General features: G+C 47.6%; 1 protein-coding gene across 2 annotated transcripts; it reads left to right on the forward strand.

Moving 5' to 3' along the window:
- Positions 1–11,419: 11,419 nt before the first annotated feature.
- Positions 11,420–58,461, forward strand: GGCX (gamma-glutamyl carboxylase). Of its 2 annotated transcripts, none has more exons than XM_044279219.1 (15): positions 11,420–11,541; positions 15,486–15,707; positions 28,151–28,309; positions 29,038–29,203; positions 39,309–39,387; positions 41,206–41,312; positions 44,429–44,592; positions 45,299–45,558; positions 45,822–45,953; positions 46,811–46,962; positions 47,043–47,212; positions 47,569–47,699; positions 49,086–49,233; positions 52,579–52,774; positions 58,182–58,461. In XM_044279219.1, the coding sequence occupies exons 1-15, from the start codon at positions 11,520–11,522 to the stop codon at positions 58,342–58,344; spliced, it is 2,271 nt and encodes a 756-aa protein (XP_044135154.1). In that variant the 5' UTR covers positions 11,420–11,519; the 3' UTR covers positions 58,345–58,461. The 2 variants fall into 2 exon arrangements, with proteins under 2 accessions (XP_044135154.1, XP_044135155.1); XM_044279220.1 differs by having other exon boundaries at positions 11,532–11,564.
- The last annotated feature ends 13,628 nt before the right edge of the window (positions 58,462–72,089 follow it).

Genomic DNA, 72,089 nt, shown 5'->3' on the forward strand with positions numbered 1-72,089 from the left:
CCATGCAAAAAAATGAGCTCTCACACAGCTCCGTACACATACAGGTCAGAATATGGCGATGAAAAGAAAAGTCTAATTTCAGGTCAATGTCAACGGACCGTATACCTAAGTATTTATTTAATGGGTCCGCAAAAAATAAAGTACTCCATATGCATTCTGTTTCCGTATTTCCGTTACGTTCAAAGTCCGCATAACGGACAAGGATAGTACTGTTCTATTAGAGGCCAGATGTTCCGTTCCGCAAAAAATGGAATGCATACAGATGTCATCCGTATTTTTTGCGGATCCGTTTTTTGCGGACCGCTAAACACTGAAAAAGCCATACGGTCGTGTGCAATAAGCCTTACTCCAGTAGTGGACAAACTGGACAGCATTTCTAGACAATGGAGGGAATGTATTAATTTCATACTCCAGTCTTAAAAAAAAATAATAATACTTTTACTGGAGCAAAATGCACCAAATTTATTACAGGGCCTCTGTCAGCAGATTTGTACCTATGGCACTGGCCGACCTGTTACATGTGCACTTGGCAGCTGAATGCATCTGTGGCGGTCCCATCTTCATATGTGACCGCATTACTGAGAAATATGATGCTTTGATATATGCAAATGAGCCTCTAGGAGCAACGGGGGCGTTGCCATTACACTTAGAGGCTCTGCTCTCCCTCTGCAACTGCTGCACCTTATCCACTTTGGTTGACAGGACCAGGCAGTGAAAACGTGACGCACAGATGCCCTTTTAGATACTGATACGTCTTACTGATATCGGGAGGTCCATGCACCAGAAAAGGAAATCGATGCCAGCTGGGAGGTGGCATAGATTTCAGCTGTAATTTCTGCCAGTTTCCTGTTATAAATAATGGTAAATCTGTGGGGAGTATTAGGCCCCACCGTTCCTGGCCACACCTCACCCTTTAAAAAAATATAAGTGACACAGTGTAAGGGCTCATGCACACAAACCTATTTTCTTTCCGCTTCCGTTACGTTTTCTTTCGCGGACCGTATGCGGAACCATTCACTTTAATAGGGCTTTAGAAAATACTGAAGTTACTTCGTGTGCATTCTGTTTCCGTTTGTCCGCATGGTTGTTCTGCAAAAAAGTTGTGCATGTCCTATTATTGTCCGCAGATCACGGTCCGAGGCCCTATTCAAGTCAATGGGTCCGCAAAACATACGGAAGGCACACGGAACACATCCGTGTTTTGGGGATTCATACTGTAGAAATGCCTCATCCCAACTGTGAAGTATGGTGGTGGGGGCATCATGGTTTGGGGCTGCTTTGCTGCTTCAGGGCCTGGACAGATTGCTTTCATCGAAGGAAAAATGAATTCCCAAGTTTATGAAGACATTTTGCAGGAGAACTTAAGGCCATCTGTCCACCAGCTGAAGATCAACAGAAGATGGGTGTTGCTACAGGACAACGACGCAAAGCATAGAAGTAAATCAACAACAGAATGGCTTAAACAGAAGAAAATACGCCTTCTGGAGTGGCCCAGTCAGAGTCCTGACCTCAACCCGATTGAGATGCTGCGGCATGACCTCAAGAAAGCGATTCACACCAGACATCCCAAGAATATTGCTGAACTGAAACAGTTCTGTAAAGAGGAATGGTCAAGAATTACTCCTGACCGTTGTGCACGTCTGGTCTGCAACTACAGGAAACGTTTGGTTGAAGTTATTGCTGCAAAAGGAGGTTCAACCAGTTATTAAATCCAAGGGTTCACATACTTTTTCCACCTGCACTGTGAATGTTTACATGGTGTGTTCAATAAAAACATGGAAACATTTAATTCTTTGTGTGTTATTAGGTTAAGCGGACTGTGATTGTCTATTGTTGTGACTTAGATGAAGATCAGATCACATTTTATGACCAATTTGTGCAAAAATCCATATCATTCCAAAGGGTTCCCAGACTTTTTCTTGCAACCAGGGGCGTCGTTAGATCAAAACATTCGGGGCTTGAGCCCCGGATGTTTTGACCAGTGCCCCGAATGTATTGCTGGCAGTGCACTGGCAGGGCCGGCCAGCGCTCTGACTCTCCTGCGCTACACCGGCCCTGCCGCTCATGTCCTAATCCGCCTGCCCTGTGCCTGCAGAGTGCAGACTTAACTTGAAAAATCATCCCCAGGATCTGCAGCCGGCCGCTCATCTCGGCGATTCCTACTGCAGCTCCGCCTCCGGTAACAGCAGGCAGCGCGGGGCGGCGCTTGCTCACTGACGTCAGGCGTCTGCTCCTCCCACTAGGCGGCGCAGGTGCGTGATGTCAGCGAGTGAGCACCGCCCGCACTGCCTGGAGGCTGGAGCTGACTAGCTGAATAAAACTAGAGAGAGACTCTCTGACTGGGTAAGACTAGGTCACTATCACTATGAGCAAATTAAGTTAAAGTTACTAGGATTACAGTTTAAAATAATGTACAGTTGTACACTCCTGTGAGTGGAGGGGAGGGGGATCTGTGGTGGATGGCACAGTTATGGGGAGGGCTGGGGGATCTGTGGTGGATGGCACAGTTATGGGGAGGGGGGGATCTGTGGATGGCACCTTTATGGGGAGGGGGGATCTGTGGATGGCACCGTTATGGGGAGGGGGATCTGTGGATGGCACTGTCATGGGGAGGGGGATCTGTGGATGGCACTGTTATGGGGAGGGGGATCTGTGAATGGCACTGTTATGGGGAGGGGGATCTGTGGATGGCACCGTTATGGGGAGGGGGATCTGTGGATGGCACCGTTATGGGGAGGGGGATCTGTGGATGGCACCGTTATGGGGAGGGGGATCTGTGGATGGCACCGTTATGGGGAGGGGGATCTGTGGATGGCACCGTCATGGGGAGGGGGATCTGTGGATGGCACTGTCATGGGGAGGGGGATCTGTGGATGGCACTGTTATGGGGAGGGGGATCTGTGGATGGCACTGTTATGGGGAGGGGGATCTGTGGATGGCACTGTTATGGGGAGGGGGTCTGTGGATGGCACTGTTATGGGGAGGGGGATCTGTGGGGTTGCCCAGACGGCTAGGCCTTTCACTGTAGTTATTAACCCCATTCAGCAGTCCCCCATTCACTGAAGGGGGGACTACTGAAAGGGGTTATTATGACCACTGTGAAGGCCCCTCACCCTTTTGGTGGCGATGAGGGAGTGGCTTCATGGATGGGGGCGTGGTTTCACGTGGGCTTGTGCCCCGGATGTCTTCAGACCCTAGCAACGCCCCTGCTTGCAACTGTAGAAGACATTTCCAGTTGACGGGCCGCGTTCATTTCAAATACAATACAGATGTATACACAGCAGTGAAGTGCTGTACTCACAGCCCACACAGGATCCCCGCTGTTCAGTGTTACAGGCGTGTTTTGTGTGCACTGTTGCGCAGCTTCTATACTGCGCTGTTGACTAATGAGAAGCGCTCATTACTACAGGACACGGAGCGGTGAGTATGTTATCACTAGCAATGCGCTGGTTTTACTCACCGCTCCCTGCACCTCCTGTCCTGTAGTAATGAACGTTTCTCATTAGTCAACAGCGCAGTATAGAAGCTGCGCAACAGTGCACCTTCTATGGGAACACTAATGGGCCGCAGATAACGCATGCAGCGGGCCACGATTTTGATACCCCAGGACTAGATCCTTGTTAAAGGGGTCGTCTGCTTTTGCTATATTGATGACCTAGCTTCAGAATAGGTCATTAATATCAGTTTGGCGGGGCTCGACAGCCACCAGCACCCCGCTGATCAGCTGTATGAGGACATGGTAGTCTTGGTACAGTTGCTGCCTCCTCTTCATTGTTTACCTGCTCACCACTGACATTGCAGCGGTAATTACAGCTCCAATGTCCCATTCACTTTAATTGAATGGCTCCCTCCGATTCACTTAAACAGGAAGGATCCATCACACTGAAGTTAATGGGATGGCGTAGTTGTAATTACAGATATTGACGAGGATAGGTCATCAATATAGCATCATAGCAAAAGCAGACAACCCCTTTAAATCTCTCATAGCTGTGTTTTTCCTGCCTAAATTTCTCCCAGTGTTGTTGGGTCCGTTTATTTTTCGCCGCCAACGGCAATGCGTTCTGCCCAGGTAGGGTGGGCTCATTGGGTCCTGTCAGTTATATGGCACAAATTATGGGTCCCTTGGGAATGAGTGTCTGGGACCCACCAAATGCCTCCAGCTTTTTGAATTGAAAATACTAATTTTATATTGACTTGACCATCGGATACGTCACACATATATTTGAGTAGACAATGCTGGCATCTTAAAGCTTGAGCTGATGGCTGAGATGTTCTGATTTAAAGTGTTATTCATTAGTAAAATGTGCTAAGTCGCATATATTGCATGTATATATTATTAATAATTATTATTGCACTGTGTTGTGCCCCCCTACAGGGCAATGAGAACAATGTTCTTTAGGCTTTACATTCACTGCCGCTTTAACCATGAGGCATGCTAGACTTGGCACAAGTGACTTAGTGGAGTAGAGGGGTAGAGCCGGGCAGCTTCCCACCTAATGTTTCTGCATTTTCCCCAGATGATGAGGCCCACTGAACAGTGATGGTACTGGAGCGGAGCAGCAACAAGCCCATACACTGGTGGCAGAGAACCAGCCCAGACAGTGAGTAGAAGGAACCTGCTACCACAGCTGTTATCTTCAAACCTTGTACCTCTGCAAGTCATTTCAGAAACTGTTGAGTGTACACCTCTGCCTGTCATATGATAAACGGTTATGATTGTATGCCTTTGCTTCTTAGATGAGAAACTGTTATGATTGTATGCCTCTGCCTGTCACATCCTAAACTGTAATGACTGTATGCCTCTGCTTCTTAGATAAAAAAAAGTTATGACTGTATTCCTCTGCTTGTCACATGAGAAACTGTTATGATTGTATGCCTCTGCCTGTCACATGAGAAACTGTTATGATTGTATGCCTCTGCCTGTCACATGAGAAACTGTTATGATTGTATTCCTCTGCCTGTCATATGAGAAACTGTTATGATTAGATTCCTTTGCTTCTTAGATGAGAAACTGTTATTGTATGCCTCTGCCTGTCACATGAGAAACTGTTATGATTGTATGCCTCTGCCTGTCACATGAGAAACTGTTATGATTGTATGCCTCTGCTTGTCACATGAGAAACTGTTATGATTGTATGCCTCTGCCTGTCACATGAAAAACTGTTATGATTGTATGCCTTTGCCTGTCAAATGAGAAACTGTTATGATTGTATGCCTCTGCTTGTCACATGAGAAACTGTTATGATTGTATTCCTTTGCTTCTTAGATGAGAAACTGTTATGATTGTATGCCTCTGCCTGTCACATGAGAAAATGTTATGATTGTATGCCTCTGCCTGTCACATGAGAAACTGTTATGATTGTATGCCTCTGCCTGTCACATGAGAAACTGTTATGATTATATACCTCTGCCTGTCATATGATAAACTGTTATGATTTCATGCCTCTTCCTGTCACATGTGAAGCTATTATGATTGTATGCCTCTGCCCGGTTACATGAAAAACTGTTATGATTGTATGCCTCTGCCCGGTCACTTAAAAAAACTGTTATGATTGTATGCCTCTGCTTGTTAGATGTGAAACTGTTGTACTTATGTGCCAGTAAAGTGGGAAGATATATATATACCATATGATGCCCAAATATCATGTAGTATTTAAATAATGTTCCCATTAAAGGCTCACAGTAAGGTGCATTTACATGGGGTATTTTAACTGCATGGGTGACTCGTCATCAGTTGAACTCCCAACTTGTGCCTAGAAATGAAAGGGTTCATATTCGATCCGCAAAAATTGCAGACTGAAAATACGATTGTCTGCATGAGGCCTCACAGTGGGAGAGCAGCCATCACTGCCTGTATCTTGCCACATCCTAATGTCATGCATGTACGTGGAACTTGTTATGTAGTCAATAGGAAAACTTCAGAACTGGGATGGATTGGGAAAAACATAATTTTAAACTGCATAGTGTAAATAATTGGATTTCTCTCTAGAATCATCAAAACCACAGTGAGTGGTAAGTGTGAATCCCTAGGATGACCGTAGACAAGGATAGAAATGGAATTATGTACGGAATTATGTCATACCACTACCAACCACTAGATGGCTCTTCTTACAACACTACTCCATCTTCAAAGGGATCTTGCTTGACTTTTTTCAACACAGTCAAAACCTGTAACAAGCTGCACCAAATATAAAAAGAGTAAAGAAATTGTATTTCTTTCAAGCTCGCAGTGGATGACTCAAATTCAGCAGCAGGTTTCTCTGAAATCCACCACCGCAAAAAACATCTGATATCTGCACTGGAGGGCCGAAGGTTGGCCATCCCTGTTTACGCCATATGGGAACATACCCCAACACTGTCACAGTTAAAATTCATATCAGTTGTGATGTACGCAGTGCACACTTCCATCCTTAGCCGTGCAATGTGTGTTGCAGCGAAAGTCGCCATGTAGCCCCATCCTTAACCCCTGCAGCCACAATGACGTATCTGTATTTCATTGTGGCTGCAGGGTATGTATGCCTGCTGCAGACATGGTGGATGCCGGCTGTATAATACAGCAGGCATCCGGCCGCAAAGACCGGAATCGGCAATGACGCCAATCCTGGTAATTAAACCCCTCAGATGCTGCAGTCAATAGCAATTGCGACATCTGTGGGGTAAGGCAGAAGGAGGGGCCTCCCTCTGCCTTGCGATCGGAGACCTTGCAGCAAAATCAAGGGTCGAAAATCGGATACCATGATGGCCCTGGGCCTGCTTAAAGGGAACCTGTCAAGTTGAACATGGTGTCTGAGCAGACAGCAGCATGTTATAGAGCAGGAGGAGCTGAACAGATTAATATATAGTTTTATGGGAAAAGATTCAATATAACTTGTAATTTATACATTTATATTCCTGCTCATTCTGGGCTTTGCGGTCCAGGAGGCGGTCCTATCAGTGATTGACAGCCTTCCCTCTATGACTGTGTATACAGACAGAGCTGTCAGTCACTGATAGGACCGCCTCCTGGACTGCAAAGCCCAGAATGAGCAGAAATATAAATGAGTAAAATACACGTTATACTGAATGTTTTCCTATAAAACTATATATCAATCTGCTCAGCTCCTCTTGTTTTATAATATGCTGCCTGTAGATTACTTAGCATTTTCATGGTAACAGGTTCCCTTTAAGATGATCAGGGCTGCCATGGTTAACTGCCTCTAAATCTGTGTGCGAGGCACGGCTCAGCAGGCAGTGTCAGAATCCCATGCACCATAATAGTTCTCTATGAGACCTCGTCCACATTTCTGTGTCATTTTCAAGTCCATGAAAAAAGCGTCATTGTTTCATCCGTGAAGATGTCCGTGAGGGATCCGTGTTTTGTCCGTGTGTCCAATTTTACCATCCGTGTGTCATCCATAATCCTAAGGCTTACATGCCTATTAATAATAATAATAATAATAATAATAATCTATTGTTTTAGTCTTACAATCTTTATGGCAGAATTGGAAGTCTGAATAAGTGATCCCATAGAGTAGTGTTGGATGTTCTGTGACTCGCACTGCGATCCTGTTAACTTCTATGGGATCACTGCTACTCCGCGATCCTGGCTGTGACCGCTGGCGCTCTGTAGCCATAGTCTAAAGGACATCAATATGTGGTCATTCACTTGTATACAAATTCTATCTGATTATATCAAGGGTTAATTTAGCAGGGCATTTCCTATTAATGACATTTCTATGTCTGTTTCTATTGGCTCACAAATTTATAATTTTTGCTTTGAAAAATGGCTACTGTAGCCTGAAATGCGAAGTATTTTTACGGGTTCTATGTTTAACTACTGACCATAGGCCCGAAAACATTCAAGATTGAACTTTTTAGCCTAATTTCAAAGCGTCATGTCTGGTGGAAACCGTGCACTGCTCATCACCCGCCCAATACTGTCCCTACAGTTTCAGCGGCTGGGACACTGAGACTGGTCAGGGTTGAGGGAAAGCCGAATGGAGCAAAGTAGAGAGATATTCTTAATGAAAACTCCATCCAGAATGCTCTGGGCCTCAGACTGGGCTGAAGGTCCATCTTCCAACAAAACAATGACCCAAGCACACAGACAAGACAACACAGGAGAGGCTTAGGGACAACTCTGTGAATGTCCTTGAGTTGCCCAGCCAGATCCCTGACCCAATCGAACATTGATAGAGAGACCTTAGAATGGCTGTCCACCGACAGTCCCCATCCAACCTGACGGAGCTTGAGAGGATCCGCAGAGAAGAATGGCAGAAAATCCTGAAATCCAGGTGTGCAAACCTTGAAGCATCATACCCGAGAAGACTGGAGGCTGAAATCACTGCCAAATAATGCAGGTACCTGACAGAATACAAAACACAAAAGAAAATCAGTGCACTTAAAGGGGCTGTGCAAGAATGGGGGGGTTGGGTGGCAAACCTACGCACTTTACTGAACCTATAAAGGAAAGTTTACTTACTTGCTTCCCGGCACTGGCTCCCGCTCCTTTTCCTCACCCTGCAATGCTCCGCTGAGTGCTGCAGTAATGATAGACCTTCTGGAAGTTTCTCCCATCTGCACACAATGGGCCAGATATATCATTATGCAAAGTCACTTTTGTGGAATGGAAAAGTCGCAAAAAAGTCCCAAAGGCTAAAACTGCGCACAAATTTGCGACTTTTTTCTGCTCTGCACTATGCTCGCCAGTTTTCTGAAAGTGGGCGTGTTTTTGTATGTAAATGAATCTCTAGACAGATTTACTATTGGGACTTTTTTAAAAAGTCGCAAAAAAGTCGCAACTTCACTCCAGTGAGGACCATGCTTATCTTATGAGACTTTTTAATAGAACATGCGACTTTTTCATAAAAACGTGCGACTTTTGTAAAGCTGCTTACTGACGGATAAACTGCTACCATCAAACCACATTTATTACAGTTTTAAAGGGGCGATCATAAATCTGACTTGGCTAAAACTGACTTTAGCCATATGTGAAAGGGGAGTGAGCTGTCAGAGTCATGATAAATCTGGCCCAATATGCTTGGGGCTCAGCCAGAGTGATGTCTCTTACCAAGGCCCTTTTCCCGATTACTTAGTTTGGTGGGGCAGCCAGCTCTAGGAAGAGTTTTGGTCGTTCCATATTACCTCCATTTAACAACGATGGAGGCCATTGTGTTCTAGGGAACTTTTAGTGCAGCAGACATTTTTTGTCCCCTTCTCCAGATCTGTGCCTCCACACAATGCTGTCTCTGAGCTCTACAGGCAGTTCTTTCCTCCTCATGGCTTGGTTTTTGCTCTGATATGCATTGTCAGCTGTAAGAGCTCATATAGACAGGGTGGAGTCTTTCCAAATCATGTCCAGTCAACTGAATTTCCATGGGTGGACTCCTATGAAGTTATAGAAACTTCTCAAAGATGATGAAAAGAAATGGGAGCCCCTCAGAGCTTCACCGTAAATTTCAAGTGTCATAGCAAAGGGTCTGAATACTTGCAAAATGTACTTTTTTTTTTTTTTAGAACCCAAAATACCTTTATGGAATATCTGGTAGAAGGTAATTATTTTTTATTTGAAAATAATAATAATTGATGATCTGATGTAACTGGCGACAGTACAGTGTTACTGATCCCCACTAATCCGATATTGATGGCTGATCCTAGTGAATCCTGGAGCATCCCTTTAAAAACGCCAATTTCCAATTGGCCAACATATGACACCTGGCTGCAGCGTGTTATACTAAAAAAAAAAAAATTGACACGTGGGAGATTTATTACGCCAGTTTCTTGGAATAGAAAAGTTGCATATTTTGTCACGTTTTCTTTTTCAAAAAGTGGGTCAGACCTCTGGGGCACATGTTGCTCCAGAAATATAGCTGGAGTAGTACATCTGTTCTGGGGCAGGGGTGACCTGACATGCACAATTACTAAGAGGGGTGCGCCTCTTAAAGTGGTTCTACAGGAATTTCATCTAATTAACCTGCTGAGGGAAGCTCTTTTACATAGTCCCTTCCCTCCCTAGTTTCGGTGATGCCACCGTCTCCGCTGCACTGGCGCACGATGCATTCTCTTTCTTCCACGTCCTGACCAGAGGTGCCCACTTCTTTTTAATTAGACAAAATGCTCGGAGAACCCCTTCACACAGGTGCAGGGCTAATTAATTCTGCACGCCTTAAAGGGGTTGTCCATTTCTGGAGGAAACCGGAAAAGACTCGATATCCGCCTGCAGTAAAACGTTGGCGAGTACTAACCTGACAGATCCGCTGGCCAGGCTCGATTTATCTGGCTGCAGTGGTGACATATTTGTCACCGCTGCAAACAATCACTGACTTCAGTGGTGCATCTGACGAGCATAGTGATTGGCTGCTGCAGTCGTAGAACCTGACAGATCTGCAGGCCGGGATCAATTTATCTGAATGCAGCGGTGACATCATGTGACATGTCACCACTACAGCCAATCACTGACTTCAGTGGTGCACCCGACGAGCATAGTGATTGGCTGCAGCGGTCATGTGCTTCGACTGCTGCAGTCGTAGAACCTGACAGATCTGCAGGCCAAGATCAATTTATCTGAATGCAGCGGTGACATCATGTCACTGCTACAGCCAATCAATGACTTCAGTGGTGCTGACGAGCATAGTGATTGGCTGCGGCGGTGTTGTCGACCACTGCAGCTGGATAAACTGAGCCCGACCCCAAGCAGCGGTGTGGGATCTACCATGTAAGTACTTACCAATTGTTTATTGCAGGCAGATCCCGGTGGCTTCCAGTTTCCTCCTAAAACTGGACAACCCCTTTAATAGATAGATCTCCCTCATAGTGTGAAGCCACCTCAAAGGCTCATGCACACAAATGTATTTTCTTTCCGTGTCTATTTATTTATTTGCAGACCATATGCAGAACCATTCATTTTAATAGGTTCCCAAAAAACGGAAATTACTCCGTGTGGATTCCACAAAACAATAGAACCTGTCCTATTATTGTCCACATTACGGATGAGGATAGTACTGTTCTATTAGGGGCCGGCTGTTCCGTCCTGCAAAATACGGAATGCACAAGGACGTCATCCGCAAAATACATACGGACGTGAGCCCTAATATTGCAGATTATTTTCAGCAACCTGATGTAACATTGTAGCCAATCCTTTTCACACGATGGGGCCATAGATGGGGGTCTCTCTGCATGGTACTCCTTATGGTATTAGTATTTAGCAGACTCTCTGTAGGGTGGACTTCTCACAGAGGGTGGTCTCCATGAAAGCTGGACTCAGACGAACCAGCCGGAGCCGCACGTATCAGGCGCCTCACCCTCCGCTCCCCCAGGTAAACACTGTTACACAACCACATACTTGGTAAGTACCAGCCAGCGCTCTGAGCTGGCCACGCCCTAGTCAGAAAGTCAACCAATCAGAGAAAAGTTACACTCTAATCTCTAGCGAGGCTTGGAACGCTGCCGGAAAGATTCGGACCGTCTGCGCAGGCGCGTCAAGTGGGACACGGTGGTGCCTTAGTGGCACTTTTTGGGAGAGGAGTTGCAACCTGGCAGCAATGGAGCGGGGAAGAGGAGCAGGTAAAGCGATCTGTCTGCAGATGGTGAGGCCGGGCATGGCACACTGCACCTTGATGTGGGACTGGGTGCAAGAGGGAGACAGGGTGTCATCACTGGAGATGTATTATTCATGGGTGTCAGTCAGTAGTCATCATCATTATTTATATTAAAGCACCATTATTTCAAGGCGCTGTACATCCAGGGGTTACACAAATATAAAAATACAATAGGCAGGAAACAGACTGGTACAGAGGGGTAGAGGACCCTGCCCCCAAGAGCTTACAATCTATATACTGTCAGGAGCCAAGCAGAGCACATCAGCAGACGCTGCCTCTGCGGCTCCACGGCTGGGGCAAATCCATTAAAAGCCATAAAAGTGGTGGGAAAATGTATTAAAAATTTCAAAATCTCTGGGTTGTGATTACAGTGTGATGGATTGTGGGTAAAATGGGGCAATTATGAGAAGGCGCATTACACGTGAAGTGTGTATTAATCTATCCATAATCGGCTCCTTTCACCCGTCTGATGACATCCGTGACAAGATGGTTCATGCATAAAAATGCCACTGAAGAATTCCATGTTTGGTCCGCGTGTCCGTATTTTGCCCTCTGTCTGCCATGTTTGATCCGCGTGTCCGTTTTTTGCCCTCTGTGTGCCATGTTTGGCTTGTCTGTCCCCCATGATGTTCACAGTCCCATAGGCTATAATGTTAATGAGGGATCCGTAATCGCCAGCAAAATAGGGCTTGCGTCCGTGGTGTCAGCACTGTGAATGTACACTTTAAAGGTAATGGATATGTGAGCGGTCCAGGGAGACCGCGGACCGCATACGTCCACAATTCACTGGCATCTTAATGAGGTCGTAATTATGTCTGATTCTGAGAGAGCAGAGTGCCAACCAATATGTCTGCCTTATTATGTGCATCCTGAACAGTAAGGCCCCATTCACATGGACGTATGTATTTTGCCATCCACAAAACCCAGATCCGCAAAAAATACAGATGATGTCTGTGTGACTTCCGTTTTGTTTGCGGACCTGTTGTAACAATGCCTATCCTTGTATCCTTGTGTGCTTAATGGACAAGAATAGGACATGTGTGTATTTTGTGTGTCAGCAGCAGCTATTGCTAATTGACACCCTGAGATTTAGCATGGCTGTCATAGCTGATCTGGGACGGCTCTTACTGGGAGTAGTAAAAGTGCTGGGTGGGTGACTACTCCCCATGTTCCAATATTGTAAGGAGCAGGAACTTGCACTCCTAGTACTTGAGTGAGGTGCTGTGGTATACGGCAGAGCCCTTGTATATTTGTAGAGAAAACCACGCACACTCTTAAGAGTTTAGATATGCCAGGTGGATTTATTGTGAATCGTACACTCCAAAATGTGAAATAGGTGCCAGCAACATTTGCACCAATGGGCAAGAAAGTATTACTGCTGGTAAGATTACAAGATACTGCCCCAGTCGGGCATTTATTGCTCTGATATTAGAAACGCGCCGTGAGTAGTATGGAGAGCTGCGATGTTTCAAGACGTTTTGGTCATATGGGACCTTTATCAATAGATCGCAGGCTGAGGTACGGAGAACGGGACGGCTACACGGTTAAATGCATTTTGCACACGTGTGAGAAAATTCGGCATGTTTGGTACCCAGACCCGAACCCGGACTTCTTCACAGAAGTTCGGGGTTGAGATCGGTGCTGTGTAAATTTTATTATTTTCTCTTATAACATGGTTATAAGGGAAAATAATGGCATTCTAAATGCAGAATGCTAAGTAAATTAGGGCTGGAGGGGTTAAAAAAATAAAATAAATTAAACTCACCTCATCCACTTGTTCACGCTGCCCGGCTTGTCTTCTTTCTTCTTCTTTGATGACCTGGGAGGAAAGGACCTTTGGTGATGTCACTGCGCTCATCACATGGTCCATCACCATGGTGATGGGCCATGTGATAGCTCCACGCTTGTCACATGGTCCATCACCATGGTGATGGACCATGTGATAAGCGCAGTCATCAAGGAACAAGAAAGAAGACAAGCCAGGCAGCGCGAACAAGTGGATGAGGTGAGTTTAATTTTTTATTTAATTTTTTAACCCCTCCAGCCCTATTGTACTATGCATTCTGTATTAAGAATTCTATTATTTTCCCTTATAACCATGTTATAGGGAAAATAATAATGATCAGGTCCCGATCGTCACCTAGAAACCATGCGTGAAAATCACACCACATCCGCACTAGCTTGCGATTTTCGCGCAGCCCCATTTACTTCTATGGGGCCTGCGTTGCGTGAAAAACACACAATATAGAGCATTCTGCGATTTTCACGCAACGCACAAGTGATGTGTGAAAATCACCGCTCATGTGAACAGCCCCATAGAAATGAATGGGTCTGGATTCAGTGCGGGTGCAATGCATTTACCTCACGCATCGCACCCGCATGGAAAACTCGCCCCGTGTAAAAGGGGCCTAAAGGCAAACAGGCCTCCTATGGTCTTGATGAGGCTGAACTGCTAACAGGGTGTGAATTAACACCCAGGAGAAAAGGTGACTTTTATTGTTTATGAACTTTCCTTGTGTGTGTGAACAGACACCAAGCCACCTGCGTTTTGTGATACGCCAATGTGTGAATAAACACCGCTGTTTGATTCAAGAGCTGTGTACTTTGCCTCTATACTGCATCCGCTAGTCCTGTCTACCGGAGTGAATCCCCACAGTATATAGACATCATATAGGGGAACACCCCCCATCCCAACAAGAGCTGAGTGTGGTTCTTGTCCTGCCTGACCCAGCTGTCTATGTATTACATGCTTTCCATTCATTTCCATTGCTGTCTCCCCCCTCCCCTTCCCAGTTCATCATTGGGGTTTCTAAAGCTAGACCCGGGGATCATCAGCCAACTTCACTTTTGAGAGTTGGCAAGATGAGAGGCCCTTTAAGGCAAATTTTCTAAGAACAGTGGCTGCATTCTAAATCCTAAAATTCTGCTCCCCTCATCCGCACGTCGTGGTGAGGGCACGGGGACACTGGGGGCATTCTTTAGTTCTCGTCAGGTTTTTACACTTGTGTGTTTTCAAGCATTAGGATTCATGTATCCATCCCGGCAGTGCAGAAGGGGGCTCCTGTAAAGAGGGGGTCTCAACGATATCGGGAACGTAAACTAAAACCGAGCATATTAAGCAGTAGATTACGGTTTTATTTCTATGTGGAGTGAAATTCCTTTAATCCAGAAATTATCTATGTCTGATTTCGAGCGCAAAACTGCGGTGTAAGTATACGAGCGCCCACTACTAAACAGTGCGGTTTAATTAGAGCACGCCGCAACTCATACACCCACCTGTGGAACCAGCACCCATCCAGAATGGGGCCCTTTTTAAGAGCGCAGCTTTCCCCATTTACTTCTATGGAAGGTTCAAAAACAGCTGAGCACGCTTAGGCTGTGTTCACATCTCTGTTTTGGAGATCTTGCACAAATGCCGGCTGTCGGCAGGACAAAAAAAACGTTGCATGCAACAGTTTTTGTCCATCCGGATTACCGACGGACATCATTGCAGTTAGTGGTGATCTGGCCGTGAAGTAGAGGATCTGCTCTGTACCGAAACAGCCTGCCGGAGATGTGAATGGAACTCCCATAGAAGTGAATGGAGGGAGCTGCGCCACCAACTCTCCATGCAGTGGCTTTGAAACAGGCTCCAGTTTTTGAGGTAGGTGTGAATTACAGAAGTGCAAGTGGCATCTGTTGGTCATCTATGATATATACTGTGGATACCCGTTAAATGTAAACACGTGAATATCCCTTTAATTAGTCATTTTGTCAAGGAAAGTTAGGTGAGCAGTAATGTCGTCTATTTTGGTTGTCAACCAGTTTTCCCGTGGGCAGATGTAACTAGGAGTCTGATGTAATTATCTTAATTTTCTTAAATTTTTCATGCAGTAAACGCCTATATATATTTTTTTTCTTGTCTTCCAGCAACCATGAAATCGGAGGCTTCCCAGCTGAGACAGCGCAAAAGTCGCAATGTTACGTCTGCGCCAGAGCGGCCCAAACCGCGAGCACGTCAAGAGAAAGGCGGTTTCATGCGACGGGTGTTTGGTTTTGATTGGTCAGATCTCTCCAGTTGGCATCGGTTTGTGAGTCTGATGAACCGACCCACTGACCCCGCTGGCCTTGGGGTCTTCCGCTTCCTCTTTGGTGAGTTCTTCAACATGAATGTTGTGGACGGTAATCTCGCTCTGTCCTGTGCCGGCCTTTCCTCATTCCAGTGCGGGGCTGGCCATTTTCCACAGCACATCCTTAGGAAATCCTCCTCTTGTTATTGCTTCACTAGTTTCTTTTTTTTTTTCTTTTATAAAATGTATATTAGAAAATGAGAAGAGAAGACCTGGCAAACATCATGTGATTGAGCTGAGACTGACAAAGTATAAACCGCTGGTGGTGCTCGGTCAATGATCACACAACCAAGGTGGTGCCCCCTTGACTTTGGGTTCTGCAGCAGGGTATATGATGAGGCAGGGTCTTATTAATACTGGTTGTCATCTCCTCAAGCTGTCTGTCTGGCATGGTAAGGGTCATACAGGTGCTGGGTATCCTCCTGTGGTATGTTCTTTGACCCATAGCTCAACCAAGGTGGTTCTTGGATGCTGTGCATGGAAGAGCATTGCCCCATCCAATCCCAGACCTTCTCAATGGGTGGAGATCAGGCAATCAAGCTGGCCATGGCAGCTGCTGGATACCCTGAAGAGCACATTGACAGTGTGTGGCGGGCATAATCTTGTTGGAACAAGTAAAAAAAAAAATCCACAATGTCCTGGACATACCAAAGGCTGATCAATGTTCACTCCACAAGTGCCAGACGGGATAAGCCATGACAGGTAATAGTGTCCCACATCATGGCACATGGTGTGGTCCTGTGTGTCTCCGCACTAGGCATGATGGCAGTAGGTGGTCTCCAGGTCTCCTGCCAACTCTGATGCAGCCATCTTTAGTACCACAGGACCTGCTGAACGTTATCGTTTGCCAATGGGCTCTCTCCTGGCACCAGTGCAGGCGATCTTGGCGATGATGAGAGGTCAGTGGCAAACGAGCTGGGGGTTGTGTGTGAAGGGAGTACTTGCCATATGGTAAAATAGACTTTTATCTGCCCTTTTTTTTTTTTTTCATTTTCCGGTAGTGACATTGCGGATACATTAAGGCTGCTTCGTGGTGGTCCTCTACCATGACTGAAAATTACTTTATGGTAGCCTAGACTTTTGACGGATCCTTCATTTACACCTGGGCTCACTTTACGACATGTTTGATTTTGCAGTTTGAGCGTTTGCCTGTTTGGCCGCCCAGAACAGATGAGCTGTCTACACAATGGACCAGAGGTCATCCCCCTCCTCATCCTCTATCCTGTGTGTGTTTGGTGGTGGTGGGGGGGGGGGGGATTGCTATTGTGCAATGATAACCTGACCTTTCATCCGTTTACACAGCGTGCCCTTATGGAGGCACTCTGCCAATCTCAGACGACACTGATGAGAAATATTTACCTAATGACCAGCGTCCACCAGACCTGTTTACTCTCCGTGCCCTCACCGCTCTACCGGATCACATGAGCACTTTTATCTGATCTGGACAAGAAACTGATGCTTTAACATTCATTTCATTCATGCTTTCTTTATTTTATAGATTTATATTTTCACTGTAGGCATTTATGGCATATCCATTTACCTGGGCTGAACGCTTGTTCTTGATAATCGCACACGTGCCACCGATCACCCGACACACGAGCGAGACGCTCAATAGTGGAATGATCCCTTCCATTTCTGGCAGCACATCACAGTAGTGATCATTCATCCCATACAGTGGAAATAATTACTACATGTAAATGCAGTGATCGGGAACAAACGCTCGTCCTCAATCATCGCCCTGTGTAAATGGTCCCTTGGGGGCTCCGGTTCTGCCACCTCTAAGGCATTTATGGCAGATCCGGTGGTTATGTCATACATTTCCAAGATGTTTTTTTTTTTTTATCAAATAATTTTTATTGATTTACTTGGTTTTATACATAAACAAGAAATAAAAAGACAGTAGCACATTGTCATTTTGTAAAGATAAATATATACCCAGTTGGGTACAGCAGTTGTCAAAGACAGAACTTATACAAGAAGCTAACCCCTCCCTCCCCTGAACCGCACCATACCACACCCATACCATCTCCCCTACTTTTCCGACCTGGAATAATATACAGCCTGCCACAGTTATGGCTCCATTCAGACGTCCGCAAATGGGTCCGCATCCGTTCCGCAATATCGGGAACGGGTGCGGACCCATTCATTCTCAATGGGGCAGAACGGGACACGGAGAGCACACTATGTGCTCTCCGCATCCGCATTTCCGGAATGTGGCCCCAAACTTCCGGGCTTTTGCCCTGAACATCCGGGACGCGGCTCCGCAAAAAAATAGAACATGTCCTATTTGCGGACAAGAATAGGCAGTTCTATGGGGGGTGCCGGCCAGGTGTATTGCGGATCCGCAATACACCACGGACGTGTGAATGGACCTTAAGTCCCACATTTCAACCAAGCTAGAATATCACCAATTACCTACTAGTACACCCACCTATTTGAAAGGAAAGAAGGCGTCTGGATGGCAGTCCCGGTACCATCAACCACGGTCCCCATATTGAGTCAGACTTTTCACTAGTACCTCTTATATAGTACACTCCTCTCTAGCCCTATTAGGCTACTTTCACACTAGCGTTCAGAGCGGATCCGTTCTGAACGGATCCACTCATATAATGCAGACGGTGGCTCCGTTCAGAACGGATCTGTCTGCATTATATTGTCCAAAAATGTCTAAGTGTGAAATTAGCCTGAACGGATCCGTCCAGACTTTTACATTGAAAGTCAATGGGGGACGAATCCGTTTGACGATTGAGCCATATTGTGTCATCTTCAAACGGATCCGTCCCCATTGACTTACATTGTAAGTCTGGACGGATCCGCTCGCCTCCGCACGGCCAGGCGGACACCCGAACGCTGCAAGCAGCGTTTAGGTGTCCGCCTGCTGAGCGGAGCGGAGGCTGAACGCTGCCAGACTGATGCATTCTGAGCGGATCCGCGTCCACTCAGAATGCATTAGTGCTGGACGGATGCGTTCGGGGCCGCTTGTGAGCCCCTTCAAACGGAGCTCACAAGCGGAGCCCCGAACGCAAGTGTGAAAGTAGCCTTATCACATTCATATGTGCTATGAACTCCTCTTTGGTTGGTAGGGTTTTACTAATCCAATATTTGGCTATTCATTTCCTAGCCTGGTATAGTAGTCTACTTATGCCAATGCTAGGTCCCTCCGAGGAATCATCTTGTAGTAGGCCCAGTATACATATTAACGGCTCAGCCGAAAGTCTTATTTTATATACCTCAAAAATAACACCCAGTACTGCACTCCAGAAAATGCCCAGGGCAGTACATTCCCAAAACATATGCATTATATGCGCCTCAGGAATACCACATTTAGGGAATCTACCCAACCTATAAAGGAACATGGGCGTCTTATAGACTCTATGTATCAAATATAGTTGTGATAGTCTGTGCGTCTCACACAATGATAACGAGGGGCTCATAAATGGCACCTCCGACCACTGTGAATCAGTTAAGGGACCCAGATGAAACGTTCCTGGTGAAATGACAGCAGAAGTTTATAAAAAAACAGAGATCGCCCCTTTAGTTTCTCCCCCTCTTCTAATTGGTTCTGCCAACATCGAATTATGTATGGTAAGGTCAGTGACCTGAGGGTGCATTCACACGTCCGTGGCACGGACCCCACATATAATTTTTTTTTTTGCAGAGCAGCGGCCCGGAAGTTCTGGGCCGCGCTCCGGAAATGCAGATGTGGGTAGCATATAGTGTGCTCTCCGCATCCCGTTCTGCACCATTGAGAATTAATGGGTCTGCACCCGTTCCCGATATTGCGGAACGGATGCAGACGTCTGAATGGAGCCTTAGGCCTGGTGCACATGAACGTGTGCTTCCCGTTGCCGTATGCGGGCGCCGTTCCGTGGCCATTCCGCATCACGGATGCGGACCCATTCACTTCACTAGGGCCGCAAATCCGGAGATGCGGAATGGTGCGGAACAGAAGCACGGAACGGAACCCTACGGGAGCACTGCCGAGTGCTTCCGTGGGGTTTCGTCCTGTACTTCCATTCTGCAAAAAGATAGAACATGTCCTATCTTTTTGCGGAACGGCCGGATCGCGGACCCATTAAAGTGAATGCGTCCGCTGTGGCTGCCCCACGGACGCTGTTCATGCATTGCGGCCCGCAGCACGACCACGGTGCGCACACGTTCGTGTGCAGGGGGCCTTTATTTCTGATAAGTTTGGATTATTCCAGAGTGCAGTAAGGACATGACCTTCCGAAAGTTTTGTGATGTCTTTCAATTTCTGCCAAACTTTGCAGATGAGATCTATACTTGGGATATTGTCTGGGGGACGTATTACCGAGCCAATTTCTAGTATATATCCAGGTGGCCTCCCTCCCATCAAATAAGACACCAACTCGCCCACCGGACCCAGGCTGTCCAGTTGACCCCAAGTTTTACACTGTTGGGCTTGTGTCGCTAGAAAGTACAACCATGGGTTAGGAATCGCTAACCCCCCATTGTCCTTATCTCTTTGAGAATCAGTTTAGAAACTCTACAGAGATTTTTTTGTTCCATATCAGGGATCTAAATTGACCCTGAATTTTATAAAAAATGGCGCATAGGAATCCCCCTAGTACTATTAGGCTACATTCAAACGTCCGCAACATGTTTTGCGGATCCACTGAGCCGCGTATCCGCAAAACACGGAAAGCGGCAATGTGTGTTCTGCATTTTGCGGACCGCACATTGCCGGCACTAATAAAATATGCCTGTTCTTGTCCGCAATTGCGGACAAGAATAGGACATGTTCTATTTTTTTCTCGGAACGGAAGTGCGGATCCGCAATTCCGTGTCCGGGCAGCACATCGTGCTGCCCCATAGGAATGAATGGGTCCGCAATTCCGTTCCGCAAAATGCGGAACGAAATTGCGGACGTGTGAATGGAGCCTTATACGGTATGTAGAGGAACTGTGGCATCAGCACCATCTTAACTAAGTTAGCTCGTCCTATGACTGAGAGTGGCAATTTACACCAACTGGCTACTTACTTAGTGCTTCTGTCAAGTAATGGAAGCAAGTTCATATTAATATAATCTTGCGGTCTAGACGATACCTGCACCCCTAAATAGTTAAAGGTTGTATCTATTTGTAAGGGGGCTATCTTCCTTTGAAGGATTCGGTCGCATGGTCTAAAGGTAGCATCACTGATTGGTCCCAATTTATGTTTAAGCCAGAATAAGTACTGTAAACCTTAATTAGTTTCATTACCTGTGGCAGTGATTGGTTTACATTACCTAAGAATAGCAACATGTCGTCAGTGTAAAGCGCTATTTTTTTCCTTTAATACTTCCATATGTTAGACCCATCACTTTGGGATCCATACGTATCATCTGGGCCAAGGGTTCTATAGCCAGCGCAAAGAGCATGGGTGACAAGGGACAACCCTGTCTTGTGCCCCTCTCCAGGGCGAATGCATCAGATTGCAACCCGTTTATTCGTATAGGGGCCCTTGGTGGGCCATACAACAATTGTATCTAAGAAAAAAATTTAGGGCCAAAACCCATTACCTCCATCACCCCTCACAAGAACTTCCTCTCAACGCTGTCAAATGCCTTTGCAGCGTCGAGTGAAAGAATGTCGCGACACTCCCCCCCCCCCCCCCCCATCTCAATTCTAGACATCTGCAGATTGAGATATAGTCTCCTGATATTAATGGCTGTAGACTTACCCGGCATAAAGCCACTTTGATCACCATGAACCAAGTTAAGGATCACTCTCACTAATTTATTAGCCAAGACTTTGGCCAAAAGTTTGACATCTGTACATAGCAAGGATATGGGCCGATAGGCAACACTATTATTATTGCCTCTTCCATGGAGTCACGTAATTTGCCTATTGTTTCTGCCTGTTGAAATACTGCCAAAAGTTGTGGCAATACAAAATCCTTTTATTTCTTTAGTAATTCCCCTGGTATGCCATCTGACCCTGGAGTCTTCTCATTTGGAAGTCCCTTCGCCCCCTCCTCAAGCTTTTCTAAGCTTAGCGGTTCTTCAAGGCTTGCTCTCTCTTCCTCTGGCAGTCTGAGAGGGGCGAGAAAAGTTCTGAATCTCACTTTCACTGCAATCTAGTGGAATATAATAGTTTATAGCAGTGGTGCCCAACCATTTTTCGTCTGAGGGCTGCACTAGTATAAATTTAACCAGGTAGCTTTGCCAGAAAGAAATGCAAACGCTGTGAGGGGGCACATGTGAGCATTACTACTGTGAAGAAGGCACATATCTGGGCATAACTACTGTGAGGGGGCACATATCTGGGCATAACTACTGTGAGGAGGGCACATATCTGGGCATAACTACTGTGAGGAGGGCACATATCAGGGCATAACATAGAAACATAGAATGTGTCGGCAGATAAGAACTATTTGGCCCATCTAGTCTGCCCAATATACTGAATACTATGGATAGCCCCTGGCCCTATCTTATATGAAGGATGGCCTTATGCCTATCCCATGCATGCTTAAACTCCTTCACTGTATTTGCAGCTACCACTTCTGCAGGAAGGCTATTCCATGCATCCACTACTCTCTCAGTAAAGTAATACTTCCTGGTATTACTGCTAAACCTTTGCCCCTCTAATTTAAAACGATGTCCTCTTGTAGCATTTTTTCTTCTTTTTAAATATTCTTTCCTCTTTTACCTTGTTGATTCCCTTTATGTTTTTAAAAGTTTCTATCATATCCCCTCTGTCTCGTCTTTCTTCCAAGCTTTACATGTTAAGGTCCTTTTAATCTTAACTACTGTGAAGGGGGACATATCTGGGCATATCTACTGTGAGGGGGCACATATCTGGGCAAATCTACTGTGAAGGGGGACAAATGAGCATAACTACTGTGAGGGGCACATATCTGGGCATATCTACTGTGAGGGGGCATGTGTGAGCATTACGTCTGTGAGGAGGGCACATATCTTGGCATAATAACAGTGAGGGTGCATGTGATGTATACATGTGTGTAATGTATGTAGTGTAGTATGTGATGATCACACACTGCAGTACATACATTACACACATGTATACATCACATACTGCGCTGTCACCTTCTTCTGCAGGTCTACCTTGATGTCTGGTCTTTAGGCTTCAGTCAGATCCTCCACCGCCATGCTTGCGCCCTGTGCCTGACACTACCAGGAGCTGGCCCCTCCTCCTTTCATCTCCCGCCGGCTTCTCCTACAGCAGGGCGCTCTATCGCTCCAGTGCCTGCCCAATCTTACCAATCGGGGGCGTAGCTAGAAATGACTGGGCCCCATCCATAGCAAAAAAATGTATGCCCCCCCCCCTCCCGGACCTCCCACCCCTTCCAGAGATCCCACCCAAACACCCCTCCAGGACCTCCCACCCCAACATCCCCACACCACTCCCTAGATCCCCCTTCAGTGCCATCCACAGATCCCCCCCCCTTTTCGTGTCGTCCACAGATCCCCCCCTTCAGTGTCGTCCACAGATCCCCCCCCCCCTTCAGTGTCGTCCACAGATCCCCCCCCTTCAGTGTCGTCCACAGATCCCCCCCCCCTTCAGTGTCGTCCACAGATCCCCCCCTTCAGTGTCGTCCACAGATCCCCCCTTCAGTGTCGTCCACAGATCCCCCCCCCCCTTCAGTGTCGTCCACAGATCCCCCCCCCCTTCAGTGTCGTCCACAGATCCCCCCCCCCCCTTCAGTGTCGTCCACAGATCCCCCCCTTCAGTGTCGTCCACAGACCCCCCCCCCCTTCAGTGTCGTCCACAGACCCCCCCCCCTTCAGTGTCGTCCACAGATCCCCCCCCTTCAGTGTCGTCCACAGATCCCCCCCCTTCAGTGTCGTCCACAGATCCCCCCCCTTCAGTGTCGTCCACAGATCCCCCCTTCAGTGTCGTGCCCCTTCAGTGTCGTCCACAGACCCCCCCCTTCAGTGTCGTCCACAGACCCCCCCCCCCTTCAGTGTCGTCCACAGACCCCCCCCCCCCTTCAGTGTCGTCCACAGATCCCCCCCCCCTTCAGTGTCGTCCACAGATCCCCCCCCCTTCAGTGTCGTCCACAGATCCCCCCCCCCCTTCAGTGTCGTCCACAGATCCCCCCCCCCTTCAGTGTCGTCCACAGATCCCCCCCCCTTCAGTGTCGTCCACAGATCCCCCCCCCTTCAGTGTCGTCCACAGATCCCCCCCCTTCAGTGTCGTCCACAGATCCCCCCCCTTCAGTGTCGTCCACAGATCCCCCCCTTCAGTGTCGTCCACAGATCCCCCCTTCAGTGTCGTCCACAGATCCCCCCTTCAGTGTCGTCCACAGATCCCCCCCTTCAGTGTCGTCCACAGATCCCCCCCCTTCAGTGTCGTCCACAGATCCCCCCCCTTCAGTGTCGTCCACAGATCCCCCCCCCCTTCAGTGCCGTCCACAGATCCCCCCCCTTTTAGTGTCGTCCACGGATATCCATCCCCCTTCAGTGTCGTCCACGGATATCCATCCCCCTTCAGTGTCGTCCACGGATATCCATCCCCCTTCAGTGTCGTCCACGGATATCCATCCCCCTTCAGTGTCGTCCACGGATATCCATCCCCCTTCAGTGTCGTCCACGGATATCCATCCCCCTTCAGTGTCGTCCACGGATATCCATCCCCCTTCAGTGTCGTCCACGGATATCCATCCCCCTTCAGTGTCGTCCACGGATATCCATCCCCCTTCAGTGTCGTCCACGGATATCCATCCCCCTTCAGTGTCGTCCACGGATATCCATCCCCCTTCAGTGTCGTCCACGGATATCCCCCCCAGTCTCGTCCACGGATATCCCCCCCCAGTCTCGTCCACGGATATCCCCCCCCCAGTCTCGTCCACGGATATCCCCCCCCCAGTCTCGTCCACAGATATCCCCCCCTCCCAGTCTCGTCCACAGATATCCCCCCCTCCCAGTCTCGTCCACAGATATCCCCCCCCTCCCAGTCTCGTCCACAGATATCCCCCCCTCCCAGTCTCGTCCACAGATATCCCCCCCTCCCAGTCTCGTCCACAGATATCCCCCGCTCCCAGTCTCGTCCACAGATATCCCCCGCTCCCAGTCTCGTCCACAGATATCCCCCCCTCCCAGTCTCGTCCACAGATATCCCCCCCTCCCAGTCTCGTCCACAGATATCCCCCCCTCCCAGTCTCGTCCACAGATATCCCCCCCTCCCAGTCTCGTCCACAGATATCCCCCCCTCCCAGTCTCGTCCACAGATATCCCCCCCTCCCAGTCTCGTCCACAGATATCCCCCCCTCCCAGTCTCGTCCACAGATATCCCCCCCTCCCAGTCTCGTCCACAGATATCCCCCCCCTCCCAGTCTCGTCCACAGATATCCCCCCCTCCCAGTCTCGTCCACAGATATCCCCCCCTCCCAGTCTCGTCCACAGATATCCCCCCCTCCCAGTCTCGTCCACAGATATCCCCCCCTCCCAGTCTCGTCCACAGATATCCCCCCCTCCCAGTCTCGTCCACAGATATCCCCCCTCCCAGTCTCGTCCACAGATATCCCCCCCTCCCAGTCTCGTCCACAGATATCCCCCCCTCCCAGTCTCGTCCACAGATATCCCCCCCTCCCAGTCTCGTCCACAGATATCCCCCCCTCCCAGTCTCGTCCACAGATATCCCCCCCTCCCAGTCTCGTCCACAGATATCCCCCCCTCCCAGTCTCGTCCACAGATATCCCCCCCTCCCAGTCTCGTCCACAGATATCCCCCCCTCCCAGTCTCGTCCACAGATATCCCCCCCTCCCAGTCTCGTCCACAGATATCCCCCCCTCCCAGTCTCGTCCACAGATATCCCCCCCTCCCAGTCTTGTCCACAGATATCCCCCCCTCCCAGTCTCGTCCACAGATATCCTCCCCTCCCAGTCTCGTCCACAGATATCCTCCCCCCACCCCGTGTCGTCCACAGATATCCTCCCCCCACCCCGTGTCGTCCACAGATATCCTCCCCCCACCCCGTGTCGTCCACAGATATCCTCCCCCCCACCCCGTGTCGTCCACAGATATCCTCCCCCCCACCCCGTGTCGTCCACAGATATCCTCCCCCCACCCCGTGTCGTCCACAGATATCCTCCCCCCACCCCGTGTCGTCCACAGATATCCTCCCCCCACCCCGTGTCGTCCACAGATATCCTCCCCCCACCCCGTGTCGTCCACAGATATCTCCCTTCCCCCCCCCCCGCACCCAGAGCCGCTTCCTAGCTAATTTATTCACTGCACTTGCCTCTGTGAAATTGAAGAGAAGCGCCGTAATCTCGCACTGGCAGAGGCCAGGAAGATGGAGCATGCGCACTTTGATGCATCTGCCAGTGCGCCTGTGCAAGATTACGGAGCTTCTCTTCAATTTCACAGAGGCAAGTGCAGTGACTAAATTAGCTAGGAAGCGGCGCTGGGCGGGGAGATTGCAGGCACAGGCAGCATCGCTTTGCTGCCTGTGCCGTTCGCAGCATGCCATGCGCTGATAAAGTCCTGTCACTGCGCGGACCGCATGACCGCGGGCCGTAGGTTGGGCATCACTGGTTTATAGTAATCACTGAATACCTTCAGTATGCCTGGACTTTCGGTTATCTAATCACCCATCGTATCTCGGATACACCATATATAGGAAGAGCTCTGTTGAGCCCTAATAATAGTAGCCAGCGTGTGCCCCACACTTTCTCCCTCCTCAAAGAACCTCTTGCGATCTGCTACCTCCAACTGATGTTCTCTATACGGCCAATTAGACCCATTTACTTCTGTGGGGTTTTCTATGTGTTTACACTCAGTGACGGTGACTCTGGACTGCAGCTCCTGCAACAGGTCCCTACTTTTAGATTTGTGCCTTTGAATACGTTTAATGACCCCCCCCCCCCCCCCCCCAACAAAAGCTTTAAAGGCATCCTAGACTAGTATCAGGGATGTCGACCCAATGTTAAAGGACATCAATTCCTGCATTTCTGCCATTACTCCCAAAGGGTCCTGCAAGATTGTCAGCCAGAAAGTGTTAAACCTCCATAGGCCTCGGTTTCTCATGGATTTAGGTTTTAGGCTTAATTCTACCCTTATAGGAGAGTGGTCAGAGATACTCATGGGTAAATACTCGATTGTTTGTCTCATTACCTGCTGGTTGCCTACTGCTCGGTCATTTCAGGACCGTGTGTTATGGGAACTAGACTAGCAGGAGAATTCTGACTTTAGGATTACGCATCCTCCGTATGTCTCTGAGCTCTGCTTCCATGAGTATTTTTGCCATGCTTGATAACGGCACCTCTTCCATGCCCATAGATTCCTTTGTCATATGTGTTTCTGATAAGCATAAAATGGCAGGTTGGAATTGCCGCATCGAATAAAGTACAGCATGTCTCCTGGATGCGTCCCCGAGACCCCTCACATTCCAGGCTAAGACATTAACCCCCATCATCAAAACCTAGAAATACATTTTCCTTAACGCTCCCCCTATCTCCCATATCCTTCTGTTTTGGCACATAGAAGAATAGATACTGGTCCGGTCATGATGCGGTTCCCCAGAACATACAAACAGAGAATACAATCAAAGAAGCACTTTCCCCTTTCCCCTGCAATTGTGGGTTCAGTTATTTCTTGTGCCGGCACTGCAGTATTGGCTCCCTCAGCAGCCGCCATATTTATTGTGGCCTCTCCATCTGCCACTTGGCCCCCTGTACTTTCTGGACTGTTATTGCAGTTGGTAAGAAGGGGATGCACCAAATATCCGGTGTCTCCCCTCTGTGATTTCTCAGGGACACTTGGGGCATCTGCAGGAGCCACTCTCACAAACTGCTCCACCTCCGCTGCCCCTATCCCCGCTCCAGCGCCATCTTGCCTCGCCCGCACTGCAGGTCCGCTCTCCCTCCCCTCCTTCTCCTTCTTACTCTGGCGCGTCATGCTGCTCGTTCCTGGCTGCTCCGGTCTCCCGTACTCAATATCGTCGTTCAGGGGACTTGTTCTGTACGATGTGTGGATGCAGGAGGATTTGCAGGATTCTCGTCCGGGAGCGCGAGTATCTGCGTCCTCTTACATGCCGCGCCAGGCCACGCCCCCCTCCAAGATGGTTTTCTGACCATTTATGATTGGTTTCTATATGTGCATAATGTAAAAAAATTAGCTTTATAATCTAGTCACCTGATGTTCCTTCATATCATGGGCTCCCCAGCCCCACCAACAGCTGATCGGACGGGTGCTGTGAATTGGACTCCCGCCTACCTAATATTGATGGCCTATCTCTGTGATGGCTAACCTCCGGCACTCCAGCTGTCGTAAAACTACAACTCCCAAAATGAACACTTGCTTGGCTGTTCTCAGAACTCCACAGAAATGAATGGAGCATGCTGGGAGTCGTAGTTTCACCACAGCTGTCAGAGGTTAGCCATTACTGGCTCGGGCCTATCCCGAGGATAGGCCATCAAAATCTGAATCCCAGATAAATTTATTTTCTTTGCATGTATTCAGCTTGCTCTAAATTCAGTAAACCCCCTTGTCTCTCCCAGGTCTGCTTATGTTTTTGGACATCCCCCAAGAACGAGGCCTCAGCTATCTGGACCACAAGTATCTGGATGGGCTGGATGTTTGCAGATTCCCTCTCTTCAACTCCCTGAAACCTCTGCCTCTGGACTGGATGTATCTAACCTATGTCATCATGTTACTGGGTGAGTGCCTAAACTGATGTAGACTTGTAAGGCTACTTTCACACTAGCGTTCGGGGCTCCGCTTGTGAGTTCTGTTTGAAGGCTCTCACAAGCGGCCCCGAACGCTTCCGTCCAGCCCCAATGCATTCTGAGTGGACGCGGATCCGCTCAAAATGCATCAGTCTGGCAGCGTTCAGCCTCCGCTCCGCTCAGCAGGCGAACACCTGAACGCTGCCTGCAGCTTTCGGGTGTCTGCCTGGCCGTGCGGAGGCAAACGGATCCGTCCAGACTTACAATGGAAGTCAATGGGGGCGGATCCGTTCGAAGGTGACACAATATGGTGCATTTTTCAAACGGATCCGTCCCCCATTGACTTTCAATGTAAAGTCTGGACGGATCCGTCTGAATACAAATTGTACTTAGACTTTTTTAGTGAAATATAATGCAAACGGTTCCGTCTGAACGGATCCCATCGTTTGCATTATAGGAGCGGATCCGTCTGTACAAATACCAGACGGATCCGCTCCGAACGCAAGTGTGAAAGAAGCCTAAATTAGCCCCTCTATTAGATTTTAGACTCTTGCAAAGATGTATGTCTGTATGTTTTTGGAGTGTTGAATGTCTGCATTAATAAAAAATACTCCATGCAGAAGGGGTTGGGTTTGACCCCCCCCCCCATGCTATAAGACATGGTTGTTAATATACTTGCTTCTTGTCCCCATCAAACTGTAGTGTCCTCTCTCCTCCAGGTGCCCTCGGTATAACTCTTGGGTGCTTTTACCGCCTCAGCTGTCTATGTTTCCTCCTGCCATATTGGTATGTGTTCTTCCTGGATAAGACCACCTGGAATAACCACTCTTATCTCTATGGACTGATCGGCCTCCAGTTCACCTTGATCAATGCCAATCGCTACTGGTAAGACTTGCTGCAGTCTTGTCTGTTCTGCTTCTTGTACCTGCTAATTGCATGCAGGGGTGCGCCTAGCCTATTTGCTGCCTAAGGCAAAAATTTAAACTGCACCCCTTCCCCCATGCCAAATTCTCAGCCTAACCGCTTCCCTCCAGCCCTACTGTTAAAGGGCTTCTATCATCATGGTTATTAAACTGGCTGACTTTAGACATGGCCTAATGCAGGGGTGTTGCTAGGTCAAAACATTCGGGGCCTGGGCCCCTGATGTTTTGTCCAAGGGCCCGAATGTACTGCCTGCCTGTTAGATATAACTGTATTGCCATCCTTAGGACGGCAATACAATTGAATCAAATGCACTGCAAGAGCTGGAGGACCTGTGATGACCTCACAGGTCATGTGATCAATTCTAAATGCAGTAGCTGAAAAGGACCTGGGATGATGTCACCATCATGTGACCAGTGCAGGAGAGGACGGCTCAGCAGTGAAGAGAAGCCCTGGGAAGAGGCTACGGTGAGGTCTGTACATGAGGAGAGGTAAGTGAAGATTACTCAGTGTGAGAGGCAGAGCAATGTTGGGAGTTGTAGTTATTTAACTGGGACTGTATGTTAGGGCTGAAGGGAGGGAAGTTATTTACATGGGACAGCAAGGTGGAGTGTTGTTAATTACATGGGACTGAAATTTGGAAGTGGCTGGGGTAGGGTGATATTATTTACATGGGATTGAATGTTAAGGGGTAATGTTATTTACATGGGACTGTATGTTGAAGGCGCCTGGGGAGGGGGTGATCCTATTTACATGGGATTGTATATTGGAAGGGACAGGAGAGATGGTGTGATGTTATTTACATGGGACTGTATATTGGAGGGGGCCGGAGAGATGGTGTGATGGTATTTATATGGGACTCTATGGCAAAGGGAGGGAAATAGTGTTATTTACATGGGACTGTATAGCGGAGGTGCCGAGGAATTATAATTTCTGAGGACACTAAACTGATGAATATAAGTACAAGGGGCACTGCAGGAGGCATTATAAATACTTGGGGCACTTCAGGGGTATTATAAATCCAGGGGACATTAGGCGTTCTTATTACTACTGGGGGCTCTATAGGAGGGATCCACATTATTTCTACTAAGAGCACTGTGGGGGTCTTATTACTACTGAGCGGTCTGTAGAGAGCTTTATTACCACTGGGGGAACAATAGGGGACCTTATTTCTACTAGGGGCTCTGTGGGGGTATTATTAATACTGGAGGGCTTTTCTACTAATGGAGGCACTCTTGGGGAGTGTTATCACTATTGGGTCCAGTAGGGGGCAGTTTTACTAATGAGAGCATTCTAGAAGGGAATTACTATTGGTGGGACTATGAGGAGTACTGTTACTATGGGGGGCACTCATTTTTCTTCAGGATAGTATTTGGGGGTACAGAAAAGTGAGGAAGCTAAGATGTCCGTGCGTCACACTCTGCAGAGACGAGGCGGCTGAAAGAAGTTGTCCGGACCGAATGGAGAAGATGATGACAGAGAAGATCTACATCAGAGGAGACGTTACCTGGGAGGCCCTGGATGTGAGAGGTAGGTGCTGCTGTATAGCAAGTCCAATAAAATGTCTTTAGTGCTAGTGTTTGCAGCTGGGAGAGGATGCTGTTGTTCAACTTAGAGAATTGGGCCATATGCATTGGTGCTTGGGCCCCGGATCTTTTGAGACCCTAGCAACACCCCTGGCTTAATGTCAGCTGAAGCTAAGTCTTTGTCCCTTCTTTCTATGTGCCTCAGTTTTTATGGAAAATGAACTTTTTTTAATGCAAATCAGCCTCTAGGAGCAATGGGGGTGTTGTCCCTACTCCTAGAGACTGTTCTCCTTCCTTTGGCTGCAGCTTCATCATGTTGATTGACAGGGCCAGCAGTGTTCACATCATCCTTCCTGGCCCTCTCAATCAACCTAAGGACGTGGCCAGAGGAGGGAGGACAGAGCCTCTAGGAGTAGGGACAACACACCCATTGCTACTAGAGACTCATTTACATAAAATAAAAGTTCATTTTTCAGAGGCCCATCAGAGGCACATAGAAAGAAGGGACAAGGACTGTTCAGCTTCATCTGACATTAGGACATGTCTAAAGTCAGCCAGTTTAATAACCCTGTTCCTGATGACAGAAGCTTTTTAAAGACATACTTGGAAAACATTACATACAGAGCTACAAAACATACAGGGTAATACAGCGCCACATATGTACCTCCTACACCAGTGATGTCTCCTCTGATGTAGACGTTCTCTTTCCTCATCTTCTCCATTCGGACCAGACCACCATGATGATTTCTTTTAAGCCATCTCTTGGCAGAGTTTGCCACACAGACATCTTAGTTTCCAACTTTTCCATCATCCTTCTACCTTCTAAATACCCCATCCTGTCATCCCCAATACTGTGCCTGCTGTGCTTCCCAATACTATACTGTAGAAACGGTCTCCCTGAAAATACTAGTACCACACAGATAGTGCGCCCTTCAGTGCACTAAAAAATAACTGCATCCAGCAAATAGTGTCCCTGTCAGTAATAGCGCCGTAAACAGTGTGCCCTCAAAAAAATGTGCTAAGCAGGTACTGTGCAAGGGTGCATCCACAGTAATAGTGCTCCCCAAGTCCCACCAATAGTAATAATTCTCTGCCAGAGTGCACTTACACAGCGCCCCCAATAATAATGTCCCTCATTGTGCAACAGAAGTAATAATGCCCCTATAGTGCCCATACTCCCCCAGTAGTAATAAAGCGCTCCATAATGCCCCCAAGTAGTACTAATTTATTAAATGCTCCCTTATAATGTGTGCCAGTACAAAAACAACCCCTTAACATTTGTGCCAGTAGAAAAATGCCCCTTTACAATGTGTGCCAGTAGAAATAATACCCCTGTATAGTGTGTCAGTATTGCAAGTATTCCCTTAGGCTCCATTCACACATCCGTAATAATGGGTCCGCATCCGTTCCGCAAATTGCGGAACGGGTGCGGACCCATTCGTTCTCTATGGGGACGGAATGGATGCGGAGAGCACACTATGTGCTCTCCGCATTTCCGGAGCGTGCCGCCGGCTCCAGAAAAAAAATAGAACATGTTCTATTCTTGTCCTCAATTACGGACTAGATTAAGCATTTTCTATTATAGTGCCCGTGTTGTGTGCGGTCGGCAAAATGCGGAACACACATTGCTGGTGGCCGTGTTTTGCGGCTCTGTGGATCCACAAAACACATACGGATGTGTGAATGGACCTTTTATAATGTGTGGCAGTATAAAAAACGCCCCCATATAATGTGTGCCAGTACAAAAATGCCCCCATGTCAGGGCGGACATGCCGCCTGTGCAGCCGGTTCCAAGTGTTTGATACCTGGTCTCTAAGATGTAGTGGCTTAACATAAGGTCTCTCATCTTTTAATGTTTCCTCTGGATTCTCTCATCAAAGTGATTTGGTTAGTGTGCGTACCAACGGCTAGCTATCCATGTCCTCCAAACTTTTGGGAAATTTGTCATAGAAGGCTGTTGTGAGTGAAACATTTTCTCATACATACAGGTGGAGTTTACTAGAGTGATCACCTCAGACAGCGGAGGGGTATGAGAACTCCTCCAGTGTCGAGTGATGACCACTTTAGCCGCCATAAGTATGTGGGCAACCACTAGTCTATATGGCGGCGCTATGTTATTAATGTCAATAAAAAGAAGAGCCATTTCTGGGGTCAACATTGAGTTGAGTGAGGTTAATTCGGCTATAGGTTTTTAACGCTATCCCATAATGGGGAAATTCTAGGACAAGCCCATAAAATGTGGAGGAGAGACCCTCTACTTCCGCAGTTGCTCCAACAATTGGGAGACGAGGTGGGAAACATTGTGTGAAGCCTGGTGGGCGTATAATACCATCTTGGGCTAGTCTTGAATATCGCTTCCTGGTGTGTTACACAGCGGAAAGCATTAGTGACAGTTCGGAAGGCAGAATGCCATTGGTTCAATGTAAAGGTTTGTTGTAGGTCTATCTCCTACTTAAGTTGGGATTGTGTTTTATTCTGCTCCCTCTCCTGAACAAGGAAATTATAGAAGAGAGATATACCTTGTTTTTTGGGGAACCCGTCATGAAGGTATCGCAATATTGCTTTAGGGATTCCTCATTATTCTTTCCGTTTTACTCCATAGGGATCTAATTTGCAGGAATTTTATAAAATTCCCTATGTGGGATTTGATAGGTATCATGTAGGACAATACATTGTCCCTATCCATCATATCCTGTACCGTTTTAACGCCTCTGGCCTTCCGGTTCTGAAGATCTAGTCCAGGGAAGTGGTCTGTTAAACAAGCTATAGGTACAACAGAGGCAGGGACAGTCCCTTCATCCTTTGTCAACTCTAGGAGTTTTTTCCAGGCCGCAGTGGAGATATTTACTGCAGTTAGGGGGGATGCATGTGGACCCAGTTTACAGGATCAGCGAGGAGCGAAGAGTAGAGAGATGAAGGGAAGCCCTCTCCTTCGAAACCCAGTGTTTGTCCGCTGAATCTTTCCAGTGGGAAGAAGGCATGCTGTGTAGTAGTGTCTTAGATTTGGAACTCCCAGACCACCCTTGTTTTTGTGCATCGTTAATATTGAATATGCTGTTCTAGGATGCCTGGAATTCCAAATGAAATTCATCATTTGTTTCTTGGGTTTCCCAAAAAAGGTATCTGGGATTTGGATGGGGAGTGTTCTAAAAAGGTAAAGGATCTTGGGCAAGAGTAGCATTTTGTATGCCGCCACTCTGCCAAATCAAGAAATCGGGCAGGATTTCATGCCCTTAATATCAGCCTGTAATTCATTCAATTAGAGGAGGAAATTTGTATGAAACGTTTTTGAGGTGGGATAAGTAAGTTGGATGCCTAAATACGCTTTACTCTCCTGCTGCCAATCCAGAGGAAATAGGTGTTTAAGTCGTAGTAATTGATCATGGGGAATTGAGGCTTTGAGATTTGTCAATATTCAGTTTGTAGTATTAAATTTTGCTAAAGTCATCTAGTGTTGCAAATATTCTACTAAGGGAGGTTTTGGGATTGGTACTGATGACAATTATATCATCTGTAAATAATGCAAGTTTGTGTTCTGTGGCTCCTATCGTGAGGCCTGATACATTTAGGTTGTGGCGGATCATTTCACTGTGCAGGCTAGTCAGTGAAATGGAGGTGGGAGGAGGAGGGCAAGATCAGGACTTTGAGGTCAGCAGTTGGGTTAATGTAGGAAGAAGTGGTAGAGGGAAAAGTTCCAGAGAGGCTGGACTGCCCTAGTAAATATGCCTGTTTGGCTGATATTAGGGATAAAAGTCCAGGGCCAGCAACACTGAAGCAGGGCGTTTCTCCTAGCAACCAGGAGGATGACCGCTGCAGGAAGGATGGGAAAAGGTGTGCAGCAAAGGTTAGACAGATGCTGGTGGTAGGGGACTCTATTATTAGGAGGACAGACAGGGTCATCTGCCGCCGAGATCATGAATGCCGAACAGTGTGTTGTCTGCCGGGTGCTCGGGTTCGGCATATTGCGGATCGGATTGAGAGATTGCTGGGTGGGGCTGGGGAAGACCCGGCAGTCATGGTGCACATTGGCACCAATGACAAAGTCAGGGGGAGATGGAAGGTCCTTAAAAATGATTTTAGGGAATTAAGAGAGAAGCTCAAGTCCAGGACCTCCAAGGTAGTGTTTTCAGAAATACTACTAGTGCCAGGAGCATCACCAGAGAGACAACGGGAGCTTAGGGAGTTAAATAAGTGGCTCAGAAGCTGGTGCAGGAAGGAAGGGTTTGGGTTCATGGAGAACTGGGCCGACTTCTCTGTCAGTTACAGGCTCTACAGTAGGGACGGGCTGCACCTTAATGGGGAGGGTGAAACCGCCCTGAGGGAAAAATGGTTAGACGGCTGGAGTAGCTTTTAAACTAGGGGGAGGGTGGGGGGTCATACTAATAAGGGGGTAGATAGTGTAGATAGAGAGTGGGATATAGGAGGGGACAGTGGGGATTTAGTGGGGTCTGGGGTTAGTGAGGAAAGTAAGGAGAAGACTGGGCATAACTATACACCGATGAAAAACAACTGCTGGTAACAAGAACCTGTTACATACAAACATCAACCAAGGTAACCCAAAAATCCCGGATTTTCACTTTACAGGTAATAGTCATTTAAAATGTATTTTCACAAATTGTAGACGTCTACCTAGCAAAATGGGAGAGCTGGAGGCTATGGTAGTAGAAGAACACATAGATGTAGTTGGTGTGGCTGAGACATGGTTGGACTCTTCACATGACTGGGCTGTAAATATTGAGGGTTTTACACTATTTAGGAAAGACAGGGCCAATAGAAAAGGCGGTGGTGTGTGCCTGTATGTGAGGAGTGATCTGAAGACAAGTGTGAAACAGGCAATTGTGGGTGAGGATGGTGAGGATGTGGAAACCTTATGGGTGGAAGTTCAAAGGGATATAAACACTGAAAAAATAATAGTACTTGGTGTAATCTATAGACCCCCTAACATCACAGAGGAGATAGAAACGCAACTGTATAACCAAATAGAGCGAGCGGCACAGGCTGGTACAGTGGTCATAATGGGAGATTTTAACTTCCCAGACTGACTGGGTTCATGGTTCTGCCTCAACTTGCTGCAGGGCCATTTTATGGGCCAGTTTGTAGAAGCTCCCACTAGGGGCGATGCTCTGTTGGATCTGGTTATCTCCAATGATGCAGAGCTTGTTGGTAAAGTTACTGTTTGAGAAACACTAGGTAATAGTGACCACAACATAATTATATTCCCCCTAAACTATAAGAAGCAAACTCTGTCAGGCAGAGCAAAGACACTGAATGTCAAAAAGGCTAATTTCCCTGGGTTGAGGGCAGCATTTCAGGGCACAGACTGGGAGCAGCTACTGTCACATAATAATACTGAGGATAAATGGGAGAGCTTTAAACCCACATTGAGTAATTGTACTAATAAATTTATTCCTTTAGGTAACAAGTATAAACGGCTAAAATGAACCCCCCCCCCCCCCCATGGCTTACAGCTACTGTAAAAAGGGGCAATAAATGACAAAAAAAAAAGGACATTTGAAAATACTAATCTAAGGGGTCAGCTGGAGCATTTGTAGATTACAAAGGGCTTAATAAAATCTGTAAAAAGGAGATAAAATTTGTCAAAATGCAAAACGAACAGCAGGTAGCAAAAGAGAGCAAAACAAATCCCCAAAAATTATTTAAATATATAAATGCTAAAAAACCAAGGTCCGAGCAGGTAGGGCCTCTAAATAATGGTAAAAGGGGGGTAGTCACTAAAGATAAGGAAAAGGCAGAGTTACTAAATGTTTTTTTTCAGCTCTGTATATACAAAAGAAGAGAAAGGAGCTGATATCTGTGGTGCTGGGGCTGTTAGTACATCCAGTAATATACTCAATTGGCTAACTGTAGATATGGTCCAAGATAAGTTATATAAGGTAAATGTGAACAAGGCTCCGGGTCCAGATGGATTACACCCAAGAGTGCTAAAAGAGCTCAGTTCAGTCATTGCTGTGCCCCTGTTTATAATTTTTAAAGATTCTCTAGGTACTGGTACAGTGCCAAGTGATTGGTGCAAGGCAAACGTGGTGCCCATATTTAAAAAAAAAAGGATCTAGGTCCTTCACAGGTAATTATAGACCAGTTAGTTTAACTTCTGTTGTGGGAAAAATGTTTGAAGGACTCTTGGGTCCATTCACACATCCGTAGAATGGGACCGCATCCGTTCCGCAATTATGCAGAACGGTGCGGACCTATTCATTCTCTGTGGGGCCGGAAGAGATGCGGACAGCACACAGTGTGCTGTCCGCATCCGCATTTCCGGAGCGCGCCCCCGATCTTCCGGTCTGCAGCTCCGGAAAAAAATAAAGTATGTCCTAATAGGCATTTCTATGGAGGTGCCGGCCGGGTGTATTGAGGATCCGCAATGCACTATGGACGTGTGAATGGACCCTTAAGGGACTATATACAGGAGTACGTGACTGTAAATACTGTATTTTTTACCCCATAAGACGCAGTTCCCCTTACCCCCCCCCCCCCCCCCCAACGTGCGTGCGTGCGTGCGTGAGTGAGTAGCGGGGTCCATGAGCAGGAGAGGTGTTTTTTTTACTTTGTCATCTGAGGCATGGGGCACATCTGAGGCAATGGGGGCTGATATGAGCTGGGGGGCTGATCTGAGGTCTGTATGGGGTCTTATTTATATTGGGGCTCATATCTGCAGTCTGATTGGGGGTCATTAACTTTTGGGTGTGAGCTGAGGTCTTATTGGGGTCTTAACATTGGGGATCTGATTGTAGCTGAGGTCTGAGTTATATTGGGGGTCTGATTGCTGGTCTGACCTGAGGTCTAATGAAAAATATATTTTCTCATTGTCCTCCTCTAAAACCTAGGGGTGTCTTATGGGCTGGTGCGTCTTATAGGGCGAAAAATACGGTAATAAGTAGTAACCAGCATAGGTTTACCAAGGACATAAGTTGTCAGACTAACCTGGTTTGTTTTTATGAGGAGGTGTGTAGTAGCCTGGACAGAGGGGCGGCTGTGGATGAAGTGTTTCTGGATTTTGCAAAGGCTTTTGATACTGTCCCTCATAGACGTTTAATAGGTAAAGTAAGGTCTATAGGCTTGGAAAGTATAGTTTGTAATTGGATTGAAAACTGGCTGAAGGACCGTGTCCAGAGAGTTGTGGTCAATGATTTCTATTCAGAATGGTCGCGGGTTATAAGTGGTGTACCTCAAGGTTCAGTGCTAGGTCCTCTATTATTTAATTTATCTATTAATGATATTGAGGACGGGATTAATAGCACCATTTCTATTTTTGCAGATGACACCAAGCTCTGTAGTACTGTACAGTCTATGGAAGATGTCCACACACTACAAGCTGACTTGAACACTCTGAGTGATTGGGCATCAACTTGGCAAATGAGGTTCACCCTGGGTTCACACCTGAGCGTTTTACATTGTGTTCCTACGCGCTGTAAAACGCTCAACAAGGAGAAACCAATGCTTCCCTATGGGAATGGTTCTCACCTGGGCGTTTTACAGCACGTACGATCGCGCTGTAAAACGCCTGACGCTCAAAAAAGTTCTTGAGCTTCTTTGGGGCGTTTTGTCGCGCGTTCCCGTACATAGACTTTCGGGAACGCGCGACAATGGGCGTTCGCTTGTCTCTGCGCGATTTTAAACGCCGGTACAATCGCGCATACAGAGCGCTCCATCACGAACGCTCAGGTCTGAACCCAGGGTCAATGTGGATAAATGTAAAGTTCTGCATCTTGGTAGTAATAATCTCTGTGCATCATATGTCCTATCTAGGTGATGTAACACTGGGGAGGGGGTCACTTGTAGAGAAGTATTTGGGTCTCCTTGTAGATCGTAGATTAACTAACAGCATACAACGTCAATCAGCTGCTTCTAAAGGCCACCAGGATATTGTCATGCATAAAACGAGGCATGGACTCCCGAGGTATGGATGTAATATTACCACTTTACAAAGCGTTGGTGCGGCCTCATCTGGAATACGCAGTTTAGTTCTGGGCACCAGTCCATAGAAAGGACGCACTACAGCTGGAAAAAGTACAGAGGAGAGCGACTAAACTGATAAGGGGCATGGAGGGTCTAAGTTATGAAGAAAGATTAAAAGAATTGAATTTATTTAGTCTTGAGAAGAGACGTCTGAGGGGGGGGGACATGATTAACCTATACAAGTATATAAATGGGCTATATATGGTGAAAAACTGTTCCATGTAAAATGCCCTCTAAAGACAAGGGGGCACTGCCTCCGACTGGAGAGGAAAAAGTTCAGTCTCCAGAAGCGTCAAAGCTTCTTTACTGTAAGAACTGTGAATCTGTGGAATAGACTTCCTCAGGACGTGGTCACAGCAGGAACAGTGGACGGTTTTAAAAAGGGTTTAGATGAATTCTTAAAAGTAAACAACATTAATGCCTTTGAAAACGTGTAGAAATCTCATTTCCTTCTTGGATTCGCGTCCCCTCCTATCCCTTGGTTGAACTTGATGGACTTATGTCTTTTTTCAACTGTATCAACTATGTAACTATGTCTCTTTGTGCATTGTATTTTTCTCTTGCAGGTCTATTGATGGGTTATTTAGTCCTCGGAAGCGCAACGCACATGTCCCACTATGGAATTACACTCTCCTCCGTACTCAGGTAATATTCTGGAAAGGCCAAATGAATATACCGGATCTCAGGAGTCCTGATCATCATGAACCCTCAGATCTCCCTAGCGCCCATGGAGGAGTGACCACTTTTTTTCTGTAATGGCTATAAGAAGTAAGCCGCCAATCAGCGGCGGGGGAGGTGAGGAGCTCATGAATATCGGACTTCAAGCAGGTGTACTGGACGGATTGCAGCTGACATCTGGAGCTGCTCAGATACTGGGTTTATCCAAACGACTGGGTCAATAAAAGTAAGCGGCCCAATGTTTTTCATTAGGGTCTCTCTCACCATTTTATGCCGCCCTCAAGGCAGAACAAAACTGATTACATAATCCCTTTAAAGGGGAGGTCTGCTGTAACCAGTACATAGTTATATGTGTGTGATAGAGGGGAGTCTTCTACCTAATTGATTGAAGCAGAGCTATACTGGAAGATGCAGCCTGTCCGCACATTGCTCATTGATTTTAGAGAGTGTCCTCTAATGGTTCATGAGCTGGAGGCCGGGGAGGGGTCATCACCAGTGAACAAGTTATGTTGCTCCAAACAAATCTTAACCCCTTGATATAGCATATGTTTTGAATTTTTTTGTGTAGTGTTTGGTGTTTGTTATTTATGCTTTCATACTTTTGCACAATAAAAACATGTTTTATGGAAAATGGCATTTTTATGTCGCAGGTTTCTGAAAGCCATAACTTTTTATTTGACATCATCATAGCTTTTTTTTTGTGTGGGATGGATTGCAATTTTTGGTGGCACTATTTTTGAATACATAATACCTATGACTTTTTTTTATTTATATAGATATATATATCTAATTTTTTATTTTATTTTTTTCTTCGTTTTGGTGGTGGGGAAGCCAAAAACCCTGCAGGAATTTCTCCCATTTTGGCATTTTGTGTGTTATTTTCCCCTTACTGTTTATTCCAGGGGTTGTTACAATTGTATTGGTACTAAATATGTACCGTATTTTTCACCCTATAAGACTCACCTAGGTTTTAGAGGACAATAAGAAAAGATTTTTTTTCATTTGACCTCAGATCAGACCCCCAATGTTAATAAGACCCTCAATCAGACCTCAGGGGGTGAGATGGGGCAGCCCAGGGTGCCTCTTTCACCCTCAGGCTGAGTTCATATCTGCGTTGAGCCTTTCCGTTCTCCAGTTCCGTTATAGGAGCAGGAGAACGAAAAGGACGGATTCGGTACTTAACTGAGCCAAACAGAGCCTACGGACCCCATTATAACCTATTCCATTCGGCTCAGTTATGTGCCTAATCCGTCCTATAACGGAGCAGGAGACGGAAAGGATGAACGGCTGATGTGAACTCAGCCATAGTCAGCCATGTCTGCGGCTCTAGTGACTGACTGGGGGTGAGAGAAGCCTCAGTCAGTGTGGGGTTGCAGCTCACGTTTAGACCGCGCAGTGCTGCCGTCCGAGCGTGAGCTACTGAAAGGGTGGACATCCCTGCGTCCGTCCAGGCACTGTGCCAGATGGAGGACAGGGAGCCAGAAAACCGGACTATCCGGCACAATGGACTCTGCACTTCTTGAAGTGGATCAGTGGGGGAGCCAAGTCTGAGCAGATAGAACATTATCATTACTGATTTCAGTGCTGTGCAAAATGGCTTGACAAGAAAGAAAAGTGTCTCTACAGTGCCACCTATTGTTAGTGCAACCCCCCCCCAAAAAAAGCTCCAGATTTCTTGCATGTCCCTTTAACAACTGATAATTGAGCAAAATAACTTAAGAAAAAGTGACTTTACACTGCTTGGATTGGGGTATCTAACATTCTTACTGGTGATCAATTTTCCAGATCTTCATTGTGTATTTTATCGCTGGTATCAAGAAGCTGGATGCGGACTGGGTGGAAGGGTATTCTATGGGCTCGCTGTCACGTCACTGGCTGTTTGATCCATTCAAGTAAGAAAATACTCTTTGAGTCTCTATCATATGTTCATGTATATACTGTATTATATATATTCAGTCCTGACCTCTGATTTGCATTCTGGATATGGATTTTTTAGTTTTGTTTCTTTTTTCATATTGTATTCCAGTCATACTTACGGTACTCTCATTGGCCAGCCTTAAAGGGTTTTTCTGACTTTTTTTTACTGTCCTCACAATCTGACTGGCAGGGGTCAGACACCCGGGACCCCCACTGATCAGCTGTTTGAGGAGACCAGTGAGCCACAGCATTCTCACAGCTTAAAGGGGTAGTCTCATCACAGACAGTGGGGGCATATCGCTAGGATATGCCCCCATTGTCTTATAGGTGCAGGTCCCACCGCTGGGAACCATACCTATATCGAGAACTGAGCCCGTCAAGGTGGTGGCTGGAGGACTCCGGTCCGGCCACCACCAAGCTGGCTCCCCATAGAAGGGAATGGGAGCGTACCGCGCATGCACAGTGCGCCCTCCTTCACTTTCGGGGCTCCGTTCGCGATATAGGTGTGGGACCCTCACCTATAAGACAATGGGGGCATATCCTAGCGATATGCCCCCATTGTCCATGATGAGACAACCCCTTTAACCTAGGCCAGTGATGTCACATTCATCGGTAACATGGCCCATGCGCAACTCAGTCCCATTCAAATGAATGGGATCTGATCTGCGATACCAAGCACAACCGCTATACAGTGTACTGTACTGTGCTTGGTAAGCTGTGAGAGGCCACAACACTCAATGGAGTGCTGCGGTTTCCTCAAGCAGCTGATCAGCAGGGGTCTCAGGTGTCGGACCACCTCCGATCAGCTACTGATGACCTATCCTGAGGATAGGTCATCAGTATAAAAAAAAGTTGGAAAGCTTCCTTTAAGGGGTTCTCTTGTTTCAAAATGATTTTTTTTCATCTGCGTAGAGTTCTCCAAACACTGCATGTTGTTGCCTCATATACCTATTTTTCATGTCCGCAATGCATCACTGCATCCCGCCAGGAACTTGCTGACTTCTTCAGCTTCGTGTTTAGTTTTCTTACCAGTCCCAACCTGCTTTACTCTAAATGTTTGTCAGGCCTTGCTCCACTTAGCTAACATGGACAGGGGATTGGTTAGAAATCCCCACAGGAAGCTGATGAAACAGGAAGTGCTGCATGTAAACATCTTTCCAGGAGGCACTGATGCTGAGAACAGGGGAAGGAAAGTATATGAAGCAAGAATATGCTGTGTTTGGGGTGCACAGGCTGTTTTTGTTTTCAGGCTCCACAGACTACTATGACAAAAGGCTAAACCCATGCTAAAATGTACTATGTATTTAATACCTGTACATAAAATATATTAAAAACAACCCTAACATTTACTTTTGTAAATTGAGCCTCTTTATTATTTTCTGGTCTCTTGTTATGCACAGAATGGTCACTAGATGGTGCTATTTAGTTCATGCCTATATATATAAACGTGGACTTTTGAGATATTGGCGTGGTCATGTCACCACAGTGTGCCCTCTGTCTTCATATTATATAACAGGGTGGCTGATTTCCAGTCCTAGAGGCACAGAAATGACTGGCCCTTCTGGAGTCCACAATCACTTAACCATTTAAACATGGTTGCCACAACTAAGGATTGATAAAGGGTTGTTCCCATCTTGTAAAGTGATGGCATGTTGTCGGGATAGGCCATCACTTTGACGGAAGGGAATCTGACCTCTGGGACCCCCACTCATCCTGGTAATGAAGGTGCAGCAGTGTTCCTATAGCTCTCCATCTGCTTTATTTTTATCTAATCTATGTAGGGTATGGGAGGAGGACAGCCAGGGCTGCCAAAGTTTCAAATATGCCGCCATTGTGTCAGTTTGAATTGCGGTGATCTTCTTGCTTCATTTTTTATGCACATTGGTGCCCTGGCCACCACTTTATGGGAAATGCAAGCTGGCCCTGTACATGTGAATTTCCCTGCTCAGATGTATCGGCGTTAGCCCTGCTGTGCGGGGAAAACGTAGGGGGGCACGTAGTGCCATAGGGGGTGTGAGGAGATGTGTAGTCTGTCTGCATCAGCTGTACTCTGTATTAGTGGTTTAGAGCAGTGTTTCCCAACCAGTGTGCCTCCAGCTGTTGCAAAACTACAACTCCCAGCATGCTCGCACAGCCAAAGGCTGTCCATGCATGCTGGGAGTTGTAGTTTTGCAACAGCTGGAGGCACACTGGTTGGGAAACACTGGTTTAGAGCATGGAGTGGATGTGCAGGGGGTTTTCCCCCTTTTTAGGGGAGTCTCCTGGGCCTCTCCTCTGCACCCTGTTATGTTGTTATGCCCTCTTGCCAGTCACCTACGACCATACACTGGAAACATTGTATTACTGCTATACTTGCTATATGTAAATTAGAAGCTCTTTGTGCATTTTTGATCAAAATAGTGTTGGGCCCATCTACCAGAGACAAGGTGGCTTCCAGCAGACGGGGCCTACACTGATCAGATTTGCCTCTACAATGCAAAAGAAAGTTACCCCAGTACTTCCAAACTATGGATAAAAAGAGGAGGTTCTGGTCCAACTAATTTAGCATTGTACATTTGGGGGAGTGGCTGCCCCCTTTTGGATCATGAACTCCCGCCCATAGGAGTATGATGTAGCTGTATTCCACATTGCCCTTAAATTTGTAGGCAAAAAGCCCAGAGGAGGCAAGTCTGATAGCGTAGGTCCCATCTGTTGGAAGAATGTGTGCTGTTACTTGTAGTCCCTGTTTGCTCTTACATCGCAGCCATGATAGCTTGCATTTGCACCTCTTTTTTTATACATAGTTTGGAGGTGCTTTTCTAACTTTCTTTTGTATTCTAGCTTTTTTTTTTTTTTTTTTAGGTCAGAATGAAATAGAAAACATTCCTAAAGAGCTTCCTGTCCAATTGGTGAATTTTCAGTTTAGATGAAAGCAGGCAAATGGCTAAAGTGCTTTTCAGTACCTGCTGTACAATCATTTTGTGACCCCCATCGTGGATGATGGGCCCTCCAGGGCCCCCGGCAGTCGTGGTTATAGCACATTATTCAGATCGCGTTGTCTCATCCTCTCTATCCCCGAGCATAAAATACTTGTGATCTGTCCTTCTTTTAGGCTGTTTCTGTCGGAGGAGATGACGAACCTTGTCGTTGTGCACTGGGGGGGACTGATCCTCGACCTGACGGCCGGATACCTTCTCTTCTTTGATGTCACACGTCCCTTCGCCATGTTTTTTGTTTCTTACTTCCACTGCATGAACTCTCAGCTTTTCAGCATAGGTGAGTACTTTCCTTGTGTGTAACTGTCTGTAAATGGAGGGGGGTATGTAGACCCCCTATCTATCGTACCATAACCCTCCTCCTTCTGCACTATGACTCTAAATTCATGTGAAAGTTGTTGTTTTTGGCACTTATATTAGGTTCCAGGTGTCCAGCTGACACAGAGGGGGGGATATACTTTACAGCAGCCGCATGGACCATAGACGCAATGGGCAAGAGACATTCATTGACTTCTATGGGAGAGTTTTGTAGACCTGTGCAGGGAGGGGGAGTGGATAAGCTGTCACCATCAGCTATTGTGAATGGTGGATCCTGTGTGATCTGTCTAATCTATCGCTGTAATCCTGCATGTGATGATAAATAGATGACTGCTGAGAAGTGATCTCCACAGAACAGGAAGGATTAGCATATCGATCTGCAAAATACTGATAACTTCCGTGTGCATTCAGTATTTTTATTGGTCCCGTCAATAGAAAGGACTACTCTCGTCTGCAGATAGGGACCAGAAAAGGACCTGCACAGAGAGTTTCAGATTGGGCAAAACAAGCGGATGTGGCCACATAGAAATGCAAGGGTCAATGAAAACAAACTGATGCCACAATAAAGAGAATTTACGGCCATTTTTGCAGGATTATTACCTTTGTCCATGATTGCACTCCACCTGGTCTCTTACTCCCTGTCTTCCGTACTTACGGCCTCCTCACAGGCATGTTCTCATACACTATGTTGGCCACCAGCCCGCTGTTCTGCTATCCGGATTGGCCCCGACGACTGGTGTCTAGGTTACCCCGCTGTTTGCACTGGGCACTTCCTCACACGCAGCCACCGCAGAAGAGCTCCGAATGTGTCTACCCAGGACAGAAGGGAAAGGGCTCGCCAGGCCTACGACAGAAACTAGGAGCCATCTTCACTGTTATCTACATAGCCGAACAGCTCTTCCTGCCCTACTCCCATTTTGTCACCCAGGTGAGCGCTCACAGATGTCGCCGTTCTTAATGTCTGATAATGGTGTGGCACATCGCTAAAATATACCATAACACTATGATCCAACACGATGGAGGACAAAAGAGGGTCAGTTTGGCCTTCATTCGGGCCGATATTCAACGTTATACCTTTTTTTGTGTAGTACAGAAGTATACAGTAAAATATATTTATTTATCTACACATCCATCCTAAACCTACAAACAGGTTCTGTCTTCATTAATTATATTCTGCATTGTGATTTAAAGGGTTACAATAACTGGACAAATGGCCTTTACGGTTACTCGTGGGATATGATGGTGCATTCACGCTCACACCAGCATGTGAAGATTACCTACAGAGATGGAGTCACTGGGGAAGTTGGATTTCTTAACCCAGGGGTGAGTATAGGATTTTAAGGATACCAGAAAAGTCTGGAAAATTGGGATCCTTTAACATTGGGATCCTTTAACATAAAGCTCTGCGGGCTCGGCCCCGACCTCTAAAGCCCTGCGCGCTCGGGCCCGGCCTCTAAAGCCCTGCGCGCTCGGGCCCGGCCTCTAAAGCCCTGCGCGCTCGGGCCCGGCCTCTAAAGCCCTGCGCGCTCGGGCCCGGCCTCTAAAGCCCTGCGCGCTCGGGCCCGGCCTCTAAAGCCCTGCGCGCTCGGGCCCGGCCTCTAAAGCCCTGCGCGCCCCGGCCCCGGCCTCTAAAGCCATGCGCGCCCCGGCCCCGCCTCTAAAGCCATGCGCGCCCCGGCCCCGGCCTCTAAAGCCCTGCGCGCCCCGGCCTCTAAAGCCCTGCGCGCCCCGGCCCCGGCCTCTAAAGCCCTGCGCGCCCCGGCCCCGGCCTCTAAAGCCCTGCGCGCCCCGGCCCCGGCCTCTAAAGCCCTGCGCGCCCCGGCCCCGGCCTCTAAAGCCCTGCGCGCCCCGGCCCCGGCCTCTAAAGCCCTGCGCGCCCGGCCCGGCCTCTAAAGCCCTGCGCGCCCCGGCCTCTAAAGCCCTGCGCGCCCCGGCCTCTAAAGCCCTGCGCGCCCCGGCCTCTAAAGCCCTGCGCGCTCGGCCCCGGCCTCTAAAGCCCTGCGCGCTCGGCCCCGGCCTCTAAAGCCCTGCGCGCTCGGCCCCGGCCTCTAAAGCCCTGCGCGCTCGGCCTCTAAAGCCCTGCGCGCTCGGCCCCGGCCTCTAAAGCCCTGCGCGCTCGGCCCCGGCCTCTAAAGCCCTGCGCGCTCGGCCCGCCCTGTGCTGACATAATTGTTCTTCAGGTTTTTACACAAACTCGACGCTGGAAGGATCATTCCGACATGCTGAAGCAGTATGCCACCTGCCTGCAAGGCCTGCTAGGAGCTTATAATATATCCGAGCCTGAAATATACTTTGATGTATGGGTGTCAATCAATGACCGCTTCCAGCAGAGGTAAGTACACTGGAGCAATATGGAGTAATATGACCTAAATAACTCCTGAACACAGTAGACATGTATGGATTCTCTGACAGGTTGTATGACCCCACGGTGGACGTTGTGAAAGCCGAATGGTCCCCCTTCCACAAAACTCCTTGGGTTAAACCGTTACTGGTAGACCTGTCACCGTGGAGAGCCAAATTCCAGGAAGTTGAGGACAGTTTGGATAATCAGACCGATGTGGTGTTCATTGCAGATTTCCCAGGTAATGTTGGAGGCCTTGGCACTTTGTTATGGTCCACCCACTGCTGGGGAGTGACACTGCCATAGTAAATACTCATCGCCCATTGTCACCGGGGCTTGCCCTTAGAATGCAGACATTGTCAGACTCTGGAGGGACACGCCCTGTTGACAAGGGGAATAGTACAACCAGTTTCCGCTTTAGCAATACATTTCCAGTAGGAATAACTGAGGAATTGCACAAATCAGAGTTCTAGCGCTATTATATAGTAGGGGATACAGGGATTTACTATAACAAACAGGAGATTTGACAGGCCATCTTTAATCGTACCCCCATTTTTTTTATGTTTTATTTTTATTTCTATCCACTCTGGATGATAGGCCTTCACTTGGAGAATTTTGTGAGTGAGGATCTGGGTAACACCAGTATCCAGGTGCTGCAAGGTGAAGTCAATGTGGAGATTGTGAAGGACGCCAAGAACGTCACCCTGACACCGGGAGAGGGCATGCAGGTGAGCGCTGATTCAGGGTCTGCTTTCTTGCTTGTAAACTTGTGATACACGGTTGGACACTGTGTGCAGGGACACCATGTTCTCTTCCTTGGTTCCTTTTTGTAACTTAACATTCACCTTCGTCAGGGCTGTAACTGTAGGGGAAGCCGCTGCTTTGGTTCCCTGACCCAGAAGGGGCCCATCCAGTAAGAGGAGGACTAAAAGATTTTGTCAGGGCCCCCTCAACAGTATTACACAATGAAATTATATACAGTGACAGTATAGACGGTGTAGGAAACAGATGGAACAGCTTCCGGGCCTGGCCTGAGAGAGCGATCTTTACTAGCCACAGGAATGGGGGCGGCATAAATGGAAGGGGTTGCGAACAAATTACTGGGAGAGGGGGCCCCATTAAAAAATTTGCTGTGGGGCCCAGTCATTTCTAGCTACGCCACTGACCATTTTTTAAAAAGTGTTAGAAATGGTAAAAAAAAAAAAAATTCAAATTTAGTTTATTTATTGATTTTATTATTTATTTTTATTTTATCACAAAAAAGCCGCCAAAGTTCCTGCCTCTCGAAGCACTATTCACTACACCGCAGCCACGTATGTGGTGTACGGATACTGGTTTGTATTACACTGTAAGTGCTGCAGTGACTTCTCCTGCCTGCGCCCTGCACTGTGCAGAGTTTCCAGCAGAGCGAGGACAGGCAGGAGCAGCGATGTCCTGTGCGGGGCTCCTGCCTGTTCTTACTGACCTGCGCAGGAATGTCTGCCTAGGACATGGGTGCAGGGTATGGGCAGGAGATGTACTCCTGTCGGGACAGCGCTGACTTCAGCACATATAATATAAATCGGTACATACATGGCTACGGTGTACGAATTCTCTCTGCGCTGTGCGACACAGGGGGGGGCCTCTTTTTGTGATAAAATTAGAAAAGCAATAACTAAACTAAGTTAGAAAAAAGAAGCAAATTTAAGGGAAGGTTTAGGTGCACTTTTGAGCTGGTCATGCACATAAAATGTCCGTCAGCCGAATGGTCGTACACATGCATGTGCTCTAAATTGGGAGAGGGTAATTAGCCACTGCCAGGCACCTCTGAGATTCGGACATGTTGAAATCAAACAGCCCTGCCCGATCCTTCTCTCCCAGTGACATCAGCTGTTGGGGGGAGGCCCCAGTGCACATTAGATGCTCGGCTGGACCTGCTGGGTTTGGACATCTTTAATCTTCTGTATATAGCTAGCTTTACGTTGCTTCTGTCAGGCTGATCGCTCACCAGCACGTTGGCAGAAGGGCAGAATTTGGGTGACTGTATGTCCTTGACTTTGCCCTTGGTCAATATCCTTGGGCACCTCGCACTGGTAGTGGAATCTGTATCCAATGCCACCTTTCTGTCTTGCCAGTTGCCAGCAGGAGAATACCACAAGGTGTACACCGTGTCACCGGGGCCCTCGTGTTACATGTACCTTTATGTGAATACCACAGCGGTGACCCTGGAACAGAACCTCACCCGACTGCAGGAGCTGAAGGAGAAGGTGGAGAATGGGAGTGGTAAGTGATCCCTATCGTTAGCGCTGAGGTATTGAATCTGTTTGTAAAACGCAAATCTCACATTAGCCGGAATGGTTGTTTTTTCCAGCTTTTTAGGTTTTAGCTGACATTTTGCAGCATCCACCTTGTACTTTTGTATGGGTGGGGAGATGCAATGCCTGAAAGTTGCAGTGCAGCAGAGTACACTGCATTATACACATCGGAGTCACATTATTATGACCACTTCCTACACCGGCAGCACATCGCTCATGAATGAAGTCACGTGTGGTGAACTGCTAGGTGTGTGATAGGCGGTCTGCACATGTCTCCCACGTTGGTGTCATGGGTAAAAGGAGTTGCAGTCTAGGGATGGTTAATGGCTTTTGTGAACTGTTCTCGGGCTACTGTAGTGAAAGTGTATGGCGAGTGGACAAATGGCGAAAAAAGTTTGAAAAAACCGTAGCACTCCAATCTGCTTCTGTTTGGTGCTAATAAATATACGATTGGAGTGCTATGTTTTTTTTCAAACTTTTTCGGTAATTGAGGGGTTCCTTGGGCCGGGGCCTGACACCGTGAGCACCGCCGCCAAATGATGGACTAACATATGCCAGTAAGTGGTGCTGTCCTTTCTCTATGCTTTAGAGTGGACAAATGGCGCCATTGTGAATAAGCGAAGTGGAAACTGCGGAGCCATTGATGTGAGAGGTGGATGTCAGCTATGAGGGTGGACTGACCGGCTTCAGTGGAGCAGCTCACCACCAAAATGAACCAGGAGGCCCCCAGACATGTGTCTAACCCAACAGTGCAGTGAACCCTACTGCGTATGGGGCTCTGCAGCAGACAGACGGTCACTGCTCCTCTGCTAATGAAGTTGTATCAGCAGAAAAGGCTTTAGTTTTCGGGGCAGTATCGGCATTGGACCTCCGCTGATTGGTAAAGAGTTCCAATGAGTCACATTTTCTGCTTCAGTGAACGGATGGATGTTGACGTGTCAGTTGAGAAACATCAGAGAACAAGCGCCCTGCAACCATTGCTGGAAGAACACAAGATGGTGGTGGCAGCGTTATGGTCTGGGGAATGTTTTCGTGGCATTCTCTGGGCCACTCATCCATGTGGAAGGCAGTCTCAACCGAATCCATCCTTGAGGATCATGTACACCCATATATGCCGATTGTTTTTCCTGAGACGGATGAATCTTAAAGCAGACTATTCAACATGTAACACAGCTAGAAAAGTCCGACCAAGACTTCCAAGTACTACCCTGCTCCGTAATTCCTCAGACTTGAACCCAATTGAGCATCTGTGGGAACACCTCCATTGTCGTGTTCGCTCTATGGATCCTCCGCCACGAACCCTTCAGCAGCTGTTGGACGGACTGCAGTCAGCATGGCTCCAGATACCTGTGACCACCTACCAGGACCTTACTGAGTCACTCCCAGCCCGTCTACCTGCTGTCCGGGCTGCACACAGTGGTAACTCTGGATATTACAAGGTGGTCAGAATAACGTGACTTGACTGGGTATGATCCGAGCAAGGAGCAACATACTGTATTCTGAATGCAGCTCTGGACTATATACAGCATATATGTGTACATAAATGGGTTTTCGGAGACTTTGATATTGATGGTCTGACTCCCAGCACCCTGACTGATCAGCTAAGGGTGTCAGTAGTTGGGCTCCGAATGATGGTCTATCCTACGGATTGGCCATCAGTGTCAAAGTCGCTGAGAACTCCTTTTAGCCAAGACATACTGGGCTCTATGAGCATTACAGGGAGTGCAGAATTATTAGGCAAATGAGTATTTTGACCACATCATCCTCTTTATGCATGTTGTCTTACTCCAAGCTGTATAGGCTCGAAAGCCTACTACCAATTAAGCATATTAGGTGATGTGCATCTCTGTAATGAGAAGGGGTGTGGTCTAATGACATCAACACCCTATATCAGGTGTGCATAATTATTAGGCAACTTCCTTTCCTTTGGCAAAATGGGTCAAAAGAAGGACTTGACAGGCTCAGAAAAGTCAAAAATAGTGAGATATCTTGCAGAGGGATGCAGCACTCTTAAAATTGCAAAGCTTCTGAAGCGTGATCATCGAACAATCAAGCGTTTCATTCAACATAGTCAACAGGGTCGCAAGAAGCGTGTGGAAAAACCAAGGCGCAAAATAACTGCCCATGAACTGAGAAAAGTCAAGCGTGCAGCTGCCAAGATGCCACTTGCCACCAGTTTGGCCATATTTCAGAGCTGCAACATCACTGGAGTGCCCAAAAGCACACTGTGTGCAATACTCAGAGACATGGCCAAGGTAAGAAAGGCTGAAAGACGACCACCACTGAACAAGACACACAAGCTGAAACGTCAAGACTGGGCCAAGAAATATCTCAAGACTGATTTTTCTAAGGTTTTATGGACTGATGAAATGAGAGTGAGTCTTGATGGGCCAGATTGATGGGCCCGTGGCTGGATTGGTAAAGGGCAGAGAGCTCCAGTCCGACTCAGACGCCAGCAAGGTGGAGGTGGAGTACTGGTTTGGGCTGGTATCATCAAAGATGAGCTTGTGGGGCCTTTTCGGGTTGAGGATGGAGTCAAGCTCAACTCCCAGTCCTACTGCCAGTTTCTGGAAGACAACTTCTTCAAGCAGTGGTACAGGAAGAAGTCTGCATCCTTCAAGAAAAACATGATTTTCATGCAGGACAATGCTCCATCACACGCGTCCAAGTACTCCACAGCGTGGCTGGCAAGAAAGGGTATAAAAGAAGAAAATCTAATGACATGGCCTCCTTGTTCACCTGATCTGAACCCCATTGAGAACCTGTGGTCCATCATCAAATGTGAGATTTACAAGGAGGGAAAACAGTACACCTCTCTGAACAGTGTCTGGGAGGCTGTGGTTGCTGCTGCACGCAATGTTGATGGTGAACAGATCAAAACACTGACAGAATCCATGGATGGCAGGCTTTTGAGTGTCCTTGCAAAGAAAGGTGGCTATATTGGTCACTGATTTGTTTTTGTTTTGTTTTTGAATGTCAGAAATGTATATTTGTGAATGTTGAGATGTTATATTGGTTTCACTGGTAAAAATAAATAATTGAAATGGGTATATATTTGTTTTTTGTTAAGTTGCCTAATAATTATGTACAGTAATAGTCACCTGCACACACAGATATCCCCCTAAAATAGCTAAAACTAAAAACAAGATAAAAACTACTTCCAAAAATATTCAGCTTTGATATTAATGAGTTTTTTGGGTTCATTGAGAACATGGTTGTTGTTCAATAATAAAATTAATCCTCAAAAATACAACTTGCCTAATAATTCTGCACTCCCTGTATTGTTGAATCCACTTTTTGCTTTGCTTTCCAGAAACCTCACCCCTGCCACCCGAATTACAGCCTCTCATCTCCGGAGCAGTGGAAGATCTCAACGTGTCGGATCCCCTGGTGCTCACCTACCTCCGCAGACAGAGGCGGATAGAAGAGTCAGAACGCAGGCGAAACACAACCGTAATCCAGAGATTTCACAGATTTCTCAATAAAAAGTATTATCTCCTGCGACGAAGGTAAGTGTCTGCACTTCATGAACACTGCACCGCCATATAATAACACCCCGTGTCCATCAATGGGAGTCTTGGGCTACTTTCACATCAGCGTTTTTTATGCAGCTTTTGAGATCCGACAGAGGATCTCAAAACCTGAATAAGGCTACTTTCACACTAGCGTTCGGGCGGATCCTTCTGCATTAAAATGGTAAAAAAAAAGCTAAGTGTGAAAATAGCCTCGGACGGATCCGTCCAGACTTTCAATGTAAAGTCAATGGGGGACGGATCCGCTTGAAGATTGAGCCACATTGTGGCATCTTCAAACGGATCCGTCCCCATTGACTTACATTGTAAGTCTGGACGGATCCGCACGCCTCCGCACGGCCAGGCGGACACCCGAACGCTGCAAGCAGCGTTCAGCTGTCCGCGCGGAGGCGAGCGGAGCGGAGGCTGAACGCCGCCAGACTGATGCAGTCTGAGCGGATCCGCTCCATTCAGACTGCATCAGGGCTGGACGGCTGCGTTCGGGTCCGCTCGTGAGCCCCTTCAAACGGAGCTCACGAGCGGACCGACGAACGCTAGTGTGAAAGTAGCCTAAAACTCTTCCGTTTCGTTTAATACCTCCGGATGCATCCTTTTTGTCTGGATCCGGTATTAAATAGAAACTGAACAAATCGGATCCGGCATTAAAATCATTGTAAGTCAGTTGGTGCCAGATCAGGTTTTTTTTTTCCGTTACCGATAAAAACGGATCCGGCACCATTGACTTACATTGATTTTCATGCCGGATCCAGTTTGTTCAGTTTTGCAGACCGGACACAAAACCGCAGTTTACATCAGTTTTGTGTCTGGTCAAAAAACTAAGCAAACCGTAACAAAATGCATCCTGATCTGATTTCTTCTGTTTTGTCCCCGTTGACAATGGAATCGGGACAAAACTGAAGTGTTTTGCCCCGGTTTTGAGATCCTCTGCCGGATCTTAAAACCGGAATGCAAAACGCATATGTGAAAGTAGCCTTACTATAATATACCAGGGTGTTGCGTCTGCCGGGATTGGACTTTTCATGTGAAAAAATTGGCTGGACTTCACCAGTTTGCACTGGCAGAACCATAGCTATACAGGTTTTTGCTGGAACAAGGGCATCTGTCAGCAAACTTGACCTAATGAAAACAGCTGACCTGTTGCATGTGCCCTTTGCAGGCGAAGGCATCTGTGTTGGTCCCATGTTCATATGTGCCCGCATTGCTAAGAAAAATTATGTTTTATTATATGCAAATGAGCCTCTAGGGGCAACGGGGGCGTTGCTGTTACACCTAGAGGCTCCGCGCTCTCTGCAACTGCTGCGTCCTCTGCACTTTGACCAGGACCAGGACCAGGCAGTGAAAACATCATCAAACCTGCCACTGTCAAAGTGGAGAGGAGGCAGCAGTTAGTGAGAGCGGAGCCTCTAGGTGTAATGACAACGCCCCCGTTGCTCCTAGAGGCTCACTTGCATATATTAAAATTTTATTTTTCTCAGCAATGCGGGCAGATATGAACATGAGACCAATACAGATGCCTTCAGCTGCCAAGCACAGATGCCAGCTTCATAGGTACAAATCTGCTGCCTGATGCCCTTTAACCAGTCCAGGGTTTGGCTGATCATAGTAGATGGAGGTATTACATAATTCAGATGAATGAGTGAGCACCGCTGCGTATCGCTGGCACTCTGGCTCATCTACGGCTGATAGCTGAGAGCACCAGAATGCGGTGATTCCATGCCTCTAATACCGGCTAGAAATAGGGTGAGAGAGCGGAGCCGTATGACCAGTGGCCGCCGTTATCTCAGTATGTCTGTTCTGTGACTCCGTACATGTAAATAACATTCCTCCAGGCCTGGGAATGGGAGTTAGTTTAGTCTGCACTGGCCGATCCCACCCACAGAATACAGATGAGACCCCGGGTCACTGCTCACCCCGCAGAGGAGACTCCTTATCGAAGTATCAGACCAGAGGGAAGTTCAGCATTTCCTCACTGAGCAGCAGCGGATGAATGTGACTACAGCTTATATCCTCGCAGCTCGAACGTCACCGGAGAGAATGTGAGTGTGTAACAGTGCTGCCATTTCCTAGAGAGGTGCCACTAATGTCCAGTCGCTAGACCTCCGGCTGTAGTGACACTGTAACTCCCAGCATGCATACTTGCTCTGCTCTTGTAAGAACTCTTATAGAAATGAATGGAGCATGCTGGGAGTTGTAGTTTCAGAACAGCTGCAGGGCCGAAGGTTGCTGACCCCTGTGCTAGAAGAATTCATGGCAGACCTTGAGGCTGAGCAGGCACGAGGTATATGCAGGGGTCACAACAGCGAGCGTCCTGTCCCATCTGTTTACCAGGCACAGCTCTGGACATCGTGTAGTGGCTGTGCCTGGTACTAAAGCTTAGCTCCTTTCCAGTGCAGTACCAGGCACAGCCACTTCAAAATGTTTGGCGCTGTTCCCAGTGCACAGTCACGAGGACAGGACCCAGAACATTCTGGAGTGCTGCAGCCTCTTCGTTCGGCTGATTGTGGGGTTGCTGGGAATCGGACTCCCACCAGTCTGTTATTGATGACCTAAAGAACTAAACGACCGCTATTATATAAATGATTATGATATCATTTATATGTGCTCCATTATTGACAGCTGGGGGGTTAACGGGGTTGGGTCATGGGAATGTGACAAAGATGGCGCTGGGCACTAATAGATGGTGATGGGGGGGCGCAGCTAAAAGCAAGCGGCAACGGTGACCTGCTGCGCGGCCTGCTATTGGCCGCACCCCCCATCGCCGATTTTCTCTGCATGATGGGGAGATGCGGCAACAGCCATGGAGGGAGCCGGAAGGACACAGGTGTTGGGGACCAGGTAAGTATTCTCTGTATTAGGGCCTGGTCATTGTGTGTGATTGGGGGGTTACAGGTTTGGATAACCCCTTAAGAATACATTGTGTAGTATCTGTAAATGAGTTTAAACTAGTGCCACCATATTATTCTGTAGGTTTCTGGCATGTCACCCCAGTCTCATGACAACACGCCGAAAAAAAATGCAGTTTATAATGATATTCCTTCCCACCATTTTCTAGTGACAAAATCCTGTAGTACCCAACAGCAACCACAAGGAGGAGCATTACAGGAAGCAATATGCTGCGTTTGGATGGACAGATAGGGCTGAACGTCCTACACTAAGCAGTGTTGCTGCAATTCTGCATTTTGTGGTCTGTGGGGATTTACTAAAATAATTCCTGCCGTATGGGACACATTATGTTAGATCTGTGCATTGCCAGGTGCCGAACTCGACCAAAAAATGGTCGATGTAAAAAAGTGCATTAGATCCGACCAAAGCAGAGGTTAAAGGGGGAGTCTGTTACCAAAATGCCGCTGTTGGCGCTACTTACATAAAGCCGTAGCACAAATAAACATGATTTAAAATGGTACCTTTGTTCCTATGTTCATAAGCAGCAAAAACATGGTTTCAATAATATGCAAATGAGGGCATTCGGGCAGTAAGTGCCCATGCCCCTCTGCATGCATAACTCGTCCCTAACCCCTTGTGTCATCCAGTTGAGTGGCCCAGATCCCATGCTTGTGCAGTTCACCGCCAGGCCTGGGTATGCGCACTGTGATGACCACTGTAAGCATCGGCATCGCTCCCAGCAGTGCACATGCGCAGGTGGCGCCGGGCCTGGCGGTGAACTGCACACACACAGGACCTCGGCCACTAAACAGGGTGACGCAAAGGGATTACAGGGCAGGCCAGACAAGGGGTTAGGGAGGAGTTATGCATGCAGAGGGGCCTGGGCACTTACTGCCCGAACCCCGCTCCTGGGCGCTTGCGAGACCACCTTGCATATCATTAAAACAAAGTTTTTGCTGCTTATGAACATCTGAAGAAAAGAACAAAGGTACCATTTAAACCATGTTTATTTGAGCTTCAGTGTTATGTAAGGCTCCATTCACACGTCCGCAAAATGGATCCGCATCCGTTCCGCAATTTTGCGGAACGGGTGCAGACCCATTCATTTTCAATGGGGCTGGAATGTGCTGTCCGCATCCACATTTGCGGATCCGCACTTCCGCATCCGTTTCCGCAAAAAAATAGAACATGTCCTATTCTTGTCCGCAATTGCGGACAAGAACAGGCATATTCTATTAGTGCCGGCAATGTGCGGTCCGCAAAATGTGGAACGCACATTGCCGCTTTCCGTGTTTTGTGGCTCCGTGTATCCGCAAAACACATTGCGGACGTGTGAATGGAGCCTTAGAGGTGCAGAAGGTGACATTTTGGTGACAGACTCCCCTTTAAAGATGCAAACAGTTCCTCGCTGTAGATAGTGTGCACCCACCAGGCTAGAGTACAGGGTCAAATATTTGCACCGCCATATGGTACAAGATAGGAGTGGAGGTAAATAGAATATGATGGTAGTAAAATTGTGAAATAGCTAAGCAAGATGTACACCGGGGGTACTTCGGGCCTCTGGTATATTTGTACTTAGCAGTTCTCCAATGTGCAGCTGACTGCTCGCTATCCTTCCCAACTCCCACATACACGGTCTGTGCAGCCAAACATGTATTCAATGGGGGAGAGAAGAAAACCTCTGCCAGGCACAGCTGGCGGCTCAGGTGCAGATGTGCTTCTCTCCTGTCATCTGGCGGGAGCTCCTCACACCTTTGACGAGGCTTAGCCAAACTGCAACTCCCGCCATGCCCTGCTGTAGGCTGATAGCTGTAGACTGTCCGGGCATGATGGGAGTTGTAGTTTTGCAACAGCTGGAGAGCCTCAGGTTGGCCATCCCTGCCTTAGACTCCTCTGACACCCCAGCTGTTGTGAAACTACAATTCCCAGCATGCTTCATTCATTTCTGTGAGAGTTTGGAGAAGAGCAGAGCAAGTTGTAGTTTCACAACAGCTGGAGTGGCGGAGGTTGCCTACACGGTCTATGGCTAGCTTTAGGCCAGGACTACACAGCGACCTGTAACCACACATAATAAAAGTGCAGTCCTGGCCTACTTTCTGGTTACTGTTGCCCAATGTGTATGTAAGATGACTGTATGGGATCTTTTCTACTTTTCATAAGGTATGTTCCCTCGTTTGCCAGGTCTTGTGTGTCCACCAAATGGCTGCTGATGGAGGGTTATGTGACCAGGCAAATCACCCCCCCTGTGCATACACTGCGCTTGTACTGTTTGGTGCAGCGCTTAGTCACACACCCTCCATCCAGATATGGACAGGACCTCTATGCGAACACCGCTGAAGATTTGCCCAATAAGGTGACGTTGTTGATATTCTGTGCTCTTGCCTTATGAAATATAGCAATGTACATATAGTCATCGAACCTACACAGTGGCCACATGGAGCAGCTCTGTAGTATATTACCACTGCGAAAAAACTCACTTTATAGGTTTTCTCTTCTGCAGTTTTCTTATGACGACCATTTCTCTCCGGAATCTCGCATTCGGAAAGCCGCCCCTGGAGCAGCTGGCCGCAGAGGTGGCCTTTGCCAACATTAAGTATGAGGAGCAAAGACAGCAGGAAGGGAAGCAGCAGGACCACACTGTGAGCGAACCTACAGAGCTGTGACCACTTACCCTTCACTGCGCCGGACTGTTTGTGTTTTTATACAGAGTTTTAACTGATACTTTTCTACGTGGATTTTACACTACATGATGCAGCAAAAATAAAGATATTACTACTTTACCACAACTCGAGGAGCCTATATTACAGCTGGTGCATATTCATAACCGACTATGTCCTACACGTGCATTCAGTCCAGGAGGCCGCGGGTAATGGCCACCCCTCCCACAGCAGACATTGACCTGAACTCACAGCATTATGACTTAGGAAGCTGTGAGTTCCTGACCGCGGTTGTACGCTTAGCATTGAGAGTTACTGCAGCTCTGTCACATATGCAATACATAATAGGCCATTCATTCTGGAAGGTAGCCCTTACAATGCCAATTCACATTTCATAGGAACAGCTCTGTGCCATCTGGCCCATGATTCAGAGTACATTACCAAGCAACTAGTCTTAACATGCAGACTGCTAGGAAGCCTCTACCACACAAGCTTAAAGGGGTTTGTGCTATTTCACCATTTGCACAGCAAGATGGAGTAAGTACCGGCTCCAGATGGGCAGGCTTAATGAAGCAGTCCCAGACATTTGGATTTTGACCCATTAGAAAGTGACTAGTAAGACTAGCTTCACCAGTTTCCATTGTATACCTATTTGTGAGTTAACCCCTCCCTTCTGATTCTCAGTCAACACCAACTCTCTAAACACAGCATCCTGTTGACAAGAAGCCAATATCTCTATGGCAGCCTAAATGTCAGTCTCTTAGGAATGACTACAACTTCCTACCCTAGTCACAGATCAGAGTGCTGGTCACATGACCGCAGAGGACCAGAAGGGAGGTTATAACACACAAAAGCTCTGATAAGATTACCTTCAGTAGAGATAACGTGCACCTTTTCAACTGGTCAAAAGTTTGTCCCACACATTTTGTATTTTGACCCATTAGAAAGTCACTAGTAAGACTAGCTTCACCAGTTTCTATTGTATACCTATTTGTGAGTTAACCCCTCCCTTCTGATTCTCAGTCAACACCAACTCTCTAAACACAGCATCCTGTTGACAAGAAGCCAATATCTCTATGGCAGCCTAAATGTCTGTCTCTTAGGAATGACTACAGAAGTAACCAACTTCCTACCCTAAGTTACAGATCAGAGGACCAGAAGGGAGGTTATAACACACAGAAGCTCTGATAAGATTACCTTCAGTAGAGATAACCCAGATAACCTGTACCTTTTCAACTGGTCAAAAGTTTGTAGGGGTGTACTTTTAAGAGGGTTATATGGTTATTTTCTCCTCTCGTCTACAGTGGCAACAGTAGGATGATCATAATTTTTTTTTATCCTTACCGAGTGATCACTGCACTCCTGGGGTAATTCTGTAGTTGGCACATGATCCTAGCCTGGTTTCAACCCACAATGCTTGAGGGCTGCACATGTTTTCACACAGTTATGCTGCTGGAGTGCACAAACAACCATTGTAGTTTGAAACCAGGCTAGGATCATTCACCCAATGCAGTGCAGAATTACATTCTATTCTTGCAAGACTCACTGTGGCCAAGATGAAAATGATTGGATTACACTTACCGGTAATCGGTTTTCTTTGAGCCTATGACAGCACCCTTGGAGAGATTGCCTCCACCTCCTCAGGATAGGAAACCGGAACCAGAACCGCCTTTTTAAAGGAGGGATCATCCCCCTCTATCTCCATTTTTCTCGAGAACTAAGAACAAAACATCTTAGGCTACTTTCACACCTGTGTTTAGGTGCGGATCCGTCTGGTATCGGCACAGACGGATCCGCACCTATAATGCAAACGCTGGTATCCGTTCAGAACGGATCCGTCTGCATTACTCTGTCAAAAAAAAGTCTAAGTGTAAGTCAAACGGATCCGTCCTGACTTACATTGAAAGTCAAAGGGGGACTGATCCATTTACAATTGCACCATTTTGTGTCAATGTAAACGGATCCGTCCCCATTGACTTACATTGTAAGTCAGGACGGATCCGTTTGGCTCTGCATCGCCAGAGCGGAATGGAGGCGGAACGGAGCCAAACTGATGCATTCTGAACGGATCCTTATCCATTCAGAATGCATTGGGGCTAAACTAATACGTTTTGGTCCGCTTGTGAGAGCCTTGAAACGGATCTCACAGGCGGACCCAAAAACTGCAGTGTGAAAGTAGCCTTAACAACGCACCTTAATGTCTATATTTTTTTTTTATTATACCTATGTGCGTATATATATATATATATATATCTATATCCCACTACAGAAACTATCTAGGGTTGGGAATTAACCTGGTGCTGTCATAGGCTCAAAGAAAACCGATTACCGGTAAGTGTAATCCAATCATTCTTTCTCGCCTATGACAGCGCCCCTGGAGAATAGGCAAGAACATTTTTTCCCCTTACGTCCTAACCAGCAGCACAGATGGGGTATTCCACCCCCCGTTAACTGGTAGGACCGATGGAATTTTATTGAAAAATAAATTGAATAAACATGAAAACCACACCCACATAACCCGTGTTTTTTTTTTTTCTGTCCTCCAGGACAGTAGGACTGATGGTGATTCCCTTCTGGGAATCCTTGTAGATGCGGTTCCAGCGCCCTCACACGGTGCTATGGGGAGCCTCTATTGGCTCTGCGGAGGTGGCGTGACGTCAATTCCCCCTGTGTCCTCCGGTCTAAGAATTCTATTAACGGCCTGGACCAAGAGGGGATTCGGTCTCTTAACTTGCTTTGTAGGGGAAATTTTGCAAGGCCGCTTTTTGGCCTCTCCCCCTTTGGGCAGAGCTTATTTCTGGCACCAAGGCAGTATATTTTAACCTCCCTTGGCTGTTTCTGGGCCTCTGAGTGCAGCAGGTGGGTTTCTCCTCCCTTGCTGTTTCTTGAGATTCCTAGCTTTCTAGTACCTGCTATTAGGGCTAGATTATTTGGCTTTAGCCTCCAGTGTTTCCCGTTAGAGTGTACTTTCGTCTATCTTGGGTATAATTGGATCTGGATTAATCTCAATTTTTATATTAGAAATTTCATTTTTCTCCTCCTAGTATGTCTACTGGCGACGGGTCTGCCGAACGTGAAGTGGCCTTTAGAAAGACCTCTACCAAAAGAAAGCACTTAATGTGCTATGATTGTGGCACTCCCTTGGAAGATTCATATGAGTTTTCAAGATGCCTGAGCTGTAGGGCAAAACTGCAGCCTCCAACCCAAGAGCCTACTGTACAGGATATGTACATTTGGATGAGGGATTATGTAGCTTCAAGTATGTCAGCTATGAATGCTACTGTAAAGGATCTTAGGCTGTCCCTTACCCGCAAGAGAGCTTGACCCGCGTCCCCTCCAAGGGCCATGGGCACGTCAGGGGATCCTGACGTCATCAGAGAGGAATCTACATCCTCTTCATCAGAAGATGCGTTTTCTTACTTTTTTCCAGTGGAAAAAAACTCTGCGTTTGCTGAAGTCCATCCGGTTGGGGGACCATGATCAGGACATGGGGAGCCTCAATTTCTGCCTCTAGGGGGCCTAGGAACTTCAAAGCAGATGATACCCTTCTCTCCATGATGAAAACGTAATGGAAGAAGCCTGAGAAGGGTCCGATTTTAACCAAAAGGTTCAAGTCAATGTTTCCTATCCGTGAAGACCAATTATCCTCCTGGGGGCCTGTCCCCAAGGTCGACAAGCTGTCTAAAAGAACCGTAGTTCCTTCTGAGGACGGGTCAAGCTTGCAGGACCCTATGGATAGGAAGGCAAAGTGTGCTTTCAGGCAGTCCTATTCAGCGGCTTCCGTGGAGATATCCTCCTCGGAAGTGGCTAGTTTCCTTAAATTCCGTCTAAGCCAAATCCAGATGGACATAGACCAGGGGGTCTCTAGGTCTGATATATTGGCGTCTTTTAAGACTGCCAATTTGGCTATGGATTTTTTGTGTGACGATGCCCCCCCAGCAGCTCAGACTGGCCTCCAAATCCATGGCCTTATCCTCCGCTGGCCCCCAACCTCTATGGTTGAAACCATGGAAGGTGGATACATCATCTAAACACAGCCCTTCCATTTGAACCCGGCAAAATATTTGGCACAGAGCTTGACTGTATTATGGAGGGGCTGTCGGACAAGAAAGGCAAGTCCCTTCACCAGCAGTTCTTTCGTGGTCGGGGCAGACGCTTTGGGAGCAGATCCGCTTCCCAGTCAATACCTCAAAGAGTTTGGGGTAATCAGCGCCCGGGGGCAAAACGCTCCGGAGGCTCCAAGGACAAAATATCGCTCTGACTTTGGGACTCTACGAAGCTCTGGGATTCCAGCCGGTGTGACCCTGCCTTTTGCTCATCCTGCCCCCCTCTTGCCCGTAGGCGGCTGTGACGACCACCCGCCAATCCCGTCGTACTATGCCACAGTTGCCATACAGGTCTCCACTAGAGACTCCTGAAGGCGAATCCACTGTGAGCACAGAAGACGTTTAAGATTGGTTGGTGGGCCCAGAAAGGATGCAATCACGATTGTATGTACAATCGGTAAAAATAAAATTACTGATTTCACGCTGGAAATCAAATTAATTTGCTGCCACCACTCTTCGTATTGAATCGGGGCGAAGAGACCCCGGCTAGCTAATCCTAAAGGGACGAAACGGTTATTTGCAACCTAGCTAGTACATTAACAATTTATAAAAATAACACAATTTGGTAGTATGTCTTCTGAGGACAGAGTTCTTAGCATAGATCAGGTCATCAAGTAACAAGGGCAAAACTGGAACGATGAAATCGTTAGTTTTTATTCTAAAACTACACACAAAAATATATATATTAAAGCTGACAGATAAATATACCGGCCAGTTGAACAGATTGGTTTGGATAGAAATAGGTAAGAGGTGGAAGGGAATAGAATGTCTGTAAGTTCAGAATTACCGTGGTAATGTCCAGTAATAGCCAATGTCTTTGTAGAATAATCCAAGATGGTGGGGTGCCCGTGTCCCTGCGGGCGGTCGAGATGTTAGACGACGTCAGATGGTAGGTGAAGGACGCAGGACCTCAGTGTGTCACTGTTTTTACCTACTCTGAAGCGGGGAGTGGTTATGACACGTTCAGGTCCAGCCTTGGGTAATTGGAACAGGGGCAGTCCTTTGCCCCATAGGGAGAAAACCTGGCAGCATCTTTGCTTTGCCCATTTCTCCATATCCCGTAAGTCCAATCAAGAAATATAGTAGATATTGATAATCAGTACAATTTTACGCATCATCTGATAACAAATACGACTAGAAGATAATACAGGGTGCCTGAGAACCTTTATATCTCAGAGCGGGAATCTCTGATTTGTCCGCGGGTTTCCTAGAAGGTGGGTTAGGAGAACCAAAACCATCTCTGAAAAGATGGTTCCTTTCCCATTTCCATAACCCATGAAATATTAGGAAAATATGGGAAGAATATGAAGTTTATGGATTGGAGGTGACTTTCAGGTCATCTTCCCTCCTGTACCAACCAGCTGTGTGATAAGGATCTGTCCTTTTTCTTCTGAAGCTCGCTGCCCAGGCTAAAGGTGTGAGACCCCTGCTGGTATTGGAGACACTATGGCTGCAGAAAGGAAGTTTTTATGAGGTTCTGTCAAGAGAATACCGGATTGATGGGTACTTAAACCTGGCATGGGGCAGGAAGATTCTTTGGCAAGAAGGTGCTAATTGTACCTCTGATCTGTGAGTTACTCCTTTAGTGAAAGAGAAGATTCTTAGTGAAGGCTCTTTTGTCTTTGTGATTGAGAAATATGGCGCATTTGTGATTTCCTAGTATCGCTGTGGATCGCAAAGCGTCACACCTCCCCCCTTTGGAAGATTGGGGAAGGAGTGGTCAGCAAGACTGGGACTGAAGCAATCCCAACTCCCTATTTGAGCTAGTTACAGCGGGAAAGTCCGTCAGCATTCTGATGGCGACTTCCCGGTTTGTGCTGAATCGTGAAATCGTACTGTTGGAGCGCTAAGCTCCAGCGGAGAAGTTTTCCGTTGGTACCAGAAGTACGTTTCAGCCAGCTGAGAGGGTTGTGATCTGTGATGACCATGAAGGATCGTCCGTATAGGTACGATTGTAGTTTCTGTAGGGCCCATACGATCGCTAGGCACTCTTTCTCAGTGGTGCAGTATGCGGTTTCCCGCGGGAGTAGTTTTCGGCTCAGGTAGAGGACAGGGTGCTCATTCCCGGTTGCGTCCACCTGACTAAGGACGGCTCCCAGACCGTGGTCTGAGGCGTCAGTTTGTACTAGGAACTGACGGGAGAAGTCGGGAGCTTGAAGGACAGGAGCGCTAGCTAGCGCTTCCTTCAGGGCCCGAAATGCCTGTTCTAGTTCCGAGTTCCATGTGACCGTGTTGGGTTGTTTTTTGCCCGTTGCATCGGTCAGTGGTTTAGCCAGAGTACTATAGGATGGAACAAACTTCCTATAGTACCCTGCCGTTCCCAGAAATGCCTGTATTTGTTTTTTGGTGTTAGGCCGTGGCCATGCTACAATGGCATCGACCTTCCCTATCTGAGGTTTCAGGGTCTGGCTGCCTACTCTGTGTCCTAAGTACTGAACCTCTGTCATGGCAATCTGACATTTGTTGGGCTTAATGGTCAGATTGGCAGCGGACAGTCTTCCCAATACCTGTGACAGATGATCAAGGTGATCTTCCCAGGTTGGACTATATATGGCTATATCGTCCAGATAGGCTAGGGCATAACCTTGCATTCCTTCCAACAGTTCATTCATGGCCCGCTGAAAGGTGGCGGGCGCATTCTTCATCCCAAAGGGCATACGAGTAAACTCATAGAGGCCAAAAGGGGTGATGAATGCGGATTTCGCTCTCGCCTCTGGCGCAAGCGGAATCTGCCAGTATCCACGGCTCAATGTCCATGATTGTTAGATAGCTGGCGGACGCCAGCTGATCCAGCAATTCATCAATTCGAGGCATGGGATACGCATCGGTTATGGTGATGTCATTCAGTCTCCGATAGTCGACACAGAACCGGGTTGTCTTGTCCTTTTTGGGGACTAAAACAACCGGGGCGGCCCATGGACTAGAGGATTTCTGGATGACCATTAACTGTAGCATCTCATCAATCTCTCGTTTGATTTCAGCCTGCACTTCGGGTGAGGTGCGATAGGGGCCCTGCCGTAAGGGCTTGTGGGTCCCTGTGTCAACTCGGTGAGCTGCTAGGTTGGTTTGGCCAGGGATGCCTGAGAATGTGGCGCTGTGCGCACTCAGGAGAGTGGTGAGCTGAAGCTTCTGTGGGTACGAGAGGTGGGGGTTGATGTTCCAATCCTCTGCCACGTCTCGTAGCTCTGCTAGCAAGTCTATCAGTGGATCTGGCTCTTCGGGTTCTAGCTGGCTACACACTGCTAATACATACTGCTCCCTTTCCTCGTGTGCTTTTAACATGTTCACGTGGAACAGTTTCTGTCGCTTACCCCCGAGACTCACTAGGTAAGTGACTGGGTTCACCTGTTTCAGAATGGTGTATGGCCCTTCCCAGGCAGCCTGCAATTTGTTCTGCCTGACAGGGAGTAGGGCGTATACCTTCTGACCTGCTGCGTATGACCGCTCTCTGGCATGCTGATCATACCAAGCCTTCTGTTTGGCCTGTGCCTTTGCAAGGTTTCCCGTCACTATGGTCATGAGGGACTCCATCTTGTCCCGAAATTTTAGGACATATTCAACCACAGAGACTTCTGAGGGGTCACCTTTTCCCTCCCAGGTCTCCCGAATCAGTTTTAAGGGCCCTCGGACGTCTCGTCCATATAGGAGTTCAAAGGGCGAGAACCCAGTGGACTCCTGTGGCACTTCTCTGTAAGCGAACAGCAAATGAGGCAGGTGCCGCTCCCAGTCCTTCCCCTGCGATTCCACGAACGTGGCCAGCATTTGCTTTAACGTTCCGTTGAAACGTTCGCAAAGGCCGTTGGTTTGCGGGTGATACGCACTGGAAGTGGTGTGCTTGATTTGCATCCTCTCACAGAGGGCTTCCATTAGCTCCGACATGAAGCAGGAGCCCTGATCAGAGATCATCTCGGCGGGGAAACCTACACGCGAGAAAATCCCGATCAAGGCGTCTGCCACCGTGGCCGACCTAAGGGAAGACAGTGCTACCGCCTCTGGGTAACGGGTGGCATAGTCCACGACCGTTAAGATGTAGCGCTTGCCAGAACTGCTAGGAATGGGAAGGGGACCAATTATATCCACTGCCACTCTCTGGAAGGGCTCTGTGATCACGGGCAGTGGCTGCAAAGGAGCTTTGCGGGGTCCTCCAGCCTTCTTAACCCTCTGGCAAGTGGTACACGATCGGCAGTACTTCGTTATGTCCGTTCCCATCGTGGGCCAGTAAAAATGGTTCTGAACACGTTTGTGGGTCTTTCTGATACCCAAATGTCCTGCAAGTGGAATGTCGTGGGCTGCTTTGAGCACCTGTGCCCGAAATTCCCTAGGGAGTACCAGCTGTCTCGTGTTCTCACCTGCGCCACCTTTTGTAGGCTGTACAGCTTCACAGTACAGTCGGTCGTTCTCCCAATAGATTTTATATGGAGTGCCCTCACCTGGAGGCTGGCCGGCTCGGGCCCTAAGTGCCTCCAGACTAGGGTCACCCTTTAAGGCCTGCACGAATGCAGCGCCACCGGTCTCCTCCAGCTGACCAGTGACGTATGAGGTCAGCTGTGGAGAGTTACCTTCAATGCTGGGGTCAGAGGTGGGTGGAGGGACGGCTGGTTCTGTCCCCGCAGCCCCATCTGAGCCCAGGTTACTGGCGACACTGGAAGCGTCTACCAGCGCAGTGACACAATCATCATCATCATCACATGAAAAGGTCTTTCTCGCATTGTTATCCACCTGAGGGTCAGAATCGCCCGAGGGGGTCCCTTCGGTCGGTTCTGAGTTCAGGCGGCTGGCCATAGAACGTGTAATGGCCAGAACAGGTACAGCATCATTTATATCACCATTGCTAACACTAACACACGCATTCGGATCAACAATGACAGGTGCAGAAGTAGGCAAATGACATTCGGTTGCTTGTACATTTAAATCTGATACCTCCCTAGGTGCGTTAGGGACAGTAGGAATAGCAGGCAAAGTGTCCCCGTCTCCCTGTTTCCCCACAGGGCTGTACAGTACCTGGTTTTGGTCAGGGAGTCCTGCTTGGGCCTCCTGCGCGCTTGCAGGGTATTCGTAATGGGAAACAAGGGTGCCCAAATCAGTGCCAAGCACTGTGGCAACGGGAATATCATCCAGGACCCCAACAACTCGCTTTTGCCGTCCCATTCCCCAATCAATGGTGACTTGGGCTTGGGCCACATGAGTGCGAGTGCCCCCAACTCCGGTCAGAGCGAGGTACTTTCCTGGAAGGATATCCTTCTCCGTAACAAGATGTGAACGGACCAAGGTTACATCTGCACCGGTATCACGGAACCCGATGACAGTCTGGCCGTTCACAGTGACAGGCTGGTGATTCTGGGATCCGCGGTGCACCTCGGGTCCTCCGACCAGCAATACAGCAGACGAAGGTAGGTGAGGAAGCGTTGGCCCCCTTAGGGCTTGGCGTCGTCGCGGTGCTAGGAGGTTGGGCCGGCTTCCCTGCGTAACAGGTTTGCTTGGTGTGACCGGGCCTGCGACACAGCTCACACCAGGGCCTGGTTGTCTCACGGTTCACAGGGCCAGTGGGCCTGCCTTCTCTCCAGTTCTGGGACATGGCTCTGTCCTGGTTGGGTACTGGAGTTTTGCGGCTGTCAGGTACCAGGGGTTTGCGGATGTCTGATACCACCGGCCTGCGGATGTCCGTCATCACAGGTTTGCGAATGTCCGGTACCCGGGTTGCGACAAACATGTCTGCCAGCTCAGCAGCTTCTTTCACAGACTGGGGCTTGCGCTCCAGCACAAACTGTCTCACATCTGTAGGGCATATCGCAAGGAGTTGGTCATGGATCATCAAATCCTCAAGGGTAGCATAAGTCTTTTCTTTAAGAATTCTAGTCCATTGGCGGAATGTGGTGCATAAGCGGCTAGCCACATCCGCGTAAGAGTCTGTGGATCCTTTCAGGATGGCACGGAACTTTCTCCGGTAAACCTCAGGGGTTAACTGGAACTTAGCAATTATGGCATCCTTGATAGTCTGATAATCGCAATCTTGGTCTGTGGGTAGTTCCGCAAAAGCATCCAGCGCTTTACCAGTCAGCTGAGGCGTCAGGTGTAGAGCCCACTGATCCTCAGGGATGCAGAACTGGCGGCACGCTCTCTCAAACGAGCGTAAATATAAATCAATGTCCCCGTTTTTCTCCATAACTGGAAACCTTGCTTTGGGGACCCCGGGTAGAGGAATGCCTCCTGCAGCAGGAGTGTTAGGAGAGGCAGACCGCTCGGCCTGTCTCACTTGGGCCAGTTCTAGTGCACGCTGGTGCTGCAGCGCTTCTCTCTGAAGCTGGAACTGCTGCTGTCGCTCCTCTCTTTCGAGCTGCATCTGAAGCTGGAACTGCCGCTCCTCTCTTTGCTGCTGTTGCTGCATCTCCAGGTATAAACGTAAATCCGCGCCAGTCAGGCACGGTAACAACTGCTGGCTCATAGGGCCCAAGGCAGTGAAGTTCAGTCCAGAGCTGCTTGTTCCTTGCTGAGGGTTAGCAGGAGCTGTGGACATGCTGATATCCAGGGTACCTGCATCACCCGGAGCTGAAGTAGCAACATCAGCACTCCCATAGCTGGCGATGCTGGGTGACGTTGAACGAAGGGGCAGCGAAGCCTCCCGCACGGGATTGGAATCCTCCATCGCTTGGCCGTCTCTCTCCGTCAAAGCTTTGATCAGCTGTGATCGATTTTTGTTCAGAATGGCAATGCCTTGCGACTCACACACGGCTTGTAAGTCGGCGACAGACCAACTTTGGTAATTTGGAACTGAATCAGACATTCAGAAAAGAAGAGGAAAAGAATAGGATATAGCAAAGAAAAGGTGGGAAAATGTAAACCAATCTATTCCTATCAATGTGTACCGTTTTGCGCCCGGAACACAAGTTCCACAGCACAGGATACTAAGTAACCACTGTCCTATTGTTATGATTGCGCAAAAAGCTGCACTTGTCAGTTCTTTGTGCTCTGATCTCCCAAAAGCTGACTTCTGCCTGGTTTTGGGTTCTGCTATCCCACTAGCTGCCAACAATGTGACGACCACCCGCCAATCCCGTCGTACTATGCCACAGTTGCCATACAGGTCTCCACTAGAGACTCCTGGAGGCGAATCCACTGTGAGCACAGAAGACGTTTAAGATTGGTTGGTGGGCCCAGAAAGGATGCAATCACGATTGTATGTACAATCGGTAAAAATAAAATTACTGATTTCACGCTGGAAATCAAATTAATTTGCTGCCACCACTCTTCGTATTGAATCGGGGCGAAGAGACCCCGGCTAGCTAATCCTAAAGGGACGAAACGGTTATTTGCAACCTAGCTAGTACATTAACAATTTATAAAAATAACACAATTTGGTAGTATGTCTTCTGAGGACAGAGTTCTTAGCATAGATCAGGTCATCAAGTAACAAGGGCAAAACTGGAACGATGAAATCGTTAGTTTTTATTCTAAAACTACACACAAAAATATATATATTAAAGCTGACAGATAAATATACCGGCCAGGTGAACAGATTGGTTTGGATAGAAATAGGTAAGAGGTGGAAGGGAATAGAATGTCTGTAAGTTCAGAATTACCGTGGTAGTGTCCAGTAATAGGCAAAGTCTTTGAAATAATAATCCAAGATGGTGGGGTGCCCGTGTCCCTGCGGGCGGTCGAGATGTTAGACGACGTCAGATGGTAGATGAAGGACGCAGGACCTCAGTGTGTCACTGTTTTTACCTACTCTGAAGCGGGGAGTGGTTATGACACGTTCAGGTCCAGCCTTGGGTAATTGGAACAGGGGCAGTCCTTTGCCCCATAGGGAGAAAACCTGGCAGCATCTTTGCTTTGCCCATTTCTCCATATCCCGTAAGTCCAATCAAGAAATATAGTAGATATTGATAATCAGTACAATTTTACGCATCATCTGATAACAAATACGACTAGAAGATAATACAGGGTGCCCGAGAACCTTTATATCTCAGAGCGGGAATCTCTGATTTGTCCGCGGGTTTCCTAGAAGGTGGGTTAGGAGAACCAAAACCATCTCTGAAAAGATGGTTCCTTTCCCATTTCCATAACCCATGAAATATTAGGAAAATATGGGAAGAATATGAAGTTTATGGATTGGAGGTGACTTTCAGGTCATCTTCCCTCCTGTACCAACCAGCTGTGTGATAAGGATCTGTCCTTTTTCTTCTGAAGCTCGCTGCCCAGGCTAAAGGTGTGAGACCCCTGCTGGTATTGGAGACACTATGGCTGCAGAAAGGAAGTTTTTATGAGGTTCTGTCAAGAGAATACCGGATTGATGGGTACTTAAACCTGGCATGGGGCAGGAAGATTCTTTGGCAAGAAGGTGCTAATTGTACCTCTGATCTGTGAGTTACTCCTTTAGTGAAAGAGAAGATTCTTAGTGAAGGCTCTTTTGTCTTTGTGATTGAGAAATATGGCGCATTTGTGATTTCCTAGTATCGCTGTGGATCGCAAAGCGTCACAGCGGCCACCTACACCACTTTCTAGACGCCTGGTCTCAACATATCCAGGATCCCTGGGTTTTGAGAATAATTTCGGATGGTTATTTGATCGATCTCGAATCCATTCCTCCAGACAAATTTATGAAGACAAGAGTACTTCCTCCTATCAAGCAAAGTGCGCTAGAATCTTACATCTTGGAGTATATCTAGAAAAGGGCCTTAGAGGAAGTTCCTCTACCAGAACAGGGGGAAGGGATCTACTCCCCAGTATTCCTGGTACTAAAGGTGACAGGAGACTGGAGGATGATTATAGATCTGAGATTTTTCAATCAGTACGTAAAGCACAAACGTTTTCGCATGGAAACCATCTAATCTGTGGTGAACATCTTAGCGCAAGGAGATTACCTGGCTACCCTGGATTTAAAGGATGCGTATCTCCATATTCCCATACTTCCTGCTTCCAGAAAATATTTAAGGATCGCGGTACAAGTAGGAGGGATTTTAAAACATCTTCAGTTTGTAGCCCTCCCGTTTGGTATTTCTTTGGCCCCACATACATTTACCAAGGTTGTGGTGGTAGTAGTTGTCGTTCTAAGACTTCAGGGGCTAAGCATTGTACCTTATCTGGACGACTGACTCCTCAGAGCCCCGTCTCAAGCGATCCTATCCCAACATCTGCTGCTAGCTGTATCCTTCCTCCATCAGCTGGGATGGATAATCAATTAGAGCAAATCCAAAATTCTCCCAGCAACCTCAGTGAAGTTTCTTGGCTTTAGTTGATTCAGTCAGGATGACTCTTCACCTCACTCCCGAGAGAAAATCTCGGGTCAGAGAATCGTCTCAGTTCCTTTCCGCCTCCCGAAGGGTAGCTTTTCGTCGTCTTATGCGGATGTTGGGAATTATGTCCACTACCGCAGGTGCGGTTCCTTGGGCACTTTGGCATCTACGTCCTTTTCAAGCAGAGGTTCTTGCAAATTGGAATCACTGGCCCTCGGCCCTCAACAAGTGTCACTCCCTGTCTTATCCAACCCGATCCTCTCTCAGATGGTGGTGTGACCTAGAGGACGGCAAGTCTCTGATCCAATCCTCTTGGATCATACTTGCACTCCCCAAGCTACAAGGGATGCGTCGGTAGTATCTTCTGAACCTGACAGTACAGGGTTCTTGGTCTCCTCTGGAGAGGTTGTTA

Source organism: Bufo gargarizans, chromosome 2 (genome assembly GCF_014858855.1).
Source record: "Bufo gargarizans isolate SCDJY-AF-19 chromosome 2, ASM1485885v1, whole genome shotgun sequence".
In the NCBI taxonomy this organism is placed as follows: domain Eukaryota; kingdom Metazoa; phylum Chordata; class Amphibia; order Anura; family Bufonidae; genus Bufo; species Bufo gargarizans.

Coding starts and splice junctions, on each gene's coding strand:
- GGCX (XM_044279219.1), top strand. CDS start 11,520: ATGGAGCGGGGAAGAGGAGCAG. Junction 45,559..45,821: donor ACTCCCATTTTGTCACCCAG/GTGAGCGCTCAC, acceptor TGTGATTTAAAG/GGTTACAATAACTGGACAAA. Junction 52,775..58,181: donor TATTATCTCCTGCGACGAAG/GTAAGTGTCTGC, acceptor TCTCTTCTGCAG/TTTTCTTATGACGACCATTT.